The sequence below is a fragment of the Leptonychotes weddellii genome, chromosome 11, assembly GCF_054177405.1.
Source record: "Leptonychotes weddellii isolate Sample4059 chromosome 11, ASM5417740v2, whole genome shotgun sequence".
NCBI lineage: Eukaryota > Metazoa > Chordata > Mammalia > Carnivora > Phocidae > Leptonychotes > Leptonychotes weddellii.
The window spans coordinates 13,662,816-13,729,531 of NC_138379.1; the positions used below are offsets into that span (position 1 = coordinate 13,662,816).

The 66,716-nt window shown below is 55.9% G+C and overlaps 4 protein-coding genes across 13 annotated transcripts; 2 read left to right on the plus strand and 2 right to left on the minus strand.

Annotated features, from left to right (window-relative positions):
* The first annotated feature begins 1,293 nt into the window (after positions 1-1,293).
* Positions 1,294-8,643, plus strand: PEX16 (peroxisomal biogenesis factor 16). 6 transcript variants are annotated; one of them, XM_081798222.1, is made up of 11 exons: positions 1,298-2,296; positions 2,574-2,609; positions 3,393-3,469; positions 3,824-3,957; positions 4,094-4,194; positions 4,922-5,002; positions 5,089-5,244; positions 5,342-5,418; positions 5,551-5,670; positions 7,334-7,398; positions 8,167-8,628. In XM_081798222.1, exons 4-11 carry the CDS (start codon positions 3,884-3,886, stop codon positions 8,528-8,530), a joined length of 1,038 nt encoding a protein of 345 aa, XP_081654348.1. In that variant the 5' UTR covers positions 1,298-2,296; positions 2,574-2,609; positions 3,393-3,469; positions 3,824-3,883; the 3' UTR covers positions 8,531-8,628. The 6 variants fall into 6 exon arrangements, with proteins under 6 accessions (XP_081654352.1, XP_081654351.1, XP_081654348.1 ...); XM_081798220.1 differs by having other exon boundaries at positions 1,300-2,370; positions 8,167-8,618; XM_081798221.1 differs by having other exon boundaries at positions 1,301-2,370; positions 5,551-5,762; positions 8,167-8,326.
* A 1,048-nt stretch (positions 8,644-9,691) lies between these two features.
* On the plus strand, positions 9,692-12,108 carry FREY1 (Frey regulator of sperm-oocyte fusion 1). Its single transcript, XM_006751077.3, has 3 exons — positions 9,692-11,506; positions 11,726-11,799; positions 11,964-12,108. The coding sequence occupies exons 1-3, from the start codon at positions 11,403-11,405 to the stop codon at positions 12,083-12,085; spliced, it is 300 nt and encodes a 99-aa protein (XP_006751140.1). The 5' UTR covers positions 9,692-11,402; the 3' UTR covers positions 12,086-12,108.
* An 83-nt stretch (positions 12,109-12,191) lies between these two features.
* MAPK8IP1 (mitogen-activated protein kinase 8 interacting protein 1) lies at positions 12,192-31,017 on the minus strand. Of its 2 annotated transcripts, none has more exons than XM_081798216.1 (12): positions 30,865-31,017; positions 20,143-20,248; positions 17,967-18,257; positions 16,277-16,358; positions 15,176-15,988; positions 14,916-14,991; positions 14,197-14,369; positions 13,875-13,984; positions 13,666-13,782; positions 13,504-13,574; positions 13,270-13,368; positions 12,192-12,955 (listed from the first exon to the last, which is right to left on the minus strand). In XM_081798216.1, exons 1-12 carry the CDS (start codon positions 30,963-30,965, stop codon positions 12,883-12,885), a joined length of 2,112 nt encoding a protein of 703 aa, XP_081654342.1. In that variant the 5' UTR covers positions 30,966-31,017; the 3' UTR covers positions 12,192-12,882. The 2 variants fall into 2 exon arrangements, with proteins under 2 accessions (XP_081654342.1, XP_081654343.1); XM_081798217.1 differs by lacking the exon at positions 30,865-31,017 and adding an exon at positions 21,376-21,730.
* A 2,801-nt stretch (positions 31,018-33,818) lies between these two features.
* On the minus strand, positions 33,819-60,185 carry CRY2 (cryptochrome circadian regulator 2). Of its 4 annotated transcripts, none has more exons than XM_081798219.1 (11): positions 59,932-60,185; positions 56,964-57,106; positions 55,175-55,359; positions 54,335-54,423; positions 49,085-49,225; positions 47,708-48,019; positions 47,312-47,463; positions 46,985-47,187; positions 46,561-46,653; positions 45,251-45,392; positions 33,819-36,123 (listed from the first exon to the last, which is right to left on the minus strand). In XM_081798219.1, the coding sequence occupies exons 2-10, from the start codon at positions 57,032-57,034 to the stop codon at positions 45,253-45,255; spliced, it is 1,386 nt and encodes a 461-aa protein (XP_081654345.1). In that variant the 5' UTR covers positions 57,035-57,106; positions 59,932-60,185; the 3' UTR covers positions 33,819-36,123; positions 45,251-45,252. The 4 variants fall into 4 exon arrangements, with proteins under 4 accessions (XP_081654345.1, XP_081654344.1, XP_006751139.2 ...); XM_081798218.1 differs by lacking the exon at positions 33,819-36,123 and adding an exon at positions 37,425-38,438 and having other exon boundaries at positions 59,932-60,058; XM_006751076.3 differs by lacking the exon at positions 33,819-36,123 and adding an exon at positions 44,032-44,987 and having other exon boundaries at positions 59,932-60,058.
* Positions 60,186-66,716: the final 6,531 nt, after the last annotated feature.

The following is a 66,716-nucleotide window of genomic DNA, read 5'->3' on the forward strand; positions in this document are numbered from 1 at the left end:
AGGGCAGACTGAAGGAGGGAGGTTCTGGCCCAACTTGCCCAGAGGCCCTTCCAGCCCAGCCAGGTGACCAATGCCAGGCAGGGACCCAGCAGGGAGGGGCTGCGCTGGGTGCCTCCGGCACACACGTTCCACTCTTTGTTTCTGGGACCTAATCAGTCCTGAGATCTGGAGAGGAAATTCAGGCAGCCCTGCTGCTGCCAAAGTGGCTGGGCCCACGCTCCTCTCCCAGTCCTGCAGGGAAGGAGAGGTTTGGGAACAGGTTCATTAAGATGATGGGGTACATGGGGCACCTGGGTGGCTCAGTCATTGGGCGTCTGCCTTCAGCTCAGGTCATGATCCCAGGGTCCTGGGATCGAGCCCTGCACTGGGCTCCCTGCTACGCGGGAAGCCTGCTTCTCCCTCTCCCACTCCCCCTGCTTGTGTTCCCTCTCTCACTGTCTCTCTCCAATAAATAAAATCTTTAAAAAAATAAAGATGGTGGGGTACAGGGAGGAAAGGAGAAAGAGCCCCACACTGAATGCCCTGAGCGCTGGTCTTAATCCCAGCTTCTTACTTGACTCACGACAAAGTGGCCTCACTGTGTCACTGCCCGTGCTGGGTTGTGGGCAGTAGGAGAGAGCACTGCTGTGGGAGACACACGTTGTGGTCCGTTTGGCCAATGCCACGCTATGTGACCTGGGACAAGTCCTTTCACCTACTGGAGCCTCTTATTCCCCATTTGTGAAAAAGAGTTCATACCTAGCTGGCAAGATGGCAAGGTGGTCAGGTGTGGTGTAGGAGTGAGTCTGGCCCCCAGGAAGTGGTGAGAAACGATGTTGGCGATGCCCACGACCACCCCCTCTGTTCTCCAAGACCTGTAGCCTCTCCTGAAGCCCCTGGACACATCTCCCTGGGTCATCTTTGCTTGGCATGAGAAGCGAGAGCAGCTCTGATTCCCCACCTTATATAGAAGAAAACTAAGCTGGAGAGGAGGGTGAGGGAGAGGGGAGGGCAAGGAGGGGCTGTGGCTCCCTAGTAAGGTGTGTTACTTAAACCGCCTAGATGCTGTGGTTAGACTAGACCAAGATTCGAATGTGACTGGGCGTTCTTAAGCTGATCCTTTCCACACCTGCAGATAACATCCCGTAGAAAGAATCAGGTAAGATAATGTATTACTACTCTCAGAGTAAGGTGAACCAGCGGGCCAGTCCGCAAGGGCTCAGCCCCTTGACCCCACCCAGGCTCCGCCCCTTTCCCCACGGAGCCAATCAGTGGCGGCCTCCCCGGAGCGTCAGATTCCCTACCTCTGGCCGCTTCTCTCCTGCCACAGCCCCTATCAGGGAGGCCACCCGATTTGGGAAGATTCCCAGGAGTCTCCCCCGCCCCTTGGGGAACAGCTGAGGACCGGGAGGTGCATCCGAGGGCCGAAAAGCCCTTTGAGATTGAGCCCGAGTTCAAGGACCAAGTCTCCCCTCAAACCAGTTTACAGATGGGAAAACTCGAGACCCAGAGAAGGGAAACACTCGACCAAGTCACCCCAGGCAAGAGCGGAAGGCCGAAACAGTTTTCTCCGCGAAGATGGGAGTGCATGTCCGCACAGTCCATGCGGGAACTGTGGCCGAAGCCCAGCACTAACAGTGGCTGACCAGGGAATCGAGACTGCGTGGAAGGCTGGATTCTTCCTTGCCTCAGTTTCCCCAGCACTACGTCTGGTGGGGGTCCGGGGACGAGGCAACTGGCCAAACGGGCGCCTGCCAGGACTCTCCCCGCACCTCCCCAAGTCTGATCGAAGTTCCTTTTGCAAGCTACCTCCCAGGCCTTTAAAATACGGTCCTCCCGTTCGAGCCTCTCGGCGTTCTATTGGAAAGACTCCAGGATCCTACTCCATTCTCTAGAATGAACTGCTCAGACTACCGCGGGAGCTTTCTTGGAACTGTTAACTGCGCAGGCGCAAGAGCAACCCACCCGGAAGGCGGAAGCAGCGGGTCCCCACAACGCCGGGGGGTCGGGGGCGGAGAGTGTGCTTAACCAATGACCTGAAGGAGCAGGGAGGGCGGGATTAGGCCCGCAGTTGCTAAGCGCTACCCTAGTGGGAGGGGATTTAAGAAATGGGGTGAAGGGTGGTTCAATGGCCCTTCACGTCATCATCCTTCTGGCCCTCGGAAGTTAAGCAACGAAGAGGCGGGCCTAGGACCGGAAGCAGGAAGGAGGGCGCAGGAAGCAGGGTGCTGCAGCTCGTCGTGCTGTCGGTCCGTGAGTCTGACGGTCCCGAGGGCAGGATGGAGAAACTGCGGCTTCTGAGCCTCCGCTACCAGGAGTACGTGACTCGTCACCCGGCCGCCACGGCCCAGCTGGAGACGGCAGTGCGGGGCCTCAGTTACCTGCTGGCAGGTGCTACCCTGACCTTTGCCCCACCCCTTAGGGGCTCTGACCTCTGACCTCACTGGCCCCTTCCCTTCGGAGTCAGGGTAGTGATCGCTGTGCTTGAGAAGTTCCTTCCACGTTCCCGTAGGGCACAGGGAGGGGATGTCCAGGGCCCCGAAGCCGCAGGCTGAGGCAAACGCTCACCGTCGCCTCCTGTGCCTTCTCCCCAGGTCGCTTCGCCGATTCGCACGAGCTGTCAGAGCTGGGTGAGCGGGGCTCTGGGGCGGATGGGGGGCGGCGGGGCTTCCCAGAGGGAGGACCACCCCGGTTCGCTGTCCTAGGTTTTCCGTTACATGGTCCTGTGCTGAGTCGGACAAAGGTTCTGAGTCCACTGTCTCGGGCCCCCCATAGTCCAGAGACAAATCTGGGGACCTTGACTGGTCAGGCGGCTGGCCCAAGTACCTTGCCTGCCTTTGCCCAGTTAATCCTCCCTGTAGTCCTACGATGTACTGTTACTGTCCTCAGTGTCCAGTAAAGGGGACAGAAATTCAGGGAGGTTAGGGGACAGCTACTGGTGATCCCGGAGCCAGGCTTCAAGCCCGGATTTCGCACATTCGAGGAGCCCCAGACTGTGACTGCCTCAGGTGTTTGCCCGGGGAGCCCCGGAGGGTAGTGGAGGTAGAGGTGGAGCCACCTTTCAGGGACAGGCTGCAGGGAGCTGAGGCCCAGAGGCGAGACCACACATCCATGGCTGCTGAGAGCGGTGGGCAGTTCTGGACAGCTGGCTGACCAGGGCTCTGCAGCAGGGCAGTAGCTGCTTTGTCGCCGAGATCAAGCCCTCCTTTCTTGTTCCAGCCACCCACACGAGATCATACTGGGGAGTGGGCAGCTCTGAGGAAGTGGGTGGGGAGGCAGGTGGGTTTCCACACGGCCTGTGGCTGGCGGAGTAGAGCAGGTAACAGGTGATACCTGCAGCTGTGGGGAGAAGGGGAGGGTGTAGAGGCCTCAGAACCAGCCCTTCACGGCCACACTCTTCCCCCCACCCTCAGTGTACTCTGCCTCTAACCTGCTTGTGCTGCTCAATGATGGCATCCTGCGGAAGGAGCTTCGGAAAAAGTTACCTGTGGTGAGAATTCTGTCAGGAGCTGAGGGCGGGCAGCACGGGGACTTGGGAGTGAAGCAGTAATCGCCAGCCCGTGTGTGTAACATGTACGGTCTCAAGAGTGTGAGCCGTGCCTACGTCCATCTGAGCTTCAAGCCATCTCATTAGGTGGAGGGTCAAGTTGTTAGTGCCCCTGTCACAGATGAAAAGACTGAATTTCAGGGACATAGAGTAGCCTCTGCCATCTGGAGAACTCAGGCCTACACGGGTAGTCTTAGGGGAAAATCCACCTCTCCTGTCAGAGGAATCACCTAGGAGGAGGGCCTGGGCCTGGGCCCCCCGCCCCAACCCTGACCTCTTGGCCTGGGGTCCTTGCAGTCGCTGTCCCAGCAGAAGCTGCTGACATGGCTGAGCGTGCTCGAGTGTGTGGAGGTGTTCATGGAGATGGGGGCCGCCAAGGTGTGGGGTGAAGTGGGCCGTTGGCTCGTCATCGCCCTCATCCAGCTGGCCAAGTACGTTGGGACTGAGGAGGGCAGGCCCTGGGTGGGGGTGACTCAGGCCAGCAGTTCGTGTGGGGTTCACCAGAGCACCCCTGGCCCCCTGCTGGCTAGCCACCTCCCCTGCAGCCCTGCCGTACTCCCAACCCAGGGCTGTCCTGCGGATGCTTCTGCTGATCTGGTTCAAGGCTGGCCTCCAGACCTCACCCCCCATCGTTCCGCTGGACAGGGAGACCCAGGCACAGCCCCCGGGTAAGCTCTGGAGTGGCCTGGCACACGGAGTTAATTTGTGGGTTTAGAGCCAGCCAACTTGAGTAGAGTGTTGTCTGTTCGTGGAGCACATCTATTCCCATCAGCTCAGTTTGTTCTCATCACCCTGTATTGTACAGAGAAAAAAAAGAAAGATGAGGCTAGGGGCAAAATCAGAACTTGAACTCAGGAATCCTGGCACCAGAGTCCTCATTCTTTTTTGTGGAACGGGGGACAGCATGAGTAGGAGACAGAGGTCCTGCCGACCGTGTCTTTGGGCCTCGTTCTGTATATCAAGAGCCACAGTTGCGTGAGGCAGGGTACCCGGCAGATCTTTCTCTTCGGGGCTTTGGACTCCTCACTGGTTGGCCTCTAGGCCTGATGCCTCTGGCCTTCTGTGGGAATCGTTCTTTGCTTTTCCACCTGGTCATATTGAAAGCAAAGGACTGAGAAGACATGGGCCCTCCCTCCGTCACTCCAGTCCCTGGGAGGCCTGGCTTCTTGGCTGGCTCCCCTACCACGAGTCATGCTGCGCTTTCCCCATCTGGGGAGAGTGCTGGCGCACGGCCCTGGCGACAGCGTCCGGCCTCAGCCGCCACCGTAGTCCAGGCTTACCCACGCCCACCCATTCCCCCCTTTGCCCAGGAGCGTTCGCTGCACGTGTGTTCTCCGCGGGCTCCGCTGCAAACATGTCCCTCTGACAGCATGGCCTTCTCTCTGTCCCTGCTAGATGGTGACCAGAGCGCTGACGGCCAGGAGCAGTCATACGTGGGGAAGCGGTCGAACCGAGTGGTACGAACCCTCCAGAACAGTAAGTGTAGGATGTCGTGGCCCCGGGCGCCTCAGGGCGGAGGTCAGCCCGGGCCTGCCTGCTCATCCGCTGCCCTTGTGTTCTAGCCCCGTCCCTGCACTCGAGGCACTGGGGAGCGCCCCCGCAGCAGGAGGCCCGGCGGCGGCAGCAGCACGAGGAGCTGAGGGTCACCCCCCCCACCCCGCTGGGGCTGCAGGAGACCATCGCAGAGTCCTTGTATATCGCCCGGCCCCTGCTGCACCGTATCCTCTGCCCGCCGCTGGCCGGCCCTCCGGGGCGGGCCCCATGGGGAGTGGGTGGGTGGGCCGTGTGCCGGAGACCTCCTTGACACCTTGGCCGTCAGTGCTCAGCCTGGGCCTATGGGGTCAGCGGTCGTGGACACCCTGGCTCCTGTCTGGGGCTGTGGACGTGACCAGGTGAGCCCAGGCCTGCCTGGGGAGTCCGCTCCCTCTGCCGGGCTTCGTGCCGCGGGCCTGTCCTCGCCTGAGCAGATGGGCCCCCCGCCCCGCCCCGTTGCTGGCCCTGACCGCGTCCCCTTCTGCCCCCAGCCTGAGCCTCCTGAGCGACAGGAAGGGCCTGAGCCGGAGGGAGCGGCTGGAGCTGCGGCGCCGGACCATCTTGCTGCTCTCCTACTTGCTGCGCTCCCCGTTCTACGACCGCTTCTCCGAGTGAGGCCCGGCCCCGGCCCCTGCGCACGCCTTTCCCCCGCTCCCATCCAGGGTTCGCCGACCGCCTGCCGTGTGCCAACCTGCGTGCAGTGGCAAGTGCCAGCCCGGCGCTGCCTTGGGGCGCTCAGGCCGCAGGCCCGGGTGTGCGGGAGTCACTCAGGGGCGGCGCGCCGAGGGCAGGGCCCCGGGGATGGTGGCAGGGGCGGGCTTTCTTCCTGCCCAGTAGTGTGGAGCCCCACTTTGCAGAGAGGCCCTTGAGGTTCAGAGAAGCAGGGCACCTTACACGGAGCCGTCCAGCTAGGCCGTGGCAGAGCCAGGGGCCGCCGCCATGCCTGCTCTGTCATCTGTGAGGGCCAGACCCAGAGGGCCCACTGGTGGCAAGTAGGGGGTGGCTTGGGGCCAAGTGCCCCAAGGCCTGCCGGGTGACTGCCTGAGATCAGACTGCGATCTGAGGAGGGGTCTCTGTACGGCGACAGGGGCCAGGAGACAGACTGGAGGCTCCTGTCTTAAGTCCTCTGCTGGAAGATGGCAGTAGTCCCTGGAATTACGTTTAATACTGTGGCCGCACAGCCTCTGTTTGGGTTTGGTTTGGCTTGCTTTGGTTTTGAGGCCACAGGAAGTGAGTTTGTGCCATACTCAATACCACCTTGGTGCAAATAGCGTGGCCTGGTAATTCCTCTTTTCAGATAAGTTTGCAGGCTCACAAGTACTAAAGCCAAATCCTATTCCCTGCTCTAAAGGAATATTCCAGAGACTTACATGGACCATATGAGCTCCCCCCACAGACGGCCTGCACTTTGCAGAGGAAGCGAAGCCCCAGGATCTCGGAACTGAGGCATTTTGAGGCGACAGTACCCGCAGAGGTGGCCCCACAGGCGGCAAGCCTCTAGTGTGGCCCCTGCTGAGCAGACCAGCCTAGCACCCTCACAGCAGTGGCCCAGACTGAGAAAGGTCTAGAAACCTGCCGGAGAAGTTCTGGTTACCCCGGAGGAAAGGGAGCAAGCTGCTGAGCGGCTCTGGGGTATAGGCCTTGCAGGGAACCCTCTGGCCTTCCTGTCAGACCGACTGTCATCTCGGGCCGCGCTGCCTTCCGGTCGTGTGACCTGGGGCAAGTTACTGAAACTCTCTGTGCCTCCTCTGTATGACGGGGACGTGCTCTTGCCTGCCTCATAGGGTCGCGGAAGGCCTTAAATGATCTCAGACATACAGGAGCACCTGGTACAGAATCACTTAACAAATACCGAGTCTTACCATCATTTCTCTTGTTCCCGTCCCCAACGCTATCGTCTCACCCCAGGTTCTCCTGTGGGAAAGCCCTGTCTCTTAAAAAAAATAGGGTCTTGGCCCCTGCCCCTTCCACTGAGTGTGGGCCCCCCCCACCGCCGGGCCTGGTCACTCAACATTGGCTCGCGAGGTTTCAGTGTGGCTCAGTGCTTCTGGCTTACTGGGGGTTTCTCGAAGGCAGGGTGGGGCTGTCCTTCCCTTTGGGCCCTCACCACCCCTGTGTTGGGGCTGCCCCAGGAGTGTGTTGGCTCAGGAGAAGGAAGGGCAGGACGAGGGAGAGAGCGGCGGGAGTCTTTGGGATGCTGTGAGGAAGCACCAGTCCCAAGCTGAGCTGTGGGCAGCCCAGGCCAGGCAGTTCCTGCTCATCTTCTCTCTGCAGGGCGAGGATTCTCTTCCTGCTCCAGCTGCTGGCAGACCACGTCCCGGGCATTGGCCTGGTTGCAAGTAAGTGCGGAATGGGGGTGTGATTACCGAGTATCGCAGATCTTTCGAGTGGCCCCGTGTCCCTGACTGTTTCCTCTTTATCTCCTTGTCATTTGATTTTTTTTTTTTTTAAAGATTTTATTTATTTATTTATTTGAGAGAGAGAGCACAAGAGGGGGGGAGGGTCAGAGGGAGAAGCAGACCCCCCGCTGAGCAGGGAGCCCGATGTGGGACTCGATCCCGGGACTCCAGGATCATGACCTGAGCCGAAGGCAGTCGCTTAACCAACTGAGCCACCCAGACGCCCTTGTCATTTGATTCTTGACACAGTCAGGAGAGGGAGCCCAGAGGTCAGGTTGGGTGGGTGGCAGCTCCTGGGCAGGGCCAGGCCGGCCCGTAGAGCCTCAGGGATTGCTGGAAGAAGGTCCCTGTCCTGAGAGGAGTGTTGGGCCACACTGGGCTGTCAACCTTAGCCCGGCCTCGGGATCCTGGAGCCGTACACCCCTGGGGCTTCTCTGGGGCTTCTGCGGCGGGACTGAAGCCCACCAGGCTGTTCGGAGCTCTTACCTCAGCCACGTGGCTTCTCTGAGCCTGAGGGTCTTTGTAAAGGGGGACAGAGGTCGCTGCCGCTGCTGCCTCCCAAGGGTCAGGCAGGCGGGAGAGTCAGTGGGGCTCCCGGCTGGATGGATGTGAGTAGCCGTATTGGGGCAGCGTGGCTGAGAAGGGCCTTAGGTAGAGCAGAGTCAGATGGGAGTCTGGTCCTCAGCCCCGAACTCTCTCTCGTTGCAGGGCCGCTCATGGATTACTTGCCCACCTGGCAGAAAATTTATTTCTACAGCTGGGGCTGACCCATCCCGGGCGGGGGTGCAGGGAGGGGCAGGGGGTGCCCCGGCCGTCGGGACCCCCAGGGCCCCTTCGCCCTAATAAAACTGACTCTGGCAGAGTCCCAGCACGTGGCCTCTCCATGCCCGCCGCCCAGGGCTTCTGGCACTTCCACCTGGCCCGCCGAGCACCCCCCGCCCCCCAGATATCCTCTCAACTCTTCACCCTCCGGCGATGGAGCCACGGCGGCCCGCACCTCGTCCCTGGGCCGAGAAGCCTCCCGTCGGGGCGGGGACCTGGGCTCCTCTGGCCACAGAAAGCTGGGGTCTAGCATCCTCGAGTGTGGGAAGCGGCTTGCCGTGGCAGCCGCAGAGGTGAACTCAGCTCCTGTCACCGGTCCCTGGTGACAACAGACAAGGTCCAACGGGGCAGGGGGAGACCGCTGCCCGTGTGGCCTCTGGCCAGAGCCTCTGTCTGCCCCTTCCCTGCAGGGCCCTGTCCTCCAGCCTGCCAGCCTGTCTGTGATGGAGGCTGGTGAATGGTGGGCCCGGCTTGGTGCAGTGACACCCCGAGCCCCCGTTTAACAGCCGGAGGTGTTCTCCCACAGCTGGTGCTGGGGGCGGGCGTCAGGGGCTGGGAGCCTGAGCCGGTGCAGGTTCAGGGGGTAGGAGCTGGGGGTCTCTGCACACTCCCCCTGCCAGCTCCCTGGTGGCCAAGTCTCCCGGAGCCGCGCACAGGCTACTGGGGAGGGTACAAGCGCCCAGACGGGGCGACTGAAGCCTGGCCTTTCTGCCTGGTCCGTCCCCTTCCTCAGCCTCCGCCCCTGTCCCCTTTGCCCTGTGAATAGACCGAACTCTCCTGCTGGAGTTTCTAGCCGGGTGAGCCGCCCTCAGAGTTTTGAGGGCTCCATCCGCACCACCTCTGTCCTGCCTCACTTTCTCTGACACCCTGGGGGGAGCCACGGGAGGAGGGGCCAGCCCTCCTCTGCTACCTGCCCCCCCCTCCAAGTGCCTCTGGGAAGGCATGCCCAGGTCCTGGGCCGGAAGGTGAAGGGACAAGCCTTCAGGTGGTCACAGCTTGGGGCCCCGACCTCTGTTGGGTACGGGGACCGTTGCTGGGCGCGTGCCCTGTCGGCGGGCTCTGGGCGGGGGGCTGTGCGTGCGGCGGGAGGAAAGCCGGCCTTGCTGTCGGGCGCTCACGCATCCGCAAACACACATAAATGCAGCGCGCTGGGGCGTGCGAGTAGGTAGGAGCGTGTGCCTGAGGGAGTCTGGGTCGGAGGTGGGTGAGTGGAGGTGCTCGCTGCCTGGACGGATGCCCGTGGAAGGTGCACCCCTCAGGGAGGCCTCGGTTCAAGCAGGGGAAACCCTGCGCCAGTGTGGGACCGGCTGGGAGAGCAGGTTGTGCAGTGAGTCACTGCTGGAGCAGGAGGGAGGGAGGAGCGGGCGGGAGGGGAAGGTCAGGGCCAAATCCAACAGGCCGCCGAAGGCCAGGCAAGAAACTCAGACCTGCCTCCGGAAGGCAGTGGGGAGGGGAGCATTTTAAACCTCATCCCGGGGCGCCTGGGTGGCTCAGTAGGTTAAGTGTCTGCCTTTGGCTCAGGTCGTGATCCCGGGGTCCTGGGATCAAGTCCTGCGTCGGGCTCCTTGTTCAGTGGGGAACCTGCTTCTCCCTGTGCCCCTCACCCCACTCGTGTTCTTGCTCTCTCAAACAAAATATTTAAAAATGAAAAAATACACCGCACCCCAGCGGCCTGGTGCGGGGGGGCTCCCGGCAGCTGGTGCCGGAGGCTGAGCACGGGGACATGACGGCAGAAACCTCCAACAGTGGTTGGGGCCAGATTAAGGCCGTGGCCGGGGGATGACAGGGTATAGGTGGCACCCAGGCAGGCTAGGGACTGGGTGTGGATAGAGAGGGAGACAGTGGCCTCTCAGAGGCAAGGAGGGTGAGGGACAAGGGACTGAGTTGGGCAGTGTGTCCAGAACTCAGGGTTCCCGGCAGCAGTGAGGACGGAGGACGGGGACACGGGCTTGTGAGGGACAGTGGTGTCCAGGACACAGAAAGGGAGAGAACCACTGAGCGGTTAGTGTGTGGGCTCAGAGCACACGGGGACAGCCTGAGGAGATGCCAAAACCTGTCACCCTGGGGGTTACTGAGGACCAGGAGCCAGGGATGCCTCTCTCCGGGCCTTGGGCCCAGCGGCAGTCAGGGGCGCAGGGCTGGACCCCCAGTAGGTCTGCTCTTAGAAGCGATGGGGTTTCCAAAGCGCAGAGCCCTGCTCAGCCCTCAGGTCCTGACTCCACAGGTCTGGAGGCGGCCTGGGGTCTCGGGTTTAAAGCCTCGGGGCTTCTGAAGTGAGCTAGGCCCGTGCGCCAGATGGGGGGCTGCGCAGGAAGCAAAGAAAGGGCCCCACAGCTTTGCCTCAGCCTGAGAAGAGACCAGCTCCATGCTATCACGTGGCGTTTATTCATTCAACAAACATTTACTGAGCATCCACCAAGTGTGGCTGGGGATCCTGCAGTGAACAAACCAGTCTCTACCCTCGGGAAGCTTCCACTCCAGGGAGCAAGTTGTGGGCTTTGCCACCTCACTCAAAATCCGTCTGTCCAGCCTCAGGGGTGGTGGGGAGCCCCTGGGGAGCCCTGGGGCCAGGCTGTTGTAAGCTTTTGGGGAACTAGGGAGGAAGTCTCTCAGAGCAGGCCCCCCCTGCCCCCCCCCGCCGTTGGCATCTCTGAGCGGGTGGAGGATGTTCCTGGCATCACTGAGGGAAGGACAGGGTGGCGGCGGCAGGAGGTGGGGAGGAGGCAGAGTGGGGACAGTCGGGGCTCTCCACGTGACCTCTCCCGTGCGCCACCGCCTGGGCACAGAGGTACATACCTTACCCCACAGACGAGAAAACGGAGGCCCACAACGGTGACCTGTACGCCTCCCAAGAGGCAAGGTGGGGGTGTGAACCGAGATCAGACTCCAAAGGTCTGTGCCCTTAACCCTCGGGCAGGGACACTAGAGCAAGGTGCCGTTTGGCACCTGTTGGCCGACAGCGTCAAAAAACTGAACCGAACCTCAGCTGGAGGTTTCTGGCCCCGCCGCGGAGCCCTGGAATGTCCGGCCTTTGTGAGGTGGCCCTGGCGGGTGGCAGCGGTTCAGTCCTCCGGCCGGGGGAGGGGCAGGCAGAAGCTGGGGGACAAGGGCTGGAGTAGGAGATGGTTCTCGCCATGCTGGGGGCTCTGTATCCCAGGGCCGGGCTGAGCCTCTTCCTCCTCTACCTCGTCCTGGCTGCTGCCCTCCTCCGCCCCCAGCCGCTAAGGTAACTCCTGGGGGCACGGGGTCAGCGGTCCACCGGGCGGGGGGCCTGGAAGGCAGGGGGCCCTGCGTGCCGCTTCCCGCTCCCCGCCCTGCCCCGGACGACTGACTGCTGCCGCTACCCCGGGCGTCGGGGCTCACCCAGGCCCCCACCCTGAGCCTTCACAGGGAGGTAGGTAGCGGGCTGCAGGGCCAGGGCTGAGCACCCCAACATCTCCCACAGGCCTCAGCGATCTGTCCCTGAAGAACTTTCAGCCCCTCTGGAACTCTCGCAGCCACTTTCGGGCCTAGTGGATGGTAGTATCTCAGCCCTGCCCGCCCCCACTGCCCCCCAGTGTGGGACACATGCCTGGCGGGGGGGGCACCCATGTCCAGCCGCGGGGACTTTTCATCCCAAACAACACTGTTCTGGGGTGATGAGGGCGGATTCCCCTGCCACCCACACCCCCTTCTCTCCTTAGACTATGGGGTTCGACCCAAGCACCCCTGGCCGCGAGGGCCTCGACCCCTTCTCTCCCGGGCCCAGCAGCGCAAGCGGGACGGGCCGGACATGGCTGAGTATTACTACGACGCACCCCTGTGACGGGAGCCCCTTATAAAGCTATTCTGTGCAGCCAAGGCTTAGGCTTTCCTGACACGGACACCAGCTGGGGGCAGGGGGAGGGGACAGGGAGACACACCCACTGCAGTCCAGACAGGAAATGGCACTTTAATAGTAGGGGCCAGGGGGGATGGACCAAGCTGGGGCTACAGCCGAAGCAGCCAAGAGGCCCTGGCTGGCCCGGGCCCGTCCAGAAGCCTCCTTTTCCTGCCGGGCCGGGGGCCCTGCCGCAGCGCTCTTCTTCCCTGGTGAGGCCCCACACGTGCCGGGGGCCAGCGTGCCAGCCACCCAGAGCCCACACAAGTGACAGAGGAGAACAGGGACTGCACCCCCACCTGCTGTGAAGTCCTTGGGAGGTGGCTGGGCTCAGCCGGGCGCTGGGGATGGGGGGGCGGGTGGGCACTGGCAGGTGGCATCGGCTTGGAGAGAGAGCCAGAGGCCCTGGCAGGGGAAGCGACGCCCAGGACGGGGCCAAGCCCTCGGCTCCTACGACGGACATCCTTCCTGGCCAGAGGCCTGCCCCCCCAGCCCCGCTGCCTCCCAGGCCCCGGGCAGCCTGCTCTGTCCTCCATAGATGCATCTAGTCCCATATATTACAATAAACTGCATTTGCCTCTCCCCAGAAACCCCGCCCTCCCCCACCCTCGGCCAAAGGCCCCCACTTCCCCGTCCTCGGGTGGTGACGGGCGCCCCTCCTCAAGCAGCGCCGCATCCCGTCAGCAGCCAGGTGTCCCTGTGCGGCCTGCGGGCCCGGGGATGGAGAAGGCGGGGCGGCGCGGCTACTCCAGGTAGATGTCTTCCGTGGGGCACGTGTATTCCACGAACTGCTTGTAGAACTGCTGGAATGCTCTCCTAGGAAGCAGGCGGACACCCAGGTGACGGGAAGAACCCCATTTCCACCCGTGGTTTTTCACCTGGAGCCTCGGACTCCCGGGCAGGGCTTGGGCTCCCTGGGAGAGAGCTGCTCGCTCTGCTGTCCCCACGGGGTACTTCCTGCGTGACACTGCGATTGAAGGAGGGGCCCAACAGCCAACACGGTCGGGAGCTACGAGGCCACGAGGCGTGCAGAGCTGGGAGGGGGACTGGCGCGTGCTCTGGGGCTGGGTGCCCGGCAGGACACACACACACACACACACACACACACACACACACACACACGAGCATACCCCACGGACTCTGCCAGGGCTTTGGTGGATTCCTCGGACACAAAGACGTGGCAGGCAAACCGGTGGTCAGCGGGGTGCTTGGTGATGAACCCAAAGTACCTGTGCGAGGAGAACCATCTGTCTGAGGGCGGCGCGGGGGCTCAACCCCCTCCAGACACACTCGCAGACTCGCACCTGACCGACACGGCCCCAGGCCGTCCCCTCACACATCACTCTCTGTCCCCTCCCACTTACTTATTGTTCTTCGGATGGTATCCACAGAAAGAGATGTTTTTTAACTGGAAAAAGTGGCTACATTTATTCCCCTGCAGGAGGGAAATGAGAGGCAGAGTGTCATCAGCCAGCAGGGGCCACAGGTGGGAGATCTGGAGGGGGGCGGGCGGCCGGGGCGGTCACCTTGGCCTCTTGGGAATCATCAGCCTTGACGCCGATCTTCACGCCCCGCACGCTGATCTCTAGGACGCAGCTGGATGGCGGGTTAAAGTGCACGGTGAGCCGGCGGGTGGTGGCAATCTGTGGGTGAGGGGCGGGCATCAGGCACTGGGCGCCCCTCTCCCCAGGAGAGGGCAGAGGTCCCGGGCCGGGGGGGCACGGGGAACAGGCACCTTTTGCATAGCAGCACAGAGCACGTCGTTGCCCTTGTGGTAGGGAACCTGAACGGAGCCCAGGAACTTCACCCGGAATTGGTCCACCCAGTCGCTGGTTTTGGTCAGGGCTGGAAAGCAAGCGGGAAGTGAGGGCTGGCTGAGCCGGCACAAGGGGCCACAGTCCCCGGGTGTCCCAGCTCGGCCGGGCCTCCCTTCTCTTGGTGGGAGACGCACCTAACGTCCCCCTTGCCAGGGCCCTCCCTGGGGCTTTGAAGTCACCTGGCAGCAAAGGGGGAATGTGGGGGGGCCCGGTGGTGCCGAGGAGGGGAAAGGACGCTACCTGCCATATGTTCCGGCTCCTTGGTGACCTCAATGGCGTAGTAGGCGGGGAAGACCCCCCGGGCGCCCGTGCGCATGTTGTAGGCCTCGTACCAGTAGTCCTCGGCCTGCAGCTCCACCAGCAGAGGGTCGTCCACCTCGAGCTCCAGCTCATCTTCATGTCGAGGCACAAACCTGCCCCCCGGACAAGGGCAAGGAAGGAATTCACCCGCAGGGCCTCCCCCACCTGGTCACCTGTCGGCTCCGCACCCAGCCCTGGGGGCACGCGGCCCCCAGAGCAGCACTGGTTCAATAAACCTCCGCAAAGTCTCCTGGGCCTGTGCTCATGCTAGTTCCCGGGGAAGAGCAAGATCACGCAGACGGGCACCTGTCGCCCAGGAACTTGGCTCAGGGAGGAGGTGCCCAGAGCCACTCGAGAACCACAGAGGTTAACAGGAAGTGAGCACTTCCCTGTGGAGGGCGGGCAGGGGTGTGCCTTGTGCATGGTTGGGCATCATCTCTGCCGGGCCCCCTCCCTGGGCTCCGGCCCCCCGCCAGATGTGGGGCTCCATCTCGGGCTCTGGCGGCACGGCCAAGGCCACACTGCCCTCAATTCCGCCAGGGTGGACCCTGGCCCCCTGGGGCTGAGCGGACGGATGGACACCAGCGTGAGTGCTGGGTCTAGGCCACGCAGGGACGGCAGAGGCCGGGACGGGTGGTGTTGAGGCCTGCGGCTCTTACCTGAATATGGCCCGGTGTGTCTGCTCCCGCTCCTCGCCGTTGATGACACAGGAGAAGAGCCCGAAGGACTCTGCACCTGCAAGCGAGGGGGCTGAGCTGGAGGAGAGCCCACCCACTCCGGCTGAGGTTTGGTGGGGGGACAGGTAGCAGGCTCTCAGTCCTGACACCTTTAAGCAGACGGGTAAGGCCACCTTCCAGGAACACCCTTGATTCGGCGCTGCCCCATCCCAGGCCCCCCACCGCGCCCGTGGCAGACTCACTGGAGGAGCGAGAGCGGCCGCTCATGAAGACATTCAGGAACTTCTTGGAGAAGTGGACGTCGGGCTCGTCCGGCGTGGAGTCCTCGGAGAGGCAGGCGGGGGGCCGCGGCCGGGGGGCCTCCTCGTACTCCTCCCCGATGGCCGACTCGTAGGGCGAGGAGACAGACGCGCAGTTGTCATAGACGGTGGCTGAGTCGCTCTCATCGCTGTAGTCTCCGAAGCACGGCCGCAGGCTCACCAGCTCCAGCTGTGCGTGCTCATCCACCACCAGCGTGTACTTGACCGAGTCGTAGGACAGGGCGCTGGTGTCCGAGCTCAGCGAGGCCCGTGGAGGCGGCGGCGGCTCCCCGAGGCTCCCCCGCCACCCTCCACCCGGCGGCTCGGCCCGCTCGGGGGACGACAAGCAGTCGAAGCCCTCGTCCTCCTCACTGATGGAGGGGTGCGGCCGGCCTGCCGCGGAGGGGTAGGCCGCAGGGTCTGGATCGGAGCTGACCGACATCCGGCTCTCGGCCGGCGGCAGGAAGGCAGACGTGGGCTCTGCAGGGTCCGGCGGCCTCTGCACTGGCGTCAGGTAGATCTCCTCGGTGGCCTCTAGCCGCACGTCCGCCTGGTAGTGGATGCGGTCTCGGTGCGCGTGGCCCCGGCTGCTTGGGGGGGCGGCGGGGGGGGCGCCGGGAGGGGCCATCTGCGGGGCGGTGCTTCGGCGGCAGGGGCTGTCAGTGGAGGTGCCTCGGTCCTTGGTGGTGGCGGGGCTGCTCGGGGGTGGCAGCTCATCGCTCAGGCAGATGTGCTCATGTGGAGGCGTCTGCTCCCCTGGAGGGCAGGCAGGGCAGCGCTCGAGGCAGGTGGCCTCGCCCTTGACTCCCAGGCCACCCGCGCCCTCCACTGAGCACGGGAAGGCTCCCGGGCGCTAGGCCACGGTGGGCTCTGGGGCCAGTGCTCTCACTCCCGTCCCAGCCGACTTCAGATGGGCCTGCTCAAGGCTGTGGGATGGGCGGTTTATCTCACCTCGGCAAGATGGAGCCTGCCGGGTTGCTCTCTGCAGGGGAAACTGAGTCAGGGCAGGGGGAGGGCCAGGTTAGGGAAAGGGTCCTGACTTACCGGTCTTCAGGGGTGAGGATGACCGAGACACCCGATCCTGCCAACTGTGCTTCTTGCCCAGAGAATTATTATTCAGTGTGTCCTGTACAGAAAACAAAAGGCCCTTGTGACAGAAGGCGTCAACAGTGCCCGGCACAGGGAGGCCCTGGCCCTGCCCCCATCAGGCCATCCCTCGGCCATTTGCTGCACCCCCCACCCCCAGACATACACACACACACTTGCCAAGGGCCTCACCCCCAACCCTCCTTGAACAGCCAGGAGAGGTGGCAAATCAGAGCCCTCCCAGCCAGACCTAATGGCTCTAGACGGCTCTCCCTCCTGGCTCAGGGAAGCTGGCCAACCCTTGGGGAGATGCTCTTATCAGCCTCAGCAAAGGTGGAGAAGACCAGTATGTGTGCTGGTGAGTGGAGGAGGAGAGGGGGAGAAGCATGAGCCGTGTGAGGACAGAGCCAGACCCCCAGTCCCAGACACGGGGGCTTTACGTGGTAGATGCTCACTTCCAGCCAAGTCCTGGGACTCAGGAAGCTATGGCCTAGGGAAGGGGCAGCGATATTCTAGGAGAAGCTGAAAAAAGGACGAGGAAGGGTCTCGCAGCAGCTGGCCTGGGGGGCCGGGATGAATCATCCAAATGATGAATCAATAGCATGGCTCCCCCACCCCTCTAGGAGCACATGACTGAGGAATGACAGATGTAGTCGTCAGCAGCCTTCCTTCCTGGATCTCCCAGGCCGCCCATCCCACATCGTTGGTGCCCTGGGACCCCTCTCCACCATGCCTACAAACAAGGCTCCCCACAAACGATTTAGGCACCCTCCCCTGGGAACACACTCATAGGCCCTCACATTCAGGAGTTTGGCTGCCAAAATCCACCCCAGAGGATTCTGGGAAAGGGACCAATCCTTTGCCTGTAGCCCCTGCACCCTCCACCAACAGCCCCACCTCCCTGAGTCCCTCTTCTGTACCTCTCCTGACTGGGCCTGGAAGACAAAGGGCCACAGCCGGCTCTCTCCCACCCTATTCAACCCTCCTTGGCATCCAGCCACCCAGCCCAGGGGCCCTGGGCCCCCAACTCAGCCAAGCAGCTCCGCCTCCCATGCCTCTTCCCTGCCTTCTGGGAATTCCCAGCTGCCCACATCTCGAACTGCCTGCCTGCCCACCTCTTCACAATTCCTCATGACCTTCCCCCAGCAACGACCACTGTAGATGCTCTTTTCTCCAGGCCTGCTTCTGCCCTTCACCAGGACCCCCACACCCTAAAGGAAAAACCTTGCCCCAGCCTGAGGTCCCAAGCTCCAAACCCTTGCGACTAGCCCTCAAAGGTCTGTTCTGCCCTTCTTAAGCCCCCACTGTTCTCCTTACCCAGATCCTTCCACTGTCCCTCTCGCTCCCTTCACTCCTTCCAACACTCCTCAAGGGTCCAAACCCTGTCGGCCCGATCTGGCCCCTCTCCCTCAAGGCAGATCCCACCTGCCCGCGGAGACCACCTCCCCTGGGCCCTCCCCCTTGGGAAGTCTCACCAGGCCGACTTCTCCCCGCGCCCGCCCGCGGCTCCCTCTCCCACAGCCCCTCCTCCCTCCTCTAGTCCGCGGGCCGGGGCTGGGCCGCGAGTTGCTCGGCGCCCCCCACGCCTCCGGCGCCCGCCCTCAGGGCGCCGCCCCTTCAGCCCCGCCCCACGCTGCCCGCGCCTCACCTGAGACCTCGGCACCTGCGGGAAGAGGTTGAGCGTGGTGGGCCGCTTGGGCCGATACGTGTCCCCGCCGCCCTGGTCCTGTCCCTGGCCGCGGGGCGCGGGCTCCTGGCGGGGCTCGGCCTCCGGCGGCCCCGCTCCCGGCCGCCGCGCTGCGCGCTCCTCCTCCTCGTCGTCGTCCTCGGCGCCGGGAGTGTCCCCCGCCGCGTCGATCAGGTCCATCTGCAGCATCTCGGCCTGCAGTCGGCTCCCCGCGCCGCCGCCGCCCCCAGACAGCAGCCCGGCGCGCGGGGGCTGCGCGGCGCGGACGGAGGGGCGTCAGGGGGCGGGGCCGGGGCGGGGCCGAGGCCGCCGCGCACCGGCCCCCGCCCGGGCGAGTCCATTACCTCGGCCGCAAAGGGGGAGGTCACGGGAGAGAGGCAGGGGACCCGGCGAGAGGGGGCCGCGCCCTCCCGCCCCCCGCGAGGATGCGCGAAACCGACTGCTCCCCAATCTAGTCGGCGCCTTTGGCAGTCCACACCGTCCCCTCCCCACGGTGCCCGCCTTCCTGACTCTCTGCACCCTCCCTTTCCCTTGGCAACGGCCAGTGACCTCACTGGGGTTGTAAGCCGAGCCCAGAGTGAGGTCACCGCTGTTGCCATGGGGACTCAGGGTCGCCGAGGAGTTCGGGCCCCATAAGGGATGGAGGGGGGGGGAGGTTAGTATTTGAGGGGGGCAGCGAGGAAAACTGGGAAAACAGTCTCAGCCAGGCGGAGGATGGAGGGAGGGCGGCAGTGCGAACAGGAGGACCTAAGCGCGGCCGGAAGAGGGGTGCCGGGGGGAGGGGCGAGGGGGGCACCTGGACGCGGCACCTGTTCACAGTCCGAGGCCCCTCCAACCTGAGGTGTTCCCTCAGGCCATCCTAAATCTCGATAACTCTAGTCTAGTTTCAGCTCTGCCACTAACTCCCCGGCACCCTGGACAGATCCCCTGCCCGGCCCCCCCCCCCCCCAATCCCTCACCAGTTAACTGCCTCCCAGCTCCCCAGGGAGGTGAGGACTCACTGGCAACAGTGTGTGAAAGCCCCCTAGAGCTTGTCTAAGGCCCCACAGGGTACACCTCCAGCTAGTACTGCCTCAGGGCCCTGGCTGGTCGCAGGGACCACCCTCTCCAAAACTCTGCTGGTGTGTGTTGGATGAAGGGGTGGTGTGGAATTCCGAAACAGGTGTGTGACCTTAGGGAAGCTACCTCAGGGCCCTGGGACCATTCCCCACCCTTGCTGGCCTGGCCAGAGCGGGGAGGGTTGGGGCAGGGAGTACTGCAGGGTCATCCTCACCCCTTGGTTTCCCCCTGCCTGGCAGAGCTTACAGAATCTCCGTAACAGGCAACAGGAGGTCACCCGGAAGCAGGCATTCCCCCCCCCCGGCTCACACGTCAGCTCTCCTTTGCTAACCGTTCTCCTAATACCACGTCTGCTTTGGCCACCCACCCTGCTGGGGGCTGCCAGAAGCTCTGGGCTCTGCAACCTAGTCCTGTGCTTTGCCTCCTGTTTCCTGGCCAGTGGCCCCTTCTTCCTGTTCTGAAAAAGACACGGGGATCCCTGTCTGACCCAAGCTACCCAGATGCTGAGGACCTCCTGGCAGGATTCAGAACTCAGGGAACGGACAGAGCCATCTGTCCTCTGACAAAGCCAGGAGGCCAAAAGCAGCGGCAATGCTGGGTTAACCCTCGGGAGGAGCCTTCAGAATGGCGGGCCAGGGAGGGTGTGCGGGGCTGTGTGGCGTGGTTTGGTGCAATGGTAGCTGAGGGAGTGCCTTGGCTCTTTTTCTCCTGTCCCGAAGCACTGCAGAGTCCACCAGACTCCACCCTTGCTCTGCCTCAGGCCCTCTGCCAAGGCCGCTCTGGAAAGGGTTTAGGGTAGTCCTGACCCCTCCTTTAAGCCTGGCCCTAATTGCTACTGCCCTCCATCTGAAGACCTCCTGGCTCTCCCTTCTTGTGGGCAGTTGAGGGAGCTGCCTCTTGCCTTGGCCCCCCTGGCAAAAACAATCAAAAACTCCTGATGGAGCACTTCATTTCATGAGGATGCCATATAGACCCTGAAGGCCCTTTTGTAGATATGGGGATGCCTTCACTCCTGTCCCGACCCACCCTGTCCCCCACTGTCCTCCCACCCCCGGGGCTCCTGAGAGCCGGCTCTTACCCGCAAGGACAGAGTGTCTTTGCACTGCAGGCTGATGCCACACTCCTCGGTGATCTCTGAGAGGTCTTCATCTTCAAACTCCTCCAAGCTGATGTCATGGGTGAGCCTGGTGAGCATAGGAAGCCGAAGTTACCAACTCAGGGGCACTACTTAGCCCACCGAGGTCTTCCTAGTACCTCTTCCAAGGGGCGGCCCCTTGAAGGCAGATCACAGCCCCCAGAGAATGGGACTTGGTGTCCACCCGCACTGAGGCAAGGGGTAACAGGCAGGGAAAGGGGAGGCTCCAGGTTATTCCCGCTCCTCCCGGCTGGGAGCTATCCATTCTGTTGCCAATCAGGAGGCAGTGCCTGGAAGGCCCAGCTGGTCAGAGCCTCAGCTCGGCCAGAGAAATGCCTCCCAGGGTCAGGGCAGGTACCGAGGCCAGTTCACCCATGGAGAATGCAGAGTTGAGAAGTGACTCCAAGGGATACCTGGAGTAGGGGGTTCCCCGTGCAACCCCTGCAGCGATAAAACCTGAGGTGCTGGCAGAGGCCCCTCCCCAGCCTCAGGAGAGTGCTCCATGCCCCCAGCCCAGGAAGACCAAAGCCTCTTGAGCCCTGGGAGCAAGTGAAGGGAAATGTGGCGTCAATGTGGTGAGTTTCAGCCTGTTCCATGAGAGACTACACCCCCCCATTCTGGGTTCTTCATTTCATCTCTTCAACCACAAAATCGCTTGCCCAGAGCACAGACCCTGGACAGAAGGCTGCAGAGGGCTCAAGGAAGGCCCGGAGTTGGGGCTAGAGGTGTCGTGAGCTCGGGGACAGACCAAAGCACATCGGCACCACAATTCTAACTGGCTGTGCCAGAACCCTCTCCCCCCGCCCCCCAGGCCAGCGCTGTGCCCCCAACCCCACTGCAGCGACTGTGGGCTTGTCCCCAGCACCTGGCTCACCACCAGCCCCGGGCACTCCACCTGGCTTGGTGTGGCTGGGATGTTTGGGAGAATTCTGTTGGAGGAAGTTGGGGCCAGTTCTGAGCCTTTTTCCAAATAAGACCAGGAGATTGAGGCACACAGCAAGGGACACCCAGGAGTCCAAGGTCACCCAGGAGAGGTGGTGGCCCAGCCCCCAGGGGGACCTAGGAGGCGCACCCCCCCGCCCCGCCTCTTGCCTCAGTCAGACCAAACAGAGACCCAGAGCTCCATGGAGCTGCCCCCCCAGGTGTCCCCCCCCCACCAATCCCTATATGCCCTACCAGTGCTCCCACTGATCCTCCAACCAGCTGTCATTGTCTGGGCTCGAATCCATCTTCAGCACCGACTTCATGGAGAGTCCTGCCCGGCCGGGGGGCTGCAGGGCCCCAGGGCCACCCTCTCATGCCCAGAAAGGTTGGGAGGCCAGGGCTCAGGGCAGGGCTGGGGCCTCGGGCCTCCACTGCCTGGGCCTGCCTGTCTGCATCCTGCCCGCTGCAGAACCCTGGGGAGCTCATTAAAAATAGATGGGCCAGCAGAAGAGGCAGTGGCTGCTGACCCGGGCCCCAGCCCCAGCACTTCCCAGCCCAGCCCTCAGCTGCAGGCCGCTGCCTTCCCAGCCTGGCGGCCCCGCAGTGGCGCTGAGGCTGAGGCTGAAGCCGCCCCTGGTTGCCACCTCCCCCTCGGGATCGGGTTACTGCAATCAAAGCCACCGGCTCCACCTGCCCTTCTAATGCCCCTGTCGGGGGCTGTGGTGGTCCCCCTCGCTGGCCCAGGCTCATAAGCAGATGGCAGAAATCTGGGATGTCTCCCCCCAAAAGCCAGCCCTGATCTGCTTTAAAGGGCCAGCATCACATTCAGGGTGCCTGGTGATAAGATGGGGGGCTTCTGAAATTCTCCATGAATGGATGCCCCCATCCACACGCCAACGCGCTCAGCCCTCTCACCTCCTCGGGGAGGCTTCTGTGGGCCCAGGCAGCATCCACACAGTGGCGGATGACCGAGGAGGGTCTGGACTGCCTCTCCCGACAAGCTGGGTGCACGACAGAACCCTGCCACCTCCCCAGAGTTTCATCCTTCAGCACCCAGGACGTGCCTATGGGCACAGGAGGCTCCATAGCCGGGGCTAAGGGCAGACCAAGTGTGGACCTCTCAGGGCAGGGCTGGAAGGTAAAGAGCTTTCTGTCACCGTGGAGTGCCATCCACAGAAGCTGGCAGGCCCCGGAGGGAACAGCAGAGAGGGCTTCTGACCAGGATGAGGGAGCTGGACAGATGAGGCGCTCCTTGAGGCCGGGGAGGAGAACCCAGTGGCTGGCACCAAGTCGGTGGTCAACACAGCCCGGCTGCCTGGACAGTCACGGAGAAGGCACTCCTGGGACTCTGCCAGCATCAGGGAGCTGCAGGGTCACAGGGCATCTGACCCAGAGGTGCCCTCAGGTGCCCCCTGCTCTGCCAGGAATCCCTGCACACCTCTGCACCTCCTCCTCCTCTCTGCCGGGTCCTGGCCCAGCTCCTGTCTCTGCAGCCCCAGACCTCCCCACTGGCCTGCTCACCTCAGTGCCCCCATACCGGAAGCACTCCACCCCATCCACCACCCTGCAAAGCTGCCAGAAACACCACCCTTTTGCCGCCCCCCCCCCACAATCCCCTAAGGTTCCCTGCTAGTGGCCGACCCCTTGGCTTGGCATTCAAGGCCTCCAGCTCTGGGTGTGGCTGCCTATGCCTCCTGCACCTGCCTCCCCGGGCTCTAGTCCAGGGCTTGCTTCTTGAGCTGTGCTTGCTAGAAGAAGGTTCAGTTAAGCCCACTCCTCCAGGAAGCCCTCCTAGCCCCCCTGTGCCAGTGCCTTACAGCCCGCCTGGCAATGTTCATTGGTCCCCGGGCAACCCCTCATTTGTGGCTGGTGTCACCATCTGCGTGGACGCAAGGCAGTGTGGGGGGCCAGACAGCACCAGGCCTCCATCAGATACCCCACCAGGCTGCTCCAAAGGTGGATGGAGCTCACGTTGCCCACCCTCGTACCCAGCAGGTGAGGCACGCGGGCCCCCACCTGCCCGGCTCCAGCTGGACCGCATGCTCCTGGAGGCTAGAGCTGGTGGGGCATCTTGCACACGCGAGGCCCCGAGTACACGCCTGCCAGATGTTTGTCGGCAGACAGCCTTAGCATCTGCCTGCTCCTCCGCAACCACAGTGTTCAGGGCAGGCCTGCAGGGGAGCTTTCTCAGCTCGTCCCTACACCCTCAGCATTACCCTGTATCCCACGGCCCGGGACGGCAGGTCTGGGGACAGGCAGGACAGCCGTAGCCTCCTTTACAGCGAAGGGCACTGAGGTTAACCGGACGGTGGCGGGGGGAGCATGGGGCCGGGCTTGAAAGCCCACACCGGCTTCCAGCTCCAGTGGGGCAGGTGAAGGGGGTTTCTTATCTGACTTTTTTCTCCTAAGTGCGGCAGGACGGCAGAACGGTCCCCGCAGCCGGCTTGGGGACGGGAGGCGCAGGATCAAATCCTGGCTCCTTAGGACTGGCCGCTCCATTTCCTGAGTAGCTGTCGTGCCCTGGCCGCCAACTGGCTTCGTGCTCTGCGTCTCCTTCAATCCTCACCGCCACCTGGGGAGATGGTCTTATTTTGCCCATTTTGCAGATGCGGAGCCCTAAGGCTCAGACAGAAGGTGCCGTGAGGCTACCTATAGCTGCGTACCCCCTCAAGGGCACCGCTGGGGATTCACAGAGCGGAGCGGTTGTGAATTGGAGTGCTGTGAGGGGTCACAAGCAAGGAACAAGGGGACGGACTGGTCAGGCAGTCGCCTTTGCAAGTCACCCCCCACCTGCCCTGCCCCTGCCCTTAGCTCCGCTTCTCCAGGCACTGGATGTTCTGGGTCTCTGGCGGCTGGGGGGGGGGGGCGGGCTTCGTGGAGGGGAAGCTTAACAGACCCTTGGGCCCTCTGGGCTCAAGGAAGGCAACTGTGGGGAGGAAGAGAGGAAGAAGAAGCTGGAGGGGAGGAGGGAAGAGGGGAAGGAGGGAGGGTGTCCCCTCCTGATCCCACCAGCCCACCTTTCCCCTGCAAACTGGAGCCCTGAGCACCAGGGGGCCACCTCCAGCTGCATCACACAACCCCCCCCGCAGGTCGGCGTCCCTCACCTCCAAATCTGGAGGCCTCAGAAGCAGCCTGTCCATCAGTCCAACCTGCTTGCCCGAGCTTCCCAAGGTCTCATCCAGGTTACCGTTCGGTGGCTCTGTGTCATGAGTTTGCTCTCCTGGGACCTCCCTGATCTCTGGAGTCTATCTTTACATTCGAGGTCCCCTCTTCCTGCATGAACCTCACCTCCTACTCTGGTGCCCCAGTCCTCTCTCCTGGCCAAGCTGGGTCCTCACTGCGTTCTAAACATGCCGCCCCAGTGCTCCCCACCTCTTCCTGCGATGAGCTCTCCAAAATGAACAAACATGCCCTTGTGCGCGGGTGCTTATTCTGTGGCCTTTTCCCTTCCACGTGCCGTCACGTCTCCCTGCTATCCTCGTCCCACCAACGGCAGCCTAGCCCTCTCCAACTCCTCCTCCCAGGAGTGGGCTGGGTTAGGAGTGCGTGCAAAGTAAGGGTGACGTGACAAAGGCCTTAGCGGAGCAAGGCCGAACCTGAGCCAGGCATTTGGCTGTCCAGAGGCCATTCCTGTCTCCCCGTTGCTGGCTGGCTGGAAGCGGCATCAGGATGCCCCTGAGGGGCCTTGGGTCCCAGCCATGGTGCCCACAGGCCGCTCTCACGACTGAGAGCATCTGTGGTTCCAGTGTCCAGCCTGTCCCTCTGCGGCCCTGTGCGTGCTGAGCCGACAGCTGGCTCCCAATGGGTTCTCAGCTAGGCAGGTTCCCCATTTCCCACTGGCCCCCCTACAGGCCACTCTCCACCGGGCAACCAAAAGCAACATCTGACACGCAAATCTGGTCTGGTCACCCCTCCCCAGCTCAGAATCCCTTAGTAGCTTTCCCTGGCCGTTAGGGAAAGGGGCCCAAATTCCCTGTGGCCTGAAGGCTCAGGAGGGCCCCCCCTCCACTCTAGGGTGTCATCATCGCTCCCCCGACCCTGCCTACCCCCCTCCAGCCCCACCAGCTCCCTCAAAGCCTTCCCTGACTTCCCTGACCAGGTAAACAGCCCTGCTACTGGCTCTCTTAGGCGCACCTGCTGGGGTTTCTGGATCGCTGTGATTATAGCTTTGGGTTCTGCCACCAGTGGGGGGCTCCCCGTGGAGGCAGCTGGTCCACAAGGCAGGACCATGTCTGTTTTGATCAACAATGTGGTGCCTGGTAGCTACTTAATAAATGTTGACTGAGTGAACCAAAGGTCCTTCTAAATTTTCCCCTTAAAATTCTCTAAGTCAGTTGTCCTTCCAGTGCAACTTTCTGTGTTCCCACCTACGTCAGAATCCAGGGTAGAATGTGCAGGTGGGGTGGGGGTGAGCCCTCAGCTCTGAGTGGACACTGGGGTCAGGCGAGGTTTATTCCTCTAGTCTCTACCTCCCTCCCTGACCATGTCCACGCTGGAGTCCTCACCAACGAAACGCTGAGTCCAACTCCGGAAACAAGTCCTCAGGGCCAATCCCTACTTGGGGTTATAATGTGTCTGATGGGTTTATAGCGCTTGGTGCTGATAATGTAGCCGAAACTCTGGGATCCAGTGATTTGGCTTTTGAAAAGCTGCCCTGAGAAAACAATCCCACATGTGGAAACCTTTATATCCAAGGATGCGTATTTTGCATAACTGCAGACTGAAAACAACCAAATAGCTCAGCACGGGGGCTGTCGGGGGTTGGAATATCACCCAGTCTCTCGGACGAGCGTTATAAAGCCTGGGTATGAATGTGGAAAACGGCAGCTGGCATAACGAGCAAAGGGAACAGAGGACCCCATGGTTTCATGTGAGGAATCACACAGCAAGAAGCACGAACATGGACACGCCTGTGAGACCTGGTGGAACCTGGGCAGATCTGTTCTCCTCTGCTCCCCCCGAGAAGCTTTCTGGATTGGGTCATGCCAGCCTGGCCCCAGGCTCCCACTTGGGGTCTGGGGCTGCTGGCCCTGTCGTGGAGCGCTTTCCTGAGGGCAGGGGGCCCTCGTGTTCCGCTTGGCACCGACTCCCTACCCTTGTTCCAATGTGCGCACAGAGCCCGGGCCCTGGGACACCGCCAGGAGGAAGGGGACGCGGGGCAGAGGAAGAAGGATGGTGCTGGATGCTCTGGGTGCCCGGACGAGGCAAGGCCTATGGTCAGGGCTGGGAGAAGACTCTGGGAATGAACACAAGAGGAGGGCCAGGGGACAGAGACATCCTAGAATGAGTAAGAACCCCTAAGTGGGGATGGGGGCAGTGACCCCATTTTGTAGGATCCGGGGGGGGGCGCCCCAAGCCAAGAATCCAGAGACCGACTTCAAGGCTCTGACAACAAAGAGGCGGGGGGCGGGGACCCTGCGTGGTCATGTCTGGGCAAGTGAGGCAAGTCAACACTCTGGCCCCACTTTGGGGGTTCGCTAGGAGCACATTCTACCCCGGATTCCTCAGGGCTCGGAGTTGGGGGGAGGGTGGCTCCAGCAGCAACAGCAGTTCCAGAACCCCTCCCCCAGCCGAAACATGGCTGCTGGAACCAGCCTGGTGGCCACGTCCTACACCAGCTCCCTGCTCTCTGCTGCCCCCTGGGTAGTAATGTCCTCTCTGAGGCTTTCGGGGCCACCTCTCTAAGCTGAGACTCCCAGGGTCTCTGGCCCCAGCCCCATCCTCTCCAGTGACCCCAGGCCCCCAACTCCCTGCCTGAATGCTCCAGTTGGGTCCCCAGTGGCCACCAACGTCAAACTCAGGAGGTCTACTAAGTTCGCCTCCCTGCCTGCCAAGCCTCTCATCTCCCACAGGGCAACCCATCTCCAAGGGGCCCAGCATCATCCTGGACTCCTGCCTCCCCAACCCCTTCAACCAGATACCTCACCCAGTGGGCTAACCCTCCCACCCCTGAAATCGTCCTCACGTCCTCTCCTGCCCCTTCTTGTCACACGCAGGATGGCCATCCTCCCGGTGGTCTCCCTGCCGGCCTGGCCATTCTCTACCTAGCGGCCGGTGTGACCTTCCCAAGACAGCGATCCAATGCTGCCATTCCTGCTAAATCTCTGCCACTGCCCACTGACCCGCAGGCCTGGGCTCCCCTGGGCCTCTGGCCTCAGTCACTGTCACACCGGCCAGCCTGTCTGGTAAGGCCTCGTCTGTCTGTCTGACTCCCCTCTACACCTGCATGACAGTCAGGCCCCCGGCTGTGCCTCTGGAGCATCTGTCCAGGGAGCCCGCCGAAGTGCAAGTATTTGTGGAGGGAAGTGAAGCAATGGCCACGTGTATACGATCCCGTGAAGGGACAAACGAGGAGGTCTCTGCGCCTCTCGGTGGCCACATCTCTCATCTGCAAGGCAGCTTGGGGAGGTCGAAACCACACCATCCGGGCAGTCACGAGGCCTGGGGTCTGCCACTCATGCGCTGTGTGTTCTTGGGGAAGCCACTCACCCTCCCCTGCCTCCTCCTCAGTAAAGGGGAGGGGGCGGTCAGGATGAGCCGATTTCTGGGGTCCCCTCATCCACAGCTCTCCTCTCCCACGTCCAGAGCAGACGGCCCCCTGTACTTTCCCTGAGCATCCTTCGTCCCTCCCATATGGCCCGTCCCACCATCCCTCCCCTTTATCCCACCCCGCCCCCAGCTCAGTGTAGCCAAAGGCTATGTTTCTAAAGTCTCTTTTCTAGAGTTTTCCTTCTAATGAACATGTATCACTTGAATTTTAAATTCTCTCTTCTAATTTTGTAAGTTACACAAGTAACCTATGCTCCTTGTAGAAATAAGTCAAATCATAACAGCAGTGTGTCAAATAAGTGAAATCCCTCCCCCAGTACCACATCTACAACTATAGGTAACTGACTGGAGTGTTTCTATCATCAGAAGGGAAAAAAAAAAAAGAAGAAGAACACCTATCTATTTAAACCAACTAGCAACAAACGGATGCTCTCTCTCCAGCCTCCTCGCCCACAGTATGCTTACTCCCTGCACACACTCTCCCCCTACTAGTCCCGGGCTCTCTTTTCAGGGTGGCCCCGAAATCAGACTACCTGCATCCAAACCCCAGCTCTGCCACTTACCTAGCCTCTGGAGGCCTCAGTTTCCTCAGCTGCAAAGTGGGGATAATAGTAACACTCTGTTTATATAGCTCTGGTGAGGATGAAACGCTCTTGCGCAGAAAGCCCTTGGAGGGGCGCTGGGCAAAGTGAGCGCCTCCCAGGGACCGGCGCGTCCCTTCCTTATCCTCTGACAGCACAGTCTGTTACTCTCTGAGCTCCAGGAGGCCCTCGCACACCTAATCCTGGCATAATCAACCAGTAAGGCTTTCTTGAGCACCGACTCTGTGCTGGGCACTGCGCAAACCAAAATTTAGGTATTGTGTCCTCTGCCTTCTGGAAGTGGACAGAGGTGCGGGTGGTGCATGCGTAGTAACAACCACAGCCCTGCACGAACGCAGCTCTCCACAGCCCTCGAGACAGCCAACATGTGCTGTCCCATCCGGGTCCCAGGACCATCCTGAGCGGGAGCCAACCCTGGCATCGTAGAGAAGAAACAGGGGCTCAGGGGGTTAAGTGCCCAGTCTTGGGGCACACGGCCAGGAAGGCTGAGCCAGACTGCAAACCCGGGCCAGTGGGATCCATGACCCCACCAAAGAGCCGTGAGAGAGCAGTAACCACCCAGGGTTAACCCGAGCTGGGTGAAGGGCTGTGCGGGGCAGGACAAGGGAAAGGTCAGCGGGGGCTGCTGGAGCAGGCAGGGCGGGCCATGTGGGGCTGGAGACACTGCCCTTACTATTCCCAGAAGTTGGCTTTGTCCCCATAGCCAGGCCACGGTGTCCTGGAGGGCTGGCCCACGCCTTAGCCTTGGCGCACTGCTGTTCTCGCCCACCTGGGCCTGACTGAACACTCTCCCTGGCTGGTGTCCACTTTATCGGTTCCCCTCACTAAAGCATCCATGATAACCTGCACCGTCGCTGGGGATCTGGAAGCAGGTAGAGGGAGGCAAGGCTGTCCTTTGGGCCCGAGACAGGGCCTGGAGGCTGAGTGGCCTGAACACACACAGACAGTCCCAGGCTCTGACTTCCTCTGGGGCCCTCAGGCAAGCCACTGCCTTACTGAACCTCAATCTTGTCATCTACAAAATGGGCAGACTGATACCCACACCCATGAGGATAAACGAGCCTGCACTGGGAATGTTCTGAACAGTAATGAGCTATATAAATGCTCACCAGCATGGAGGGCAGACACTTGTTGAACACCGACTTGATGCACACTAAGGAATCAATATTAATTAGCTCACCTGACAGATGGGACTGGCGGGTCACTCAGCTAGAAAGTGGTGGAGCTCAAATTTGAACCCAGGTTCTTCTAAGCTGTTCCACTGCAGAGGGGCCTCCTGGTAGGCAGACAATATTTGCCTCTCGGCATCGTGGGTCATGCCAGGGGGAACCTGTCTCAGACCTCAGCCTCATGACCCAGAGCACCAACCACAAAGGCCCCAGCCCCAGAGCCCTCACGCTTGGCCTCCTCCATCTGGTCCCCTCCCTCTGGTCTTCCCGGCTCCTCAGCTCAGGGCCTCAAGGGAGGTTTCCAGCGCTGATGATGCCATTAGAGATCCCCAGGGGTCCCTACCCACCTGAGGGCCAGGGAGCCAGCAACCCCTTGGTCAGAGAGGGGCTGGCGCCAGAGCCCAGCTGGGACCTGGCTGGGGTGAGGGTCCCAGGAGAGGGGAAGGCGCCAGCTCATTAGATGGAGAAACAATGGGGTAAGTCTAGGCCTCCTCTTAGGCTCTGGAGCAGTTACATCCTCGTCTTCCTCCTCTCCAAACGGGGCCAGGATTATGATGGAGGGATATCCATCCCTTCCCCACAACATCCACTGTCCACTTCTCTAAAATCCACCTCCCAATACCAGATAGTGGGCAGAGAGAGGGGTGAAGAGGAGCTCAGAGCATGGTCCTGGGTACTTGATCCAGCAGGAAAACCTTCCACCCAATGTCCTTGGCTACTCCTGGGCTGTCCAAACCAGACTTCTCCAACCAGAGCTGGGCGTGGAGTCTCCTGGTTGAGACTGAGCCTTCTGCACCTGCACACACCTGACCAGGTCAGTGCTTGCTCAAATCTACAGAGCGTCCTGGCCATGCCAGTCTTGGGAGTTAGGCCCCTCTGACCAGACAGGGCTGGGGGAGGGGCCCACGACTTCCTCCTTCCAGCACCAAGGTTGTCAGTTGCCCCGAGAAACTGGGACCCACGAGGCACCCCAGCCTGCTCCCATCTCTATTCAGAAGCTTTCGGACTGGGCATAAGCAAAGCCTTAGCCTGTCTGCCTCCTCCGGGATCTCAATCCAGACCCCAGGCCCTGCCGCAGTCCCAAAGTGGGGGAGAAGGAGGCCTCCGCGCCCCCTCCTCCAATTCCAGCTCGGAATCTCCTAGCCTAGGACATGGAATGGCGGAAAGAGCTGCACCACTGGCTATGCAGCGGCTATCAGCCTGGACTTGAGGCTGAGGGGGGTTTTTGGGGCCTCTGTCCAGGGAGGAGACCCCATCCCCACGCCGCCCTCTCGTTCTCGGGATCGGTGTGTGTGTGTGTGTGTGTGTGTGTGTGTGTGTGTTGGGGGCTGGGGACTGGGGGCCGGGGTGGGGGGCGGCGCGGAAGCCGGAGCAGATCAGCCCGGGCTGAAGGGCGGGGCGCGGCGGCCGGGGACTCTCACCTGAAATTGGGCGGCGACGCGATGTGCAGCCCCAGGAACGGGGAGGCGGCAGGCGGGGACGCGGCCCCCCCGCCCAGGCCGCCGCTCTCTCGCTCCGCCATTCTCCGGCACAGCCCTGGCCATCCGGGCGGAGCGCGGCGCAGAGGCGGCGGCGGCGGCGGCGGGGAAGGAGGCGGGGGCGCGGCGAGAGGCCGCCGCCGCCGCGGGGCTCCGGCTGGGGCGGGCGCGGCGGGCGCACCTGCGCAGGGCAGGGCGCGGCTCCGGACCGCGCGCCGCTCTCGGGACTGGCGCGAGCTCGGCCGCGCGCCCCCGGGCCCTCGCCGGGGTCTCGTGCGCTCCGCCCCCGCTCCGCCCCCGGCCCCGCGAGCCCCGCCCCGCAGGCGCTCTCCGAGGTGCTGAAGTGGCGGCCCCGGCGGCCCCTGGGCTCGGCCCAGCCCGGCTCTGAGTCCCACACTGACTCCTCTGCCCTCTTCCCCATCAGGCAAGGCCCTCGTGTCGTGCGGGTTCTGCCCCTCGGGTGGGCCTAGCGCCCGGGGAATAAGGGAACTAATGGCGGGACCCTGGTTTCCAGGGCCGGAGTTGGTCCCCAGCAGCAGACAAAGAAGGCGGACAGGAAAGGAGGGCCATTGGAGGAAGGCAGAGAAAGGCGAGATGGTGTCGGGTGTGGGCTCCTAGAGCAAGCCAGGTTTGGAGTCAGGTGGTGTGAAGCCTGGCTTTCCAAGTGAATAGGTGGTGTGGCCTTGCATTAGTGACTTCACAGACTTAAGTTTGGTTTTCTCATCTGTGAAATGGGGACGATAATGGTCCCTCTCATGGTTGTGGTGAGGATGAAAAGTGATACAAGCATGTTGTCACCGGAGGCAGGGAACACCCCGCCTCCTGCTAGGATCCAGGTCTCACCCAATCCTGTCCCCTTATCTTGAGGAGACCCTCTCATGGTCTTTCCCTAGAGGGTCTTCTCGCTAAAGATTGACCCAAGCGCCCCTTCAGCCCCTTCAGCTATTAATGGTGAACTGAACCCTTCCTCTTGGCTTCTCTCAGTTTCTCCTCCCTCACACCAGGACCTTCCCAGATTTCTCTCACTTTTCACTTAGCACCTCAATTGCTTGTCCTGCAGAGCACCTCTCTTTTGCACCCACAGACACCCCATGGCTGGCTTCTCACATTCTAAGACTGGGAGCCAGCCTTTCTTCCTGCTGCCATAGTTGACGTCTTCGGATTCTTCTTGTGGTTTTTGTTCCCTCCAGCATGTCTAACCTCTGCCAGTTTTGGCCATGGGTCCCTTCTGGTCTATCCCCTAAGAGGGCTAAGCCCGTGAGTTCTTCTACAGAGCATAGACTGCTGGACACTCAAACTGCTGGCCAGGGCTAGGGCCCCAGCTTTGGTGGGTCAAGAGCCTCTGACCAAACCTCACTGGTCTCTCTGGCCTCCCGAGAACTGCAGAGGCCCTGTCCTTACCTCTCTCTGAAGAAGGGGCAGAACAAACTGTTTCTCAGCTTGTGGGATCTTATTTGCAAATCTGGACTGCTTACTGATGTCACCCCCTTTTCCTTCAATGTAGCACCCAGAAAAGAGCTGCAGGCACCTGCCCTGCAGGAAACAGCTCCCCACCTCCAACCCAGAGAACATCCTATTACCTAGTGCCAAAGGCTCTTCTCCCTGCCTGTGGGCCCAGAGGAGTGGCCACTTTACCTTTCCTGCTATCCTGGCTCAGCCTTTTTTTTTTTTTTTTAAGATTTTATTTATTTATGTGACAGAGAGAGAACGAGAGAGAGCATGAGAGGGGAGAGAGTCAGAGGGAGCAGCAGACCTCCCGCTGAGCAGGGAGCCCGCCGTGGGACTCGATCCCAGGACTCCAGGATCATGACCTGAGCCGAAGGCAGTCGCCTAACCAACTGAGCCACCCCGGTGCCCTCAGCCTCCTTTCACTAGGACCAAACAGTAACCAGCTTCTGCTCAGATGCCTGGCTTTTGCTCGCAGGAAAGCAGTCTTGCCACTGTGGCTAATAATTGTTGCTTAAGAATGTGTGCTTGCCTCAACTAGGAGCATCCTCAGGTCAGGAGTGTGTGTGTAAGACAACTCCATTTTCCAGAATCTTCTGCTCAAGAACAAAGCTATTGTAGCTCCTGAGGCCAAGCCAAAGCCACATTAGAGAGAAGCCAGGAGAAGCGAGAGGGAAGGACAGGTCCAGGTCTTGGTGGGAAGGAGCTTCAAAGCAGAGCTAAGAATGAGATGAATCCCAGGGCCAAGTTCCTCCCTTTTCCCCCCTTCTCACTCTGTGCAGGGCAGTTTGTGTATTCTTGGGCCCTGTCTGAGCCCCTGCCCACATGAAGTTGGGGTGTGGTGTGAGCTAACAAAACTCTTCCAGGGATCCAAGGCTAGAAACCATCGTAAAAAAGCCCACATACACTGCAGAGAGAGGCCACTCTCTGGCCAGATGCCATGAGACAAAGCCAGCATCCAGGCCCTGGGCTTGGCCGTGGGCAGATCTCCAGGCACCTAGCTAGAGTCAGTGTTTGCCGCTTGCATCGCCTCCACACCACACAGTGCTTGAGTGGCTGAGTTGAGATGAAGGATGGCTTGAGGGCCTGGAGAGAACCCTGCCGCTGACTGAGGTCGGCCCTGGGGCTTTAGGTGGCCCGAGAGGCTGAGTCACTGCAGGATAGCACTCAGGAACTGCATCCTGGGCCTGCAGTGCTCTGTACCATTCTGACTGACTGACCCCCCCAACTCTGGCCAAGCTCTGGAGCTGCCACTAGTCTGTCCTGCCTGCTCACCTAGGGGCCTCCCGCTTCCTACATCTCTATCCATCCCTCTCCTCCCTGCCGAGTCTGAGGAGGGGTGAGAAGCTTCTGGTTCCAGCAGAACCAAGATGGTCTGGCATAAGGCTTCATTCAGGCTCAGCCTTACTGACTCCTTCCCAGACCTCCCACAAGATTGACGACAACACAGCTTTGCTCAGACAGGATCAGACATTTATGAAACAAGTGAATATTCACAAACTGTGGGAGAAACACACCTTCCCAGTAATAAGAAAATCTCTGTATAAAGTGCATTTTGCCTGCGACCATCTCTTCCCCATGCTGGCCCTTGGATTAGGATTTGGGTCAATGTTCTGTGGCAGCCCCGGGGACACCTGGGCCAGAAGAGGGGAGGCATGAAGCCATCGTGGAGCTCTGGGCCACTGGATGCACCCTCCCCCTACCCCGACCCTCCCAGCTCCGGGAGTGGACCGCTCTATTCCACTGGGAATGGGCCAGCTTGCCAGGGATGGTGAAGGAGGGGGAGGTGGTCCCGCCAACTTGTACCTCAGGGAAAAGGGCCATCATCTAATAGGCAGGAAAAGGGAAACATCCTGGTATTTGCAGGTGCTGCTAAACAAATCTTGACTCTGGCCCCAAGCCCTCTGGCATTCTCAGTTTCTCAAAATAGCCCTTCCAGACTCGCTCTCCTCCTCTTCTGGCAACAGCCCCCAATCCTCTTTCTTCCTGGTTGGGGCTACGGGAACAGAGAAGCCCCCAACTCAATGCTCTGAATAGGCACCATCACCCGTGCCCTGCTTCCCCCACATGATTACAGGACATTTCTAGTGGGGGTGACATACATACAACAGTTGGACTCTAAAGGCAGCTTTCTGGCTGAGAAAACCTGAGGACATCTCAGGAAGAAGCCTGTCAAGGTGCTGGACAGCTGAGGGAACAGAGGCCTGACCCCAAGGTTCTGGTCCAAGGACAGAGGAGGACAACGAGGGACAGGGCAAGGGCCAAGGGAGTTAACAGCTATGAGGCTAGGAAAGGTCACAGGGGAGGTAGAGAGGAAAAGGCCCAGAGGCCAGCTTAATGTTACACATGAGGACAAAAATCCAAAGAGGAATTAGCCTCTCAGTTATACACGCACTTGTACGTACACACACACACACACGCGCGCGTGTATGCGCACGCACACACACACACACTTTGTGGATCAAGTGCAGGCCACAGGGTGGAAGGAAGACTTGCTCTAGCTGACCACACAGTCCTTTTCATTATGTCTTTCTCAACACAGGCCTTCAACAGTGGGAGGGTTGAGGTGGGAGGCCAGGCCACTCCGGGAATGCAAGGCCTTGGCTTCTCTGGGTCAAACCTCCCACCTGCTGCCTCTGGAAGGGTTGGTGTGCTGGGTGAGATCTCAACTTGGACACTTCCCAACTGTCCCTGGCAGTTCCCACCCGCGTGCTCCAGCCGGGGTCCTTGGTGTCCAGCTACTGGGAGAGCTGACATGGCAGCTTGGCTGCTGCTCAGTCCCAGGCAGGCCCCAGAAGCCTACAGACCACGGGACAGAATGGCTTTCCCGGCTGGGTGTCAGCTGACCTCCGTGGCAGCGCTGTGGTGTGGCCAGGGGGGCCAGGGGGCTTTCTGCCACCAGGAACCTGGCTTCTTCCTGGTGGAGGCACGGAGTCTCCACAGTCAGCGCTGAGGCCGGCGCTCAGCTTCTGAGGAAGAAACAGCAAAAGCTGGGATTCGATTCCTAACCTGAGGTTTTCAGCCCCAGAAAGGCGGACGCACTTTTCAGGCTAGCGTCTACAGTACGGTGCATATGGAACACTAGTCAGGTATCTGGGTGTGCCTCCCGATGACGGTGGCAAGTTTTCAGATCTGTTTACAGCCTCACGCTCAGTCCCAGGTGCCTGAGAGGGCTCTGGAGGACCCAGTGGCAGGACATTTTAAAATAAGGAAGAAGCCAGACCAGGTGATTGTATCTGGACAGCATCTGTCCCCTCCAGCCTGCCCAGCCTTCCGCGTCATAAAGCAGGAACACTGCAGGGCCCTGGCTGCTTCTAGAATCCTATGCTCTGGACAGAAGCCGGCAATGTTGCCCTCCTGCTCCTCAGTCTGCTGTGATGAGAGAGGGATGGGGTGGGGTGGGGCAGATGCCAGAATCCCAGCTAGGGTCCCGCTACTCTTCTATCCAGACAAGGCAGCTGGCTCCCAGGGGCAGGTCTGGCTGAAAGTCACCGCCATGACCTCCAGCCTGGTGTCTGGAGGCTGAGGTGAAGCTGCTACATGTACCCCTCCAGCCCCAGCAGTGTTCAGAAGCACAAGAGTGTAAACAGATGCATGCACACGCAAACAGGCACACCTTCCCCCGCACACGCGTACACACACGCACACATGTTCGCTCCGTCTCCGTTGGCGATAAGCTTTGCTGCAGGTCGCACTCTGCTGCCGCGGCGGCTGCTCGGGCTCCCAGGCTTCGCTCACGGAGCTACAGTGCTGCGGCTGAAAGAGAAAAACAAGTGCACAAAGGAGCGCTCAGGAGGCTGCTCGGTTGCCCGGGGACACAAACTCCTCGGGCCGCTTCTCCAGGGACACTCAGACCGGGAACTAGGAAGAGCCTGGTGTGAGCTGCATGGGCCACAGTACCTGGGATGCCACCGGGGGCCTGACCACTGCCCCTCAGAGGCAGTGACGCAGGACCAGCTCTCCCTGCAGGCCCTCTGAACCTCCCTGGCTCCAGGGCTCAGGGCAGGAGGAGGAGGCCATATGGACTCACCTGAGGCCTTGGGTGATACTCGCTCAGAGGACAAGGGCAGTTTTCAAATCGAGGCACAGTGGCGGCTGCCAGAGACACTCAGAAAACCAGCCGGAGGAGAGAAGCCAGCTGGGACCAGTAATTTGAAGATAAAGGCAATGACTGAGTTTAGAATCAGCAGGTGAGCACATTTCCACATAGAGATAAAAGAACCCTGGCACTGTGTGAGAATACTGGGGGGGGCGGAGGGGGAGGAGGGGGTATCACGGAGACACAAGGAGGAGTCATTTTCAGTATTTATAACATCCTGAACTTGGAGCAGAGGGAAGAAATGGCCTCATGCCTGATAACAGAGGACAGGGTAAGCCAGTCATAATGCTGGGTTGCCTGTTTAAATCGTTCTAGTGTATCTCAGAGTGTACAGAGACATGCGGGGTTCCATTAAAGGTTTGTAAGTTTAAATGATGGTGAGGCAGATGATAATAAGGCTCACTGTACGTAGGGTCGGTCAGGCACTATACAGTTGTATTTTTTTATTTTTATTTTTTTCAAAGATTTTATTTATTTGACAGAGAGAGACACAGAGAAGAGAGGGAACACAAGCAGGGGGAGTGGGAGAGGGAGAAGCAGGCTTCCCGCCGAGCAGGGAGCCCGATGTGGGGCTCGATCCCAGGACCCTGGAACCATGACCTGAGCCGAAGGCAGACGCTTAATGACTGAGCCACCCAGGCGCCCCCCCCTTTTTTTTTTTTTTGTATTTTTTTATTTTTAAAGATTTTATTAATTTATTTGATAGAGAGAGAGAGCACAAGCAGGGGGAGTAGCAGAGGGAGAAGGAGAAGCAGGGAGCCCGATGCGGGGCTCGATCCCAGGACCCCGGGATCATGACCTGAGCCGAAGGCAGACGCTTAACCGACTGAGCCACCCAGGCGTCCCTATACAGTTGTATTATGGCTCAACTGTGTCCTCCCCCAAATTCATATGTTAAAGGCCTAAGCCCCAGTGCCACATAATGTGACTGTATTTGGAGAAAGGGTCTTTAATGAGGTAATTAAGTTAAAGTGAGGTGATTAGGGTAGGCCCCAATCCCATATGACTGGTGACCTTATAAGAAGAGGAGATTAGGACACAGGCACACACAGAGAGAAGGCAGCCATCTACAAGCCACGGAGAGAGGCCTTGGAGGAAACCAACCTGCCAGCACCTTGCTATGAGATGTCGAGCCCTCCGAACTGCAAGAGAATACATTTCTGCTGTTGAAGTCCCCCAGTCAGTGGCACCTTACTATGGCTGCCCTCGCAATCTAATAGAGCTTGTGATCCTGTTAATCCTGAAGATATGGTCTCCATTTTTACAGATGAGAAAACAGAAGGTAGAGAGGACAAGTGGCCCAGGATGATAGCATCAAAAGTCGCCGAGCCAAGCCAGGAAACCCAGGTCTGATGCCAGCACCCGTATTTTTACCATGAAGCAATCTATCATAGTATTGCTCATCAAGACGTATAGAGGATATAAAAGGAAACTCAGCATGGTGGCATGAAGGCCAATACACATCCGAGCAATAACGGAACTTCGGAATTTAACAGAAGAGGGAAAAATGCTCTGAAGAGTCAAAGACACTGGAGTCAGAGATTCAAAATCAGTCTTCTGACACATGCAACCCTTTGAAGACAAATGTGAAATCTGAAGAAGATTTTATCTGGATGATGATAAATTATCTAGAAGCTAGGGAAAATAAAGAGCAAACGTAAGGGCGGGTACCTGAATGGGTTAGTACTGAGTGCCTCATTCTTTAACATATGCATTATTTTCAATAAATTTTTTCCTTTAAGCTTGTACCATAATAAGCTAGCCATGTTTTTCCTATAAATAAATGTATCAGTTTCTAAAACACGCACATGTTTATTGAGACACACTGTGATATATATTTTACACACGGGTCTTGCTCTGGCCTCTGTTAAGCCAGAGATGACTTTGCTTCTGAAACTGCAAATTTCAGGATTGGAGAGCATACCGGAACAGGTCCTTTTCCCAATACCTCTGTTTATCGTGTTTTCTCCACCTTTTGGGATAGGGGAAGATAAAGAGTGCATAAAGATTCCTTAGAACACAGGCTCTTACTCTGGGGTTTTTGGACTCTTTAGTGGTCCAAGGATAGGCTTAAGGGGCAATCCATGAGGCCCTTGAAGATTGGTGCACATTTTCCTGTGTGTGTGAATAGCTACCACTTTCTGGGGAGGCTCCACCCTTTATCAGACTCTCCGAAGCATGGGTAACACCAATAGGGTTTGCGAGCTAATGCCTACATATGGTTGGAAAAAAATATATTACTAAATTAATTTCACTTATTTCTCAATTTAGTTACTAGAAATTTAAAATTATACTTGGGGCATGCATGGTAAATCTGACAGGGCTGATCTAGAGTTTGAAGCAATGAAGTCTTTGTAACTAGGGAGAGAGAAAGCCTCCTCTTTTCCAGATTCTCTGATCAAACACCTGGCAATCTAATTGTGTAGGCAAATTGTTTAATTGTAGCCAGTGATCTTCATAGCTTCTGGCAAATTTGTCTCTAAGTGCTTCCAATAGTTGCTTATAGAGCTAGGGCTTAGCAACAGAAGATGAGTGGCTCAGAGGATATTGGGTATGTGTTAACAGACTAAGGATTTCCAGGCTCCCTCTCCATCTTGATCCTACAAGGGAAGAGACGTGCACTTATTTCATTGGGCAATGGCACTCCACGGTGGCTGTCCAGGGTCTGTATGGGGCCTTTATGGAAGAGCGGACAAGAGGCCTGCCTTCACTCCTGAGATCATGTGAATAATGGATCCACGTACTTGCTAACAGCATTGGCTTGCTTTTGGTTAAAAATGCCCTTTTCAGGGACAGGTTTAATTCAAATACTTAGACGGTCTTTTTACCAAAAAGCATCAAAATCCTTTCTCTCTCTCTCTCTCTTTCTTTTTTAGCTGTTCATCTTTATTATGTTTTCTTGGGGGATGGCCTAAGACTTCCCAGGTCACTGAATGTATAGAAAACACTATTTTTTAATCAGGTGACTTTGTGAGCATCTTTAATCAAATTTATACGATTATTTTCTAATATGCTTTGCCTGTCAACTTTCTTGGTGATTCTTTTACACCCCACAGTGAAAATGACCCATCATACAATCTGTTGACGGCATTCACTGAATTTGAATTAGGCTTATAATGAATCTCATGTACTTTAAAGTATGATAATCAAGAGGCTATGCTCTTTCATGTGCAGCATGTCCCTTTTCTTTTTCTTTTTTTTTTTTTTTAAGATTTTATTTATTTATTTGAGAGAGAGAGAATGAGAGACAGAGAGCACGAGAGGGAAGAGGGCAGAGGGAGAAGCAGACCCCCCGCCGAGCAGGGAGCCCGATGCGGGACTTGATCCCAGGCCTCCAGGATCATGACCTGAGCCGAAGGCAGTCGCCCAACCAACTGAGCCACCCAGGCGCCCAGCATGTCCCTTTTCTATCTGGCATACACTGGTAACGAGTGGGAATTCCAGTCTACTACGAGAGCCTAAGATATACCCGGTTGCCTCCACATCTAAAATCCGAGCAATGCATTTGTCAGCTCCTCAAGTATTCCACATCACAATTCAACATTTTCCAAAGGAAAACAACAAATGCCTAAACTGAGAAAGGAAGCAGTCAGGTGGCTATAAGGCTAACACTTCAGACCCATGCTGACTTGGGCATAATTGTGTTACGGGGCAGCCTCGGGAAAGGAGCTGACAGTGTGTGGCCACGGATAAGCCCCTGTGACCCAAGTCCCTCTATGACCGGTTCAAAACCACAAACACAGAACACCAAGGTTTGGAAGAACCAGCTTGTTCTTGTCCACAAAGTTAGTCAAAGGCCTAGTCAACTAGTTCCTCAAGCTGCTTGATCAGCAGATAACTAGACAGTTCCTGTGCTCTTGTTCTCAAGCCAGAGCATAAGTCTGCAGAAAAAAGGGGCTGGGGAAATGAAATGAGGCCCTGCAGGAAAGTGATGACAGCAGCACTAAAAGAAAGGGAAGAACAGCTTGGGGGAAGCACCAAGGGAAAAATCAACTCATGAAACATGCGCTGAAAAATCACTCTCTCAATTGTCCAACTCTTTCAACCTGTCATTAAACACAAGAGCCCCAGAAGCAGCTGCTGGAACACAAAGTGAGTTAATACTGCCTCCCTCAGTGCACCCAGTGTTAAGATTACCCCCCGGGGACCTGTGTACCAGATGCTAACAAGAAAGCCCAGTGTGTGAGGCCACCGTGCCCCTGATTCTGGCCTAGGACAGGTGTGCGGATGAAGTGCACGCAGGAGCTTGCGTCAGCAGAGGATACGCAACAGCTCAAGGTTGGCGGGAACTTCGTTTGGAGCCTGTAACCAAGTCTCAGGGCCCAGGAGCTTGAAAGGGGCAGAAGGCTTGCTACAGGCTCCCGAGTTAGGAACGGGGAAGAAGAGAGGTGCAGCTGGGCCCTGATGGGCCAGGATGGGGTACAAAGCTGGGCTCTCAGCTCCGTCTCTGTCCTCATGTCAACGACACACTTTCCCTTCCTGCACCATACAAATCCTACAGCAACAGGCAGGCGGCATCAGTCAGCCAACAGCTGCTGGGGACGGGGTGGGGGGCAGTGCAGAGGGACACCACCATGCGTCCCAACTTCTCATTTCCAGGGTGAGAAGTGGAGAGGAGAGGCAGCTCGGCGGGCAAAGGCTCCCAGGCCATAAGGGGCAGGACGGCTGCACACTGGCTGGTCTGAGCGGGAAGCCCGGACACCACACTGTGTCCACTTCCACTGTGTTGGGTTTCAGACTGCCCACTGCCTTTCACACATGCTGGTTCACGTAAGGAGGGATACACAACTGAAGAAGTGCCAAAATGACGAGGTGATCCCAGAGGTTAGGCTTTCTGCAGTGAAGCTCCAGGGCTAACCCAGCTCTGTGAACTGTGGGCAGGGGAGGGGAGGGGTGATCCTTGGCCAGGAGCCTTTTGCATTCAGTGGGGCTTCTCTCAACAGATCGCGGTGTACCAGCTGACGGGCAAATGGATCATGTGAGCTGGTTCCCCATGGTAAAATGTTTGGACCAATAAGAAAAATCTGTACACAATTGGAGGCTAATGGAATCCTGGGCAGTCAGCAGCTTTGGGTATTATGGGGAAGCCTCTGAAATGATAGCTATTTGGGGACTGGCTTATTTTTCTGTTTAGTGAACACTGTACAATAAAATCAGATGCAGAACAGACATCGGTGTGGGTTTTAGGTAAGCATGAAACCTACTGATATCAGGGCGTGTTTTACACTGTAAATCATTGTCTGCCCTGTGAACTGCCACAGGTCTGAGGCACTAGAAATAACAGAACCACGAAACGATAGAGCTCAGAGCTAAACAGGGCCTCAAAAGGTTCAGGATGGAGCCTTCAGGCTGGTAAAGATTGATTAGTCACACTTTACAGATACAGCGTCTCAGAAAGGCTGAGTACCCTGCTCCAAGGCACACAACTAAAACTGACTGAGAGACAAGGGGAGAAGGGGCAAGCCTGCTTCTCAGTATAACATGGTGTCAGCTTAGGCCATGTGGTCACAGCTGCGTGGTCCGCTTAGCCCAGAGTGCTGCCTCTGACAAACGTAACAAAAATACAATCCAACACGCCCTGAGAAGCGTGGGCAAGATGGGAACGTGATTTCATCTCCGTGGTGCATTTATTTGTTCAAAGGCTTTGCGTGCGTATGGTTTTGCATTTTCTTCCCCTGTCGTGTATGCTCGATGCAGGGCAGGTGACGAGATGCTATTCTCACTGTTTTACTGATGGGGATGCTGAACGCCCTGAGGGCCAGGCACTACCAGCAGCGGACCCTGAAACACAAGTATACTCTCTTTGCTCGGGGTTTCCAAAGAACACATGACTTCCTCTCCAGTCTGTCTTGTCCTCTGGCCTCCTGGCCCTCACTTCTGTGCAATTAGCCATGATGAAGGGCACAGTAAGCCTTGAGACTCAGTCCTTAAGATCCCAATAGGCCGAAGAATTATTTCCTGGAGAGCAAGGCCAGAGACAGGCTGACCTCCGCACCCTTGTAATGTTTTCACTTGGGGCCACGGCTATCGCCTCTCAGCTGGCGACCCCGCTAACGCCGTTTCCTCTGCAGGACGCAGCCCAATGCTTCCAAAATTCCAGTTTGATCATTTCACTCTCCTGTTCCAAAATGTTCCTTAGTGTCCAGAGTACACCAAGGATTCACCTGCCTGACATTTAAGACCCTTCATGATCCAACCCAATGGTAGCTTTACATTCTTCTAAAATTATAATGATAACAATACCTGAAATAATAATACTGGATCCTTATGAACTTATGAGCCAGGCATTGGGCTAATTGCCTTGCATAGTACCTAGACACTGTTACCAGTATCCACACTTCCCCGGTACCAAAACCTAGATTTTATTCAGTGGCTCATGGGCCTGACACAGACGATGAATCATGATTGCTCTAAGTCAGTGATTCTCAAAGTACAGGCCCAGAACAGCAGCATCATCAGCTGCTGGGAACTTGTTAGAAATGCAAATTCTCAGGCCCCACCCCAGACCTACTGAATCAGAAATTCTGGAGGTGGGGCCCAGCAATCTGTGGTTTAACAAATCCTCTAGGGGATTCTACTGCTTACTCAAGTTGGAAAACCAATGGTCTAAGCCAATCCTGACAATCTGGATCCCCGCTTCCCACATTGGGGGCGGCTTTGTGACTTAGTCTGGGCTCATGAGACCAATGTGCAAAGCGGGGGGAGGGGTATTCTGGGAAAGCTTTTATTTTCTTGGTAAAAAGGAAGAGAGGCATCCCTTGACAATCTCCTTAATAAAAATTGCAAACCTCCACTGTGCCCCAACCTTTACTATCTCCTTACCAACTTTAATTTTTCTTCATCCCACTTAGAGCCTCTTGACTCTACTTGTTTATTGTCTGTTTCCTCCACCAAGATGTACCCAAAAGGGAAGCCCTTTGTCAGTCTTGTTCAGCATGTCCCAATAGCCCAATGAGAACAGTGTCTAGCAAACTGTGCTCAAAAACTTGGTGTGTTTATTGATGAGTAAGTGCAGCTGTCTCTGCTATTCCTCTTCTTTCTTGCTTTGAATGAGGAATTGATGGCTGAGGCTATGGCAGCCACCTTTAGACCATGAAGCAAGAGAATCGCAGAAAAACTGGCTCTGACATTGCTGAACCACCAAGCAATGCCCACCTCAGGGCCTCTGGTTAGGGAAGAAAAATAAATCCCTATTTGCCTGAGCCACAGCAGTCAGCTCTCCTACTCCTAACAGCCCCACGCACTCCTATGTGACAGATATATTTAATAAATTTAACTTTTGCAACAACTGAATTTAGAGGTGAGGAGCGAAGTCTCATAGCAGTTAAGTAATTTGTATAAGATCATGTGATCCTGAAGCTATTTTTCTTGTCTGAAATGCCCTCCTTGTGGCCTAAATCCAACTCACCTTTCAGCCCCAAGTATAAACGTCTGTGTCGCATTCCCTGATCACCCCAACCCACCAACAGCCAGCTTAAGGTAAGCGTGTGCAGTCTAGATCATCAGTCTAGGAATTATAAGTTATTTGTCTTCTTTTTCTAAGCAGACTGTTAAATGCTTGTGGATGGGCATCATAGCACATCTTATATGCTTACGTTCTTCCTTACACACCTGCTGGCAACAATTTCATTCTGAATTGGATGCCATCAGCTTACTGAGCAACTTTGACCCAGACATTTAACCTCTCTATTCTTGGATCTTCTCACCTGAAAGTCAGAGTACCAGCCTGGCAAGCTTCAGATTTGTAAGACAGAATGAACTTTGCTTAGTATTACAGAGCTAAGAGATAACAAAGAGAGTAGTAGTTCAGATACTATCTAGTAGTATCTAAGGCTGCCGGTGTTTCTAGAACAAACCAGTACAAATCTATCAGCAATGTCTATGACAAAGAGCCTAGTAGGGTAAAGGGCACAAGCATCAAACACTTGCTGTCTTACCCAGCACTCAAGCTTAGACACTCAAACCAGATGGCCCCACCTGGCCCTGAAATGGAAGGGTTGGGGGGGCGGGGGGAAGAATCAATTGGCTCCACAGAGAAAAAAATCACTCTCCAGTCTAATGACGCAGACATGGTACATAAAGAACACCTGAGATGACTCAGAAGAGTAATTTAAATTTCCCCAAGAAAGGCATGAAAGTCCCTTTCTCCTCTGTGGAAGGAGCCAGTTTTTATTTTTGTTTTTTTTAATGACATTCAGGGGGCTTCCAAGCAAGCTGAGTGCTGACAGGGAAGTGCAGAGCCATGGCCACGAGGAAGGTGAGAATGGAGGAGTGGCTTTAAGAGGCACAGATGAGGGGCAGCCAGACTCTATTGGTCCTCAGCTGGGGCTGGGCCTACCGCCACACGCAGCCCTCTGCCTTTCTTCCGAAGGTGAGTGCTGCCCTCCGCTGGCCTGCCCATGGGACATAGCCTGTCCGCGGTAGCAGCCGGTCCTGGAGCCTCCTCAGACCCTGCCCCGGGGCCGTTTCTCCCACAGCTTCACCTCCGGGGCTCTGCTTTCTTTTTGTTGGATTTGACTCACTTTGATAAGTAGAAAGAGCCAAAAAACATTTTTTTCCTTAGTTGGTAAAGAAAGAAAAAGGCTTTACTTTTAAATTTCCTTTTAAAATTTAAAAGGTATACAAGTCAGAATGGTAGAAATTTAAAGTTGAAATCCTAAAAAAAATCATGCAATGCCCACCCGGTTTTAATCTAGTTTGCTGGGTTTTAACCTTCAGCTCCGAACCCAACCCCACCTCTCCCACCTTCCTTCCCAAAGGTGAATCTAAGCTGCTGTCACTCACTCTCAGACATCCCTGCTCGGCGGCTCTGGGGCGGGCACCTCTGCCACCCTGGCCCGTTTGCTGAGCTCTTCACCCGGTGGCTCCTCGGCTGCTTCCAACTTGCGCTTGGGGGACGCTGCGCCACTGGGTAGTGTTCTTGGGCCTGCAGGGAAGCAGGTCCAAGTGTCACACAGACTGTGCAGCAAGCCAAGACGACCTGAAACTGGGCAGTGGCAGCTCCTTAGGGGGCAGGGAGCCTGCCTCGAAGCTATGCCAACATGTTCCTCCTCAGGCCTGCCCCTCAGCCTTCCTTTCAGCAGTGACCTTGCCCAGAAATGGCTAAGGAGAGCACGACCCGGCCTGCTGGCGGTACGGCCAGCTTTGGGGCCCCAAGCCCCACAGGCTCCAGGCCAGAGACGGAGTTGGCGTGTGCGCTGCCCTTGCTCCAGACGTCAGGCATTCCCTCCATGATGCCGGATCGGCCTCCTGAAGCAGCACCCTCGTCTGTGGAGCCAGCCTGGCTGGGCAAACTAGAAAAAGCCCTGGAGTTCTTGCTGGTCTCATCTTACTGATATTTATCCCAGAGCCGAGGAGTGGGGGAGGTTAAGAATTCAGCCCCACCACCGGCCTGTGCTGCCACCTCCTGCCTGGATGACCACGGCTGCCTCCTTTCTAGCCTCTCTGTCCTCGCCCCTGCCCACACTGTCCCCTCCACACAGCAGGCAGAGGGAGCTTTCGACAACCTAGATCAGATCCCCACACCTCCACCCTGCTCACGACCCGGCAGTGCCTTCTCAGGCACTGACGACAGAATCCTACTCCTCCTCATGGGTGTGGAGCCTGGGGATGCTGCTCTGGCCACAGCTCGTCCTCGTCTCATTCTAGCTCCTCCCTCGAGACATGCCAGCCACACTGGCTCCCTTTCTCTGTTCCTTGCATTAGCTAAGCTCATTCTGTCTCTTGTCTTTTCTTGCTATTCCCTTTGCCTGGAATGCTCTTCTCCCAGTTCTCGGAAAGCCGGGTTCTGCTTGTGACTTGGGTCCCTGCTTAGACTGGTGTTCCCTCACTACTCCAATCTAAAGTACCATCCCCCTTCCCTGGCCTCTCTCATATCAGGTCATTCAATTTTACTTTCCCCAAAAGCACTTTTTATCTGAAATGATCTTGCACGGTTCCTTTACTATTTGTCTCTCCCAAGCGGAATATAAGCTCTATATATGGGGCACAGACTCATTCCAGCCTTTGTCCTCAGCTCTCAATGACTCAAGTGGCAGTAGGTCTGTGGTGTCCTCTGCACGGACATAGGCCACAGGAGGCCAGCTGCTACTCACCTGCACTGCTCATGCTCCCAGTCTGGCCCGAGCTGGGCTCTGCCACCGGGTTGCTGAGGTCTTCCACACAGGAAGGGACGGACGCCAGCAGACCTGGAAGAGAGGCAGGGGAGCAATCAGAATGCCATCTCACAAGACTGCAGAGGGCCACAGGGCAGTTGAAGACAAGATGGGGTGGCGGGGGACAGGGGGTGCTGGGCCATGACTCTGACGTTCCACCTCTTCCCACTGGCCACAATTAAGAGAGGCCTGATCCAGCCCAGCCTGCAGTGCCCTGTGCCGTGGGAAGTCAGGTCAACTTAACAGCTGAGAAGAGAGCACCTGGTCTCCCTTTGCAAATATCTGGAAATCCCCACAGAGCCCGCAGGTACGTCCTTCCCTTCAGTGAGCTGGGGGGTGGGGGATGGGAGTAGTGGCTCCTTACAGAGTCCCCGGTAGCGGGAGAGCTGCTGGTAAATCTGCTTCATTCGCTCAATGTTGAGCCGGCTGGTCTCAGCATGGTTGACGATGGGCCGGGGGTAGTCCACACCAATGATGCACTTGGCTGCCTTCTGAATGGACTCGGGGGCATTCCAGGGCTCATAGATGTATCGAGAGGGGAATCCTTTCAATATGGGCAGGTATCGCCTGAAACACACACGTTGGACAACCGGTCAGCACACGGCGACTCTCCTTCAAAGGGCCACGGGTATCTTATCTTAGGAGCCGGCCCCAGCAGCCAGGAGCCAGAGAGCCTGGACCGCAGCCTCACCTGATGTAGTCTCCGCTGGGGTCTGTGCGGCGGCCGAAGCCCACAGGGCAGTAGCAGTGAAAGAACTGCTGGAAGAAAGCACTGCAGGACAGCCACATCCAGCTGCCTGCATTCACGCTGAAATCCGCATCCAGGAGCAGCTCATCAAATACCTACATGGGGACAGGGTGAGACAGTCAGCCTCGATGGGGACCTACTGCCAGGTGCTCCCCAAGATACCACATGCCCCATGGAGAATAGAGAGCCGAAGCCCTTCTGCTGAGGGCAAGCCAAGAAGGATTTGGAGGGGACCCCCTGGATCCAGGGATCCCACCCCAGGCCTCAGGCCAGAAGAAGGCTGCCCTTGCTGGGCCTGATGAGAGGGTACGGGCTAGCTTCCCCTGAGAGCGCACTCACCCGGACCCCGCTCTCCCAGCTGACCCAGAGGTCCCCGCGGGTGAGGAAACAGGCCACGGCATGCCGGGCCAGATGGTGAATCCAGCCCTCCTGCCTCAGCTGGGTCATGATGGCGTCGATCCAAGGGAAGCCTGTCTTGCCCTCGGCCCACTTGGCCAGGGCTTCGGGGTTGCGGTCCCAGGGGATCTGGATGCAGATGGGGTTCCCTTCCATTCGGTCAAACCTGGGGTTGTTGGTGGCTGCCGTGTAGAAGAACTCTCGCCATAGGAGTTGCCCAAACAGGGAGAGGGGGGGCGTGCTGTTCCGCTTCACCTGGGGGTGGGGGCAGCACACAGATGTAACACTGGCCCAGCTCTCGGCGCCATGTCACTCAGATCTCTCCCACAGAGCAGTCTGGAGCTGCTACGAATGTGGTGGCTCCAAACCCCCTGGACACATGGAGGGGATTATGCCCTAGCAGTGGCCCAGCGTGCCCGCAGACTGAAACCCACAGCACTCCCTGGCTGTGTGCACCGGGAACCAAACTCCATAGGCCTGGCCCATGATCCTCGTCCTCAAGGGTGCCTGCTTGGCTCTACTTTCTAGAGTCAAAGGGAGTTTACCCATCAGCATGCATAAAAAATGCTCAGTTTAGATTCTGGTTAAATAAGTGATTACAACAGCCTGGATCTGGGGCCTTGAGGGAATTAAAAGATCAGACCAGGCCTCCAAGCAAATAATGACTTTCCTGAAATCACAAGATTCCAAACTGGCAAAGCCACCCCATGCCACAAAATCCTGCTACAGGCAAGGACAGGGAAACAGCGTGAAACGACACAGATGTAAGGATGACCTGCTGAATGCGGATAGTTGGATGTGTCGCCCTCTTTCCTTCTGGGGGCAGGTGCACTACCACAGGGTTATTTGCCTGTGGTCCATACAGGACAGCCCTGCATTCAGCCCGGGTCACTTCCCCGTTACTGGTAGGCAGGTTACTGCTCCTGGGCTCCCCCGTTAAATGCTCCGCGCCAGCCCCACAGAGGGCTGCTGTGCTCTTCCGCTTGGGACTGGTTCCAGCCTTGCCCTCCCTGCCTCCCAGCCCGAGTGCTTGCCCGGCAGATCTGCCACCTGGAGGGTCACACCCTGAGGTCAGCTTTTTGGCCTGTCCTGCTCTACTTGATAACCTGGAGTTTATTTAGATGAGCAGTTTGGGTGGCGCTGGGTTCTGCCACCTCTTGGATGTGACTCCTCCCTACCTTCTCTGGACTGTACACAAACATAAGCACCCCCAGAACCCACAACCCGGTCCCCACCACCAGGGCCAGCGGGGAAGGCCTCTTTGCAGGGTGTCTGGCCCGCAACCGGGGGCAGGGCATGTTGCCCTCGCCGCGCCCTCACCTTTTTATACAGGTCCCACAGGCGGTAGTAGAAGAGACGGCTCGAGAGGCAGCCGAAGCGAAGGTAGGGGCTGAGGCCCGTGGGGCTGGCCAGCAGGGAGTTGGCGTTCATTCGGGGTCTCTCATAGTTGGCAACCCAGGCCTGCAGCGGGAAGAGAAGGCGAAGAAAGGAAAGGCCTGGACGTTGCAGAGAACAACCCCAAGGCACTGGCATAGTGCTTTACCTCGCGGCTCACCGTGGCTTCTCCCGTGGGGAGACAATCCTCTGGGCCAGCACTTATCGGTACCTCCTTTCGAAAACGAACCACAAAGCTCAAAGGATTATGTGGCTCTTCTGGGGTTACAGAGGTGCTAAGAGACAGGGCTGGGCGGACTTTGCTTCTAACTCCAGATTCCACCTACAGCTGATAACTGTTTCTACCTCAACTCCTCGCACCCTCTTTTCCTCTTCGTGATGCCTCTTTCACAAACTTTACACCCTCTGCAGACCTCCTCCTCCACACTTCCCCACCACCCCTCAGCAGATGACTTCCCTTCCTTACTGTAAGGAAATGCAAGCCTTCGGCTGAAAAACTCCTCAACTCTTAGCCACCAAATCTACAAACTCACCTGGGTCCACACCTCCCCATCTCCTCCCCACCGCCTCTCTGGTGACTCTGCCCAAGGCCAAGGTCTCCCCTGGCTCTGGAGCTCTCCCCTCTTCCTTCCACTGCACCTTCCATCTCTCCCTCTCCAGTTTCCACTCCAAGAACGTTGGGAAAATCATCTCATTTCTTTGCAAAGAAAAAAAAAAAAAAGAACCTCTAGGAAGCCTGTGGACCTCTATCCTGTCCACTTTCTTCTCTCCACAGCCCATGTCCCATAGCCACCTGCACTTCTTGGCCCACCCCAGCATGGCTTCTGCCTTTACTGCTGCCTCCAAGCTGGCTCCCACAGAGTGCCTGTGATCTCCGCGCCACTGAGTCCTGCAGGTGCTTGCCTACCATATTTTCGGACCTCTCAGCATACCTCACCCTGCTCAAGTCTCCACACCCTCTGTTCCCTTCGCTTCTGGACTCCACACACTCCTGGCTGCCTCCCACGTGGCTGGCTGCCTCCCCTCCCAATCTCTTCAATGTTGGCATCTCAGGGCTCTGTGCTGGGCCCCTACTCAACTGTGTTCCTGGGGAAGCACGTCCAGTCCCATGGCTCCCAATGCCACCTCTGTGAGGATGATCGACACGTTGGTGGCTCCAGCTCAGACTGCTTAGCTACTGCTTAGCTAGACTCCCAGATCACTCCATCCAACTCCCTGCCAGGATCTCTACCTGATTGCTATCCAGGCCCCTCAAAGTGTAACAGCTCTTTTCTCCAGACCACCCTTCCATGGGCATTTCTAGCTCAGAAAGCGCACAGTCATCTACCTGGGTGCCCAAGCCAGAGGCCTGGCCATCACCTTTGACTTCCTTGTCACCAAGTCCTGTCAATTCTACTGTTCAAATACTCCTCAAATCTGTCCTTTTCTTTCCCTCTTGCTACCAACCTGGTTCAGGCTAAGATGTAGACTAGACAACTGTGACAGCCTCCCAACTGACCTCCCTGCATCTCTTCTCATCCCCCCTCTAATTCCATCTCCACAGTGGGAGCAGAGCAATGGCTTAAGAACACCATCCTGCAGGAACAAACATGCACTGGGATTCCTGTTGCTGTTAGGATAAAGTCCCAATCTTAAACATGGCTTACAAGCACCCCACTGTCTGGACGAGCCTGTCTTTCTTAAGCTTCATCTCTCGCCACTCTCTTATAAGCACCACACTCTTGCGGGCCTTTGCACACGCGGCTCCCTTGGCCTGGAATGCTGTCCCGCTTTTCACTCACTTTCCCTTGGTTAACTCTGACTTTTCCTTCAAGTCTCAACCTAACAGTCACCTCCTCTGCAGGTAACCCCTCAGGTATTAGGTTAAGTGTCTCTGACAAACATTAGGTATATTTGCCTGCTCACGCCCTTACGCACCTCCCTCTGAAAGCCTTTTTATTTTAAGTGAAGTACAGATACGGAAGTAACACCGGTGTGTGGCTTAATGAATTACTCTAAGGCAAACACTCATGCAACAATCACCAAAGTTCAAGAACCGGAACTTTGCTGGCCACCCCAGAAACCCTAGTCACAGTCCCTTCCTGGCCCCACAAGTGACCACTCACCGAACTTTTATAATAATCACTTCCTTGCATTTAAAAATGTTGATGTTTTCCTATTTTTGCAAAGCATATTTGGGAGGGAGGGCTTTATCTTTTTAGTTATTCCTTGCATTTTTTAGAGGGGGGAGGAGCAGAGGGAGAGGGAGAATTTTAAGCAGGCTCCATGCCCTGCAAGGAGCCTGACTTGGGGCTCAATCTCAAGACCCCAAGATCATGACCTGAGCCAAAATCAAGAGTTGGACACTTAACCGACTGAGCCACCCAGGTGCTCCTATTCCTTGCATTTTTAAGTGGGTTTTTTTCCAACCACATGTGCATCCCTAGGCACTATAGTTTAGCCCTGGCCATTTATAGGGCTTTGATGTGTTATTTAAGTTTCTTTTAATCTATGTATCTCCGGTCATTTCTTTCTTTCCCTTGCTTTGTGGAAGAATCCAGGCCATTTGACTTGTACTGATTCTCACAGTCTGCATTTTGCTGATTGCACACTGATGGTATACTGCCTGCAAATTGGTGGCTGGGACCAGAGACAGGATTGGACTCAGGTTTGATTTCTTTGGCAAGACTATGGGGGGACAGAATGCCTGCTTAGCTCTCTTCATGGAGTTAGCAGTCATTAACATACAACGTGTCATCATTGAAGGCTACAAAATGCTGGTATTCTAATTCTATCATTCCGTTTTCATTTAAAAATGGGGATACTTTTTTTTTTTTTTAAGATTTTATTTATTTATTTGACAGAGAGAGACATAGTGAGAGCAGGAACACAAGCAGAGGGAGTGGGAGAGGGAGAAGCAGGCTTCCTGCGGAGCGGGGAGCCCGATGCGGGACTCGATCCCAGGACCCTGGGATCATGACCTGAGCTGAAGGCAGACACTTAACCATCTGAGCCACCCAGGCGCCCCAAAAATGGGGATACTTTTAAAAAGAGATGCTTGCCCTCATCTACTATTTTGGGCAACCCAGTAGTAAAGATCATATGGAGTCTCCCCTTTTTGGTGACAGCACCTAATTTTCTTGTGGTGATCCAGCCTTCCCTAATCTCAGTCCAAGTGGGTGAAGTGCAGCTAAGCTCACCTCTGACTCTGGGAGTAGGCTCAGGGTGCAAGTCTGACCAGGGAGAGCACCCCTTCCTTGGCCATGATGACTGAGTCAGGGACTGTCGCATGACCCAAGCCAGGCCAATGAAAACACTCCTCGGGACTTTTCCTGGAGGTTTTGGAAAGAGGCATACCACACTTCCGCTGGTGTGCTAAGCAGATTGAAAATAAGCTGCTGGTGACCACTTTGCCACTGTTTAAGGAAAGCCTACCCGAGAATGAACTAACAGAGACAAAAGCCGAGCTCAGAGATGGAGAATGTATTCCCGGTAGCATTATTTGGACATCTGAGTCCAGCTGTGCCTAAAGGCTACACCTTAGACTCTTAGTTACATGAGCTCAAAAACTTTTCAAAAGTTTTGAAAAGGTACTTTTTCAAAAGCCAGCTTGCAAATACGAACTGATTAATGAAAAAAAACTCTCTTGCTCTTTGCTCTCCTAACCCTTTGAACCACTCCTTTCCTGACCCACAGTACATTGTAATTTCTTGTTTCATGTCTGTCATCTGCAATAAACTACTCTCCTGGAGACAAACTCCATACTTGCCTCATTGGGCAGTCTTTCCAGCAGCTAAGCCATCTTGACATGAGTAGACAGATGCTCACTTCAGTGTTAGAAAATGGAAGACTGAAATAAACCTCCTCAGAGCAGGTTACACTCCTGCTCACAGGCCCCTTTTCCTCTCCCAGTCGTAGGACACAACGTTCCCGTTGGCCACCAGGGAGTCTGAAGGATCCTGACACAAGGCCCTATGACAGACCAGACCCAGGGATATGTGGAAAAGGACCCCGTGACTTGGTGATAGAAGGGGCAGCCCTCCACAAAGTGCTTTTAAGGTGATGATAATCCACAAGGCTAGAAGTTAGCTCTTTATACTTGTCAGTCTTATTCTACTCCTGCCATCCTGTTTGTCACCTCCACCACTCTGCCCCCTTGGCCTGGCCTGTGTCCCCAAACTGATCCCAAGAATCTCTGGGTAAAGCTCCTGATGTGGACAAGGACAGCTGGTCCTCCCCAAAGCCCTTGGACATCAGTCTCATCCTTTTCAGTTGGTGGGGCTGGCTGAAGGTAACACCCAGATAGGCCTATGGGTCTAAGGGAGGTGGGATCTGACGCACATTTTCATTGCTGGTGAGGCACCTCCAGGGCTGGGAAGCATTTTTCCTATGTAGGTCTGCCTATTTTTCCTTGTTCCATAGTTATCACCTGGCTGCTGGGCCAAATGCTTACTTATCTGAGAATACAAAAGGTTGTGAACCGGTCTACAAACCAGCAACACCGGGCAGAAAACCAGCAACTGACTCAGTCACGAGAACCTTCTCTGCTCCTCTAGCCCCAGGGTCATGGAAGCCATGTGACATTGTTAAGGAGTGCCTTTGGGGCCTCCGCCTCTTCCCTTCCCCTTGCCAATCCCCACTTCACTGGGAGTGGCTATTTGTTCTCTGTGTCCAAACAAATGGAAATCAATGCCTTGGAGGGGACCCAGCAAAAGGTGAGGAGGGGACACATAAACACAAAGAAATTAATCTTATGGACTTCATTAACCAGATACCCTCTCAGTAAGGGGAACCTGCATAGAGATGAAAGAAAAGCAATCTAGGGTAAGTTCTGGAATCACACAGAACGAGATCTAAGTCTACTATTTCCTAACTGTGTGACCTCAGGCAAGTTACTTATCCTCTCTAAACCTTAATTTCCTCATCTGTCAAATGGAGGGCTTAACACCTACCTGGTAGGGATATTGCAAAGACGACAGGAAATCGTGCAAGTAGGTACTTTACCCAGGGACCAACATGTGGTAAGCACTCACTAAACGGCAGCTACTATTACTGCTGTTACTGCCGCCAGGAAGGTTCTTCACTTTCAAGCACTTTGAGCTAAGAGGCACTAAAAGCCATGAAGCTGACCCTCACATCCCCTGCCACCTGGGCGCTAGCACCCGAAGTTCTGTGTCCCAGAAGTGGTGGCCATACCTTCCGTTCCAAATGCTTATCCAGGCGGGCCAGAGCTTCTGTCTCTCCTCCTTGCCAAACAGCTGGGCCCAGTCCTTCGGTAGGGAACCCTACGCGAGAAGGAAGAGAAGGTCACAGGACCAGAGGTCAGGCCATTTCAGTGATAGCTCAGCAAGTCTTGACACATCGGTATGTTCTTTGAGCTTCCTGGGAACTGAACCGTGTGTTCTTGGTGCTGCTGGAGCTGAGGTCATCGTAACATTTCAGCGTTTGCCAGGTCATTCCAGTTCTCTTTCCGTCGTGACTTTTTTTCTGTCCTCTCCCTTGCCTTCCCTAACCCTGCCACTCCTCATTCCAGGCACACGAGAACAATCCTGTCCTGCCCACCCTATCGGGTTGGCTGGCAATGATTGCTGTTTTCAGGTGAGAAAGGCTAACTTTATTCAGATCAAAAAATGGGGGGTGGGGAGGAAGGGGAGAAAGGGTTCAGTCAGTAACCTGAGGGGCTGACAGACCCCCTCTCAGTGGAAGCAACACTAGTTAACTTGGTATTGAGGAGCCCATTGATGCCAGCACTATGCTGGGCCTGTATCTTCTGAGAGAGAAAAGTACAAAAACAGGAGCAGGAATTAGAAACATAACATTATGTACATGAGCAGGAACAGAAAAGAGACTGGGAAGACATGCTCCAAAATAAGTAGTGGCTATCTCTGGGTGGTGGGGTCATAGTTATTGTTATTCCCATTCTGGTTTCACTGTATCTTCAACACCGGGTATAATAACATGCATCACTTTGACAAAGCAGAAAAAACCTGGTCAGTTATTTTACAAAAAAGGGGGCTCTGGGCAGGAAGTACGCACCCAGCTCCTCGAGGGAGGGCACGCCATAGGTGTCATCGTGGTTCTCCTGGATGTCGGCCCTGCAGCTCTCCATCTGCTGGCTCGTCACGGAGCCCACGGGCTTCTTGGGCAGCTCCATGCGGCTGATGATGGCCTGAAAGCGCTTGTAGGTAAGGGGCGGCTTCTGCCCATTCAGCTCAATAATCCTGGGAATCCCAAAGCACACCTAACGTCATGCACGAGGCCCTTCATTTCAGGTCCCTGCCCGCCCAGAAAAGAGCCCAAACTTTGAAGGCTTGGAGGGTGGCTTTCCTCCTCCACTCACGGGTCCCACCCCTAAGTGGAAACGAAGGGGCAAGGGAGGCTACATCTCCATTTTACCGAGAGGGAAAATGAAGCCCAGGGAGCTGGAGCAGGTGCCTTGGGTAATGGAGCAAGGCAGGGCCAAAGCTGGGACTCAATTCCAGGTTCCCTGGTGTCGACGTGGAGCCTCCTCAAGACAGAGACTGACCATATCTCTCTAATCACAGAAAAATCCCCACTAGCCTTCTTGGTACTCAGCCTGTGTGTCCAAGTCATGGGAATCCCCATGGCGCCTTCCTCTCTATCCCAGCGTAAGCCTTCAGGAAGTTCTTTGATAAGAACTGCAAGCAAGTTCCCTTGTTGAAAAATCATTGCCTTCTTGGCCCCAATTTATTAGAACAGAGAGGTGGAGAACAGCCTATCCTTCCTAGATCAGAGACTGGGACTGGGATTAATAGCAACAACTACTTAAAGGGTGTTTGGCAGCTTACAAAATCTGCTTTCATGATCAAGGGAAACAGAGCCGCATTCAGGTAAGAAAAGAAGATACAGGACTGAGGAGGAGAATCGAGGCCGTTTCTATAGAATGCCTTGGGGTGGTCTGGAGCCAGATTCCCAGGGCTTTTCCTGTTGGCCGAGCGGCAGCTTACGCAAGACCTGGCTGGCTGGGTGAGTTCACTGTGGGGATATAAGGTTGGCTGCAGCCCCTGCAGTACCTCCCCCGTCCTCTGGCACGCGGCAGGAGGAGGAGCTCCACACCCAGCAGCTCCTCCGGAGAACTAGCTCACGTGCAGAGACGTGTGACCTGGCCTCCTGGCAGCCACCACTGGGTCTGGGAGAGGGGGGCAGGGAACAGTGACGGCTGCCGACTTGGCAGCAACAGCAGCAGGAGGGTGACAGCTCTGCCAGGGAAGGGGAGGAGAGGGTTTCCTCCTAGACGCTCTGAAAGCAGAGGCCTGTCCCTAGGGAAGGAGGCTACTCTGTAGTGATGGGCCCCCTGCAGGGAGCTCTAGAGCCTCCTGCACAACATCTAAATGCATGGCCTGGAAACCCAGATAGGCAGAGGAGCCCAGGGAACCCGTATTAGGTACAGAAACAGGACCTATGAGAACAGAGCTCTGTCGGGAAGGGCATAACAGGCAGGGTCCACTGAGGTCAGAAGACAGCCTTTCAGGAGCAGGACAGAAGTGGAAGCATGAGGAGGGGATAGGACAGCAGATCCTAATCTAATCTGCTCCTAAGCAGATCTATGAAGATCTTGCATGGGGATCCTCACTGTTCTCACCCCTCGGCCCTAGTAAGCCTCTTTGCACCCAAATTGGGTAAAGCTCTTTGTGATCTGTTCCACAGGCCCCAACTCTGGCCCATTCCCCTCCAGCTTCTAGAAAATGCCATACTTCATGTGCCAGGTGGCTCTATTGGTAAATCTCCCAAAGTTCTGCTCAGCAGGGGCCCAAACCACCAACTCCCACAATTGACAACCTGACCCCTGGGACCCATGTCTTACTTGTCCAGGTCATAGAGAGTATGAGAGTTCTCAGTCACCACCTCCACACCGGCCTCCTTGGCCATCTTCATGATGGCTGCATCCCGTTCTTTCCCAAAGGGTTCGGAGTCATATTCAAAGGTCAAGCGGGTCACCCCCCATTCCTGGGGGGAGAGAATCTGTTATGCTAAGCACTGTTTGGGGAGAAGAATGCAGCTGAGGACTCAGCTCCTTCCTAGGAAGAGACGAGTCTAGAGACCTGTCAGAATGGGCTGCAGAACAAACTAGGGACAAAGATTTGAACTGGAAAGCAAACAATCTGAGGTTCCCAAGGGTTGAGGAATGCAGGCCTTTGAGGTGAGGCCACCAGCATGGCAACAGTGGAGCCCGAGGCTAGTGGAATTAAGAGAAAGGTGGGTAGCCCTGTACATTTGCTGTGTCCTGGGGTAGGAGAATGCAGCAGGAGGCTATAAATACAATGCTCCGAGGGGAGCCCCTAGTCCCAGAAAGAAGCACTGACTCACTGGTGCAGACAGTGGGGGAAATGATCACTGCCTCCCTCCTGCCCAGCATGCCTTTCCCAGAGCTCCTCAGAGCCCTACAAACTTCTGGCTTAGTTTTCTTGGCAGACTTGCGCTATGTGAAGTGTCCTAATGGTTTCCACAGCAACACTCCTGAGGCCAGTAGCAAACAGAGCTAATAGGCTCTAGCTCTCAGAAAAGCTGGGGAAGGAGGAGCAATCCTTAGTCCAGAGGTCGGAGAAATCAGACCAGAAGGGCCACATGTTAAAAAAGAAGGGAATTCTTTTCCAAGCCTTTAGTCTTTTCTAGTAGAATTTTCTAGATTTCCTTGCAATGCTGGGAGAAAGCTGGCCCAGTAAAAGGTTGTACAGATAACCCACAGAAAGCCCTAGAACATGACTAGCAAAAAGAAAACCGCATTCCAACCAAAGTCTCTGGTCATAGCCCCTTAATACTCTAAACACCTAGGGCAAATGTCCTGGTCATGCGGGACCTAATTCAGTCCTGCCTGTGGTGTGGGTCCTGAGCAGGGCTGGCTATCCCTCATCCAGGATAACGGGACTAAATATTTATTGAGCCCTTACTACGAGCCAGGTACCATGCTTAGCAATTCATATAAATGACATTAACTTGGTGAATAATAAAAAAAATATTATTAGATGCCACTTTCTCCAAGAAGCTTTCCTTGACCTTCTCTTTCAGCAGGATTTTTTCCTGCACGTTGCCCTTTTCCCATCACAGCATTTATCATATGGCAGTGAAGTTGCCCATTACTTGCCTGTTTCCCCCATTAAGAGCGTGAGCTCTCAGAGCAGAAACCATGCTGTCTCATCATTATCCTAGTACCTCACTGGGGGCCTAGGACATAGTAGAAGCTCAATAAATATACGGTAGTCGCCTCCTGTCTGCAGGGATGTGTTCCAAGACCACCAGTGGATGCCTGCAACTGCAGATAGTACTGAACCCTACACAGAGTGCTCTGGTTTTTCCTACACATACTTACTTAGGATAAAGTTTAATTTATAAGTTAGGCACAACAAATTAACAAGAGTAACTACTAATAGAATAGAACAACTATAAAATATATTGTAATAAAAGTTACGTGAAAGTGGTTCTCGGTCGTAAAACACCCCTTGCCGTACCTTACACTGCACTGTCCCTTCTTCCTGTGATAACGTGAGACGATATAATGCCTACGTGAGGAGGTGAGTGAGGGGACGGACGCAGGTGTTGCGATGTGGTGCTGAGCTACCCGATGACCTACTGACTCTCTGTCAGAAGGAGGATCATCTGCTTCCAGGCTACGGTTGACAGCAGGTGACGGATAAGGGGAGAGGGGGACTATTATATGCTAAAGGACTGACTGACTGATCTCTCTGTACCTCTGGGCCTTTGCTGGGTTGGCCTCTGAGGTGCTAGGGGGAGAGAGGGGAGACAATGCAGAGGAGGAGTAGAGGCCACTGTGTTTTGCGGTATGCTGGTTAAGGACACAAATCTGGAGCCAGAGAGCCGGGGCTCAAATCTTTGATCATCACCTCTCGGCTTCACAACCACGAAGTTATTGTTCCCTCATCTAGAACAGGGATAGCAGCACATACCTCTGGGGCTGCTATGAAAATTAATATATGTAAAGCATTTACCTAGAAGGGCTCTTGACTCCTACTCTGTCCTCAGTGAACATCGGCTATTTCCAGCACGGTGTGATTTATATGTGTGTGTCTGTGTGGGGGTGTGGGGAGGTGAAGTGAATGATGAGTGAATGATGAGGTATTTCCTAAGCTGCTTGCCTTGACAGCAGACCTTTCCTCTGGTCTTCCCCCCGTGGAAGGGTAGGGAAGGGAGTTGGGGTGGAAGGGGCTATGAAAATGACCCTGCACTGCTGAGGATGAGGAGAGACTGTCCTAGAGCCCTCTGTCCACGAGTAGTTCTGCTTTATAAAGAAAGGGGTTGGAGCGGGGGCGGGGGAGCTGGCTACCTGATAGAATAGACAGAGGCCTACATAGTACCCAAGTGAAGATTTTATCAACCATTTGCCCCGGGAGAACGGAGCTCCCTCAAAAAGGCTGATTTTTTCCCCAATAAACAGCACATCGCAAGACAGGAAACGCCCCGTGCTAAAAAGGAAAACTTGTCCTCAAACTCCTGGCATAGGAAGAGCCCTAATAAATCTTGTTGGCTGGAGCCAAGGAAACATCTGAGGAAGCCAATGGCATGCAGGGTGGGATAACTTGCCACATCCCTTGTCTGGACTGAGCTGGGAACTTTCCAACAAGACACTGGTTTCACAGACTTTTTTCCTTAACACAGTTTCCATTCTGTCGGCAAACTGATCGGCTTTGCTCCCAACTCCTCTACAGACCAGCACTGACAGGTTCCCGTTTCTGAGTCAGAATATCACCTCATTCAGTCTGCGGGGAAAGTCTAGAGAACAGAATCTCCCTGTCTTCTCTAGGAGTCTGCACACTTACCTTGAATAATCTTGGGAATACGTCAGCGGGCTGTCCCCGGACTACAAACAGGCGAGAGTTCAGTTTCCTTAAGCTTGTATCCAAATCTTCCAGAGACTGAAGTAGGAACCTGCAGAGCCCACACAGGCCTTTGAGGGGTAACGTTACGAAAGAGGCACTCTTCTTCCTGACAAAGCAGGGAGATGCTGGGACCCCATTAGTACTCCACTCCGGCCAGGATGTGGTGGCGCATGAGCACACCCTCCGCTGAAATCCTGACTTGGCCACTTCCTAGCTGTGTGGCTTTAGGCAGTTACTTAACCTGTTCAGTTTTTTTTTCTTTCTGATCTGTAACATGGAGTTGATGTTAGTACCTAGCTCCTAGAACTGCTAAGAAAAGAAAGTCAAATGATGCATGAAAAACATTTAGTACAGGGTCTGACATACAGAAAACCTGGAACAAATGTGAGCTGCTCCTGGGCGCCTGGGTGGCTCAGTCGGTTAAGCGACTGCCTTTGGCTCAGGTTATGACCCCAGGGTCCCGGGATCGAGTCCCGTGTCGGGCTCCCGGCTCGGCGGGGAGCCTGCTTTTCCCTCTGACCCTCTCCCCTCTCATGCTGTTTCTCACTCTCTCTCAAATAAATAAATAAATAAAATCTCTGGGCGCCTGGGTGGCTCAGATGGTTAAGCGTCTGCCTTCGGCTCAGGTCATGATCCCAGGGTCCTGGGATCAAGTCCCACATTGGGCTCCCCGCTCAGCGGGGAGCCTGCTTCTCCCTCTGACCCTCTCCCCTCTCATGCTGTTTCTCACTCTCTCTCAAATAAATAAATAAATAGGGGCGCCTGGGTGGCTCAGTTGGTTAAAAGATTGCCTTCGGCTCAGGTCATGATCCTGGAGTCCCGGGATCGAGTCCCGCATCGGGCTCCCTGCTCAGCGGGGAGTCTGCTTCTCCCTCTGACCTTCCCTCTTCTCATGCTCTCTCTCTCATTCTCTCTCTCTCTCTCTCAAATAAATAAAATCTTTAATAAATAAATAAATAAATAAATAAAAAATAAATAAATAAAAAATAAATAAATAAAATCTTTGGGCGCCTGGGTGGCTCAGATGGTTAAGCGTCTGCCTTCGGCTCAGGTCATGATCCCAGGGTCCTGGGATAGAGTCCCACGTCAGGCTCCCGGCTCAGCGGGGAGCCTGCTTCTCCCTCTGACCCTCTCCCCTCTCATGCTGTTTCTCTCTCGCTCGCTCTCTAAAAAAATAAATAAAATCTTTAAAAAAAAAATGTGAGCTGCTCCTACTCTGGTGGTTTTTCTGTGATCTGAGGCAAGGCACTTCCCTCTCAGCCTCAGGCAGTGTGTGTAAATAGCCACCTATCACAAGGCTGTTGTGAAAATCAAAAGGGAGAACAGGGGAGAAAGCCATCTGAAAAACAAAAGCAATACCGTGGTATAGAAGCCTGAGGTCCTACTAGAGAGGAACAAGACTGCAATAGCGCTGGCAAATCCTACCTATCTTGTCCACCCTGCCTCTCTCTATTCACGATTTGGGCTGCACATACGTCTACTGCCACAGCCCCACAGCCTGGGCTGGGTCCCCAATTCCCAGCGTTTCATTTGGCAGGTGGCTCATTCTCCAGGGCTCTGGCCACCAGATTCTCATCCCAAAAGGGAGAAGGCCTTAGAAGGTACTTCTCTATAGGATATCTTCACATGCTTTTGGGGGTGGAGGGCTGGGGGGGGCACCCCCAGATACTCAAAAGACCTAGTCTTGAGAGCCGATCACTGTGGAGAAGGAAACAGCATTCACTGAATGCCTTCGGTGTTTTATTTATTTTTATTTGAGCACAAACATTTATTTACTGTTCAGGTAGGCACAACCACCTCTCTGAGAAATCTATCAGTACATTTTTGTGACATGTGTTTTATTTTTAATTTTTTTTAAGTTTATTTATTTTTTTTAGTAATCTCTACACCCCATGTGGGGCTCGAACTCACAACCCCGAGATCAAAAGTCACACATTCTACTGATTGAGCTAGCCAGGTGCCCCTGACATATGTTTCTTTGTTTGTTTGTTTTAAAAGATTTTATTTTTAAGTAATCTCTACAACCAACATGGGGCTCAAACTTATAACCTCCAATCAAGAGTTGCATGCTCGGGGCCCTTCAGTGGCTCAGTCAGTTAAGTGCCTGACTCTTGATTTTGGCTCAGGTCATGATCTCAGGGTTGTGAGGTCGAGCCCCATGCCCAGCACGGAGCCTGCTTAAGAGTCTCTCTCTCAGGGTGCCTGGGTGGCTCAGTCAGTCAACTGTCTGCCTTCGGCTCAGGTGATGGTTCCAGGGTCCTGGGATCAAGCTCTCTGTCAGGCTCCCTGCTCAGCAGGGAATCTGCTTCTGCTTCTCCCTCTGCACCCCTCCCCCTTCTCCACTCATGCTCTTTCTTGTGCTCTCCCGCTTGCTCTCAAATAAATAAATAAATAAAATCTTAAAGAAAAAGATTCTCAGGGCGTCAGTCAGTTAAGCGGCTGCCTTCAGCTCGGGTCGTAATCCCGGAGTCCTGGGATCGAGCCCCGCATCGGGCTCCCTTCTCGGCGGAGAGCCTGCTTCTCCCTCTCCCTCTGCTGCCGCTCTGCCTACTTGTGCTCTCTCTCTATCTCTGTTAAATAAATAAATAAAAATCTTAAAAAAAAAAAAAAAAGATTCTGTCTCTCTTCCTCTGTCTCTCTTCACTTCCCTCCCTCTCTAAAAAAAAAAAAAAAAAAAAAGAGTTGCATGCTCTACCCACTAAGCCAGCCAGGCATCCCAACATGTGTTTTATTTTTAAATTAAATGAAATTAGCATTTTAAACAGATAATTATGTAATTTAAAATTCAAGTTATAAAAAGGTACCTCGTAAAAAGTCTTCCCTTTATCCGTCAGGAATTTAATTCCCCTCCCCAGAGGCAAACAGTGTCATCAATGTTATTATCTGTCTGTTTATGCTTTTTAAGCATGTTTTCTTTTTAGTTCTTTCAATACATTTTGAAGGGAAATATTATCTTCATTTTATAGATGAGGAAAATGAAACACAGGATAATTAATTTGCTTAAGATCATAATTATTAAGCAACAAAGCTGCCATAGGAAGCTGTGCCCCATCTTTAAAGCCTTTTAGTGGCACGCCAGACACGACTCCAGGGGCTGAGATTCTGCCAGACCTCAAGTGTTTGGAATCCCTCTCTGACAAACACAAACCTGAATATAGGTAATCCGTGGACATTCGGAACTTCGTCAGGAACCAAGCCCTGACAGGTCAGCCTGGTTCACACATACCCCTGCTATCTACATTTTGCCATCCCCCACCCATCTCCATCAATGACGGAAATCACGAGATTTTATTCTGAACACAATGAAGCCCCATGCCTCTTCTGCAGCACACTGCATCCCCTGACTGCTGCTGGCTTACAGGAGCAGCCCCTGTTCCCAGGCTGCCAACTAGAACCAGTCCCCCGCTGCTGCCTCTGACGTCAACAACATGACACTCCCAGGGCAGCAAATGCTACAGACCCACATTCCAGCAGGAGCTGAGTCCCACGCTCAGCCCAAAGCATCCTGCTAGCCTGCAGAGACTCTCCGAGAGAGGCAGAGATGGGAGACTATTGCTTTCCGAAACCCCAAGCTCTGCCTCTGTGAATTTTTGTTTTTAAGAAACTGACACCCTCAGAAAAGGAAAGCTAAGCCGGGAGTGACGCACTTGCATTTGTGTTGGCCTCTTCCCAGGCCACACTGTTCCTCTCAAGAGGAAAAGAAGAACGGCCCCTGTGAACAGCCTTCTACCACCGTGAAACCTGGGCCCTGCTGGGGAGAATGCCCAGAGGTAACTGGAAACTTAAATTCCATCACCTCAGGGCACCGGGTCCCCCATCTGAGGCTCTCAGGAATGTCCCTGCCATGCACGGTGGTGGCCTCCTCCCTCACAGGCCACCAGGCTGCACAGGTTTTCAGTTTGAAGCTATAAATAAGGCTGACGTGAACATGAAAGCTAGGCTCCAGCTGCCTCCCCAGAGCTTTATTTCTAGACCTCATTTACTAAAAGGAGAAATTCTGAACTAAGCATCTCTGAAGTAAGATAAGTAAGATAACCCCACGAGAGCCCTTTTCTTCTTTGACAAGAGAAGTCTACAGCTGAGGCAGGAAGCAGAAGGCCCGACTCTGAACTCCGCAACCAAATGATAGTAACGGTAACAGCAACAACTAACATTTAATCAGCATTTGCAATGAACCCAGCACTGGTCTACTTATTTTACATACATTTTCTCATTTCCCTCTCAAACAGATCTGTGAAGTAGGTACTATGATTATTCCCATTTCACAGATGCGGAAACTAAGGCACAGATTGATTAAGTAATTTGCTAATAAGTGGCCAGAATTCAAACCAGGCAGTGTGGCTCAGCGTCTGCATTCTTAACCACCAGGCTCTACTGCTTCTTGAGCAGGGCCTCCCGCCTGAGCACTGAGGCTGTGCTGTCCAAGACGTAGCCGTCAAGGGGAACCGCAGCCAACACCTCTGGCCCCAGATCCTTGGTCCTCTGAGGCTCAACAGCTGTGAATCACCCAGAAGCTTGTTGAAATGCAGAATCACAGACGTCCAGGATCAGAATCTGCATTTTAGCAAGAGCCTCTGGTGATTCCTTTGCACACTGAAGTTTCACAAGCACTATTCTAGAAAACTGAACTCCACTTCTAGCTTCTGTTTGTAAGTTGCCTTTCTTTACTTCTAATTTGTTTCTACTAAAATTTTTCTCTTTGAGATCCTGGTTTCTGCCTCCTCTTTGATGCTCTAGATATGCTCTGTTACTTCCAACTTCCCTCCTGAGTCCAGCCCTATAGGGCTTTTCCAGGAAGGAGGTTTAAGGATGGCCCCCATAAAAGGCAACAGGCCCCCAGGAGCCCCAGCCGCCAGGCAGCCAGAGAAAGAGAACCCACGGCTATAGCACCTCACCTGCCAGGTGACAGTTTTGCATTACCCCAAAGAAACAGGGAGCAGCATTACTACTGGGCAAATGCTTGCTGGGGCAGGGGTACGCATTCTTTCACTGGAGAGAATTTGGGGCCTTTTGCCCTCTCTTAGAACACTCCTCTCCACATGGCCAGTTTCTCTTTACTCCAATGAGGGTGGACTCTAAAGAAAACTGGCCTGGGCATTGGAGATGGTGGCATTTGGGGCTGGCGGCTCACCCTTGGCAGCTCCAAGCTGAGCTCACATGGCCAAAATTCAGAGCACACGGTCCTGTGCAAGCAGTTAAAGCTCACCCTTAGGATTAGACAACATGTGCAACTGAATTACATTATGTAAGTGCTCTGGAGCTAGAGGCGGACAGCACTGGAGAAGACCAAACACGGATTTCCAAAAATACAGAAAGGACTCTGTAAATCAGGCACTCCATGCGGCTAGCCCTTCAGAATAAGACAGGCGGATCTTTAGAGAAAACCTTCCCTAGAGATGGCAGATTCTGCATTGAGGAATATTTTATTTGTTGTTAACAGGAGGAGGGATGATAGTGAACTCTTTTTTGGATCCAGATTGCCCTTGACCAAGTCTCTCTGCATCAAGCCAAGGTTATCTAACTATATGATGATATCATAGGCTTGCCCAGACTGGCTACATAGGATATTAATAGAAATTAATTTATCCTAAGTAAGAGAGCATAAGCCCCATGGAAAAGGGTGGCCCAAACCCACAATCCATAGCAGGGATTGATCTCTAAGTATCACTCACTTAAAAATATATTTATTCTTTCCTAATTTCAAAGAAAAAGGTGAAGATTTTCCTCCCTTTTCGGCACATGGAAACATTTCCTCGGCAGCAGAACAGTGAAGTGATTGTCTTGGGTACCAGTGTGAACAGCTCAGAGAAACTCAGATTTCTCCCCCAGTAGACTACAGTTCTCAATCCCCTGCTTGCTGACCAAGTCCCAGGGACGAACCAACCAAATCGACAGTCTCATAATGATTAGCTCCCAGCACCAGGATGAGAGACACATTGTTCTCACCAGGCATCCTGGAGTTCCCAGTTCACCTCATTTATTAATTCTGAGCTACATGGACTGATATTTTATTTTTACCAACTCTCCCTGTCCTGGAAGCTCCTGAATGCAGGTGCAGCACAGAGCTAGGGAGAAAATGATTTAAACAAATGGCGCAGTGAATTGTTGCCAACACCAGTCGAAGTTGCAGGAGCAAGAGGAAGGCAATGAAAACCCATTCTGAGTACCCATTTTTATTTTTTAAAGATTTTATTTATTTATTTGACAGAAAGAGACACAGTGAGAGAGGGAACAGAAGCAGGCGGAGTGGGAGAGGGAGAAGCAGGCTTCCCACGGAGCAGGGAGCCCGATGCCGGGCTCGATCCCAGGACCCTGGGATCATGACCTGAGCCGAAGGCAGACGCTTAACAACTGAGCCACCCAGGTGCCCCTTGAGTACCCATTTTTAAATCTAGAAGCTGATCACTCCCCCTTTCTCGGGTGGTTCTCACTGCAGTACCTCCCTCCACATGCAGCATATCTGGGCAAGGTGGGGCTGGGAAAAATGGCAAAGGGCTTAGCCAACTAGTGCTTGACAAAAAACGTCCTGGGGCGCCTGGGTGGCTCAGTCGGTTAAGCGTCTGCCTTCGGCTCAGGTCATGATCCCAGGGTCCTGGGATCGAGCCCCGCATCGGGCTCCCTGCTCCGCGGGAAGCCTGCTTCTCCCTCTCCCACTCCCCCTACTTGTGTTCCCTCTCTCGCTGTGTCTCTCTCTGTCAAATAAATAAATAAAATCTTTAAAAAAA

Excerpts from the sequence above, each read along its gene's own strand:
- PEX16 (XM_081798220.1), top strand. The coding sequence starts at position 2,259 with ATGGAGAAACTGCGGCTTCTGAGCCTCCGCTACCAGGAGTACGTGACT. Across the intron at positions 2,610-3,392 it reads GCACGAGCTGTCAGAGCTGG|TGTACTCTGCCTCTAACCTG; the intron begins GTGAGCGGGGCT and ends CCCCACCCTCAG. Across the intron at positions 5,245-5,341 it reads CGCCCGGCCCCTGCTGCACC|TCAGTGCTCAGCCTGGGCCT; the intron begins GTATCCTCTGCC and ends ACACCTTGGCCG.
- FREY1 (XM_006751077.3), top strand. The coding sequence starts at position 11,403 with ATGGTTCTCGCCATGCTGGGGGCTCTGTATCCCAGGGCCGGGCTGAGC. Across the intron at positions 11,507-11,725 it reads CTCCGCCCCCAGCCGCTAAG|GCCTCAGCGATCTGTCCCTG; the intron begins GTAACTCCTGGG and ends CATCTCCCACAG. Across the intron at positions 11,800-11,963 it reads ACTTTCGGGCCTAGTGGATG|ACTATGGGGTTCGACCCAAG; the intron begins GTAGTATCTCAG and ends TTCTCTCCTTAG.
- MAPK8IP1 (XM_081798216.1), bottom strand. The coding sequence starts at position 30,965 with ATGGCGGAGCGAGAGAGCGGCGGCCTGGGCGGGGGGGCCGCGTCCCCG. Across the intron at positions 14,992-15,175 it reads CGGCCGCTCTCGCTCCTCCA|GTGCAGAGTCCTTCGGGCTC; the intron begins GTGAGTCTGCCA and ends CCTCGCTTGCAG. Across the intron at positions 13,985-14,196 it reads GGAGCCGGAACATATGGCAG|CCCTGACCAAAACCAGCGAC; the intron begins GTAGCGTCCTTT and ends CTTGCTTTCCAG.
- CRY2 (XM_081798219.1), bottom strand. The coding sequence starts at position 57,034 with ATGAAGATGGCCAAGGAGGCCGGTGTGGAGGTGGTGACTGAGAACTCT. Across the intron at positions 54,424-55,174 it reads GCCCTCCCTCGAGGAGCTGG|GGTTCCCTACCGAAGGACTG; the intron begins GTGCGTACTTCC and ends CTTCTCGCGTAG. Across the intron at positions 48,020-49,084 it reads TGTGGGACCTGTATAAAAAG|GTGAAGCGGAACAGCACGCC; the intron begins GTGAGGGCGCGG and ends CCCCACCCCCAG.